This window comes from Choloepus didactylus, chromosome 6 (assembly GCF_015220235.1).
Source record: "Choloepus didactylus isolate mChoDid1 chromosome 6, mChoDid1.pri, whole genome shotgun sequence".
In the NCBI taxonomy this organism is placed as follows: domain Eukaryota; kingdom Metazoa; phylum Chordata; class Mammalia; order Pilosa; family Megalonychidae; genus Choloepus; species Choloepus didactylus.
The window spans coordinates 8,499,723-8,570,170 of record NC_051312.1 but is presented as its reverse complement, the minus strand read 5'-3'; the positions used below and the strand labels follow the sequence as shown (position 1 = coordinate 8,570,170).

The following is a 70,448-nucleotide window of genomic DNA, read 5'->3' as shown; positions in this document are numbered from 1 at the left end:
TCAGGTAAGCACAGGAGTGGTGTCAGTGCCTTATATGGGCATAACAGTTACGGTCAGAGGTGGAGACTTGTTTTAAATGTTTCAAATTTGCGCTGTTAGTTAGACCTGTCGAATAGGCTGTAACCTCTGGAGTATCCGGCCAATGGAGAAACAGGGGAGGGACTTGCATGTTAGGCTTAGGGCATAAATAGTACTGTGTTCCATTGTTCTGCACACCAGCCACCACAATTTGGTTGTGGGCCAGTTCTTGCAAGATTGTGAATAAATTTCTTTTCTTCTCCACAATCGGATGAGCGTTTATTCCTTTTTCAGGTATACTGCATGTTTCTCACACTAACCCTGTCCAGAACTGTCATCAAGGGGGTTCCAAGGGACTAATTCTGGGTTTCCCAAAGCTGCATCTCAGTAACGTTAATGGCTATGAAGGAATGAAAGGACTATTTGGTCAAGTTAAACACACTTGTGTTTTTGCAAGACCTCTGAGAGATTTTAATATGCTAATATGCACTGTGAATCTTTGAGGGGTTGCAGGAATACAGTATATAATGCTTCCCAATGTTATTTGACCATGGATCCCTTTTACCAGGAATTATCATGTAGGATTGGCCTGCCATTGGACACACTTTGGAAAATGCCGCAGTAAGCTTCCTGTCTTACTCCTCCTGAATATGTTTGCTTTTTAAAGGGGCTGGCGTTGTCATTTGTTGATCAGTAAACTACAGCCCAAGGACCAAATCTGGCTAGCTGCCTGGTTATGTAAATACGGTTTTATTGGAACATGATCATGCTCATTTGCATATGCATTGCCTATAATTGCTTTTGTGCTACAACTGCAAAGTGATCTCGCAACACAGATCATATCACCCGCAAAGCCTAAAATATTTACTATCTGGCCCTTTACAGAAAAAGTTTGCCAACACCTGCTGTAGCATTTCTTACCATGGGTTATGCATAACTTCTGGAGAATGTAGCAGGATGCCAGGTAAAACATGGAACCACAAAATAAATGCTAAATATAGCAGATCTGCCTGCCAGTTTAACTCAAAGATAAGCAATTTCAAGCTTTATTTTTATAGTAAAACAAGCAGGGACCTAATATGGAGTAGAAGGCCAACTGAGCATAAATTTTTAAAATAAAAAATAGACTTTAAAGACATTTCTCAAGCCTCTCAGGCTAACACTGATTCTATCTATCCCCTCCCTTCCCCAAACCCCTCATCCCTGACCAAGATGCTTGTTTCTCTTCCTCCATTGCCAAGGAATATTTTGGTGGGAAAGTCTGAGAAGTGCTGTTTTATTTGGAAAACAAAACGAAACAAAGCCTGTAGTAATGGAAATTTATCTATGGCAGAGAGTGGGTGGAGGAGATTGATTGGATCTCCTGAGGCTCTTACATTGCCCATACAGGCAGGCGAGGCAGGCGGTGTCCAAGAGTTCTCTCGCCATATCTCACAGAATCAACACACCAAGAAGAACCACGGAGGCTTTGGGATCATACAGAACTGGGCTTGGGAACTGGCTCTCCCATTTACTAGCTTATGACTTTGGATAAGTTACTTAGCCTTTCTGAACCTTCACAAGGTGGTTGTGAGCAGTCTAAGAACTCATGCAGGGAAAGTGTTCTGGACAAGGTAAGAACTTAATGTTATCTAAATTTCCTGAATATATAAAGAGCTCTGAAAAACAAAAAACAAAAAACAAACAAAAAAAAAAAAAAAGAGAGAAAACAATTGAAAAGTGGGCAAAGGGCATGGACATTTTATAGAAAACACAAATAGCTTTTAAACATATGAAACTGCAACTTCCCACATAAGAGAAATGAGAATTGCAACTCAAGTGAGACACAGTTTTTCACTTATTAGATTGACAAAGATCCAAATATTTGATTACATTCTATTGGTGAGAGTAGGGAAAGAGATACACTAATGCAATGCTGACTAGAGTGCAAATTTTCACAAACTTTGAGGAGGGCAAATGGCAATATCCATCAAAAATTACACATGCTTAGGCTTAGAAAAAACAATTCCACTTCCACTTATTTAAACTGAGTTATATGGTTGCACATGCTAAATGGATAAACAAGGATTCTTTTTTTAGAGCACTGTTTTTGTTTGTATATGTCCAGTAACAAGGGGCTGCCAAATAAAATATAAATTCCACATAGTGGAATACTACATAACTGTCAAAGAAAATAAGGCACCTTTTTATGTATCGCTATGGGATGAGCCTGAGACATATTATGTGACAAAAGCAAGATGTGAAACGGGCTTACAGTAATGCAACCATTGGGGCAGTTCTAAATATATACAGGGATATTGTGTACATATATGCTCATATATACATAAATTACTTCTGGAATAGTGCATACAATGGCCTTCAAGGATTTCTGTGATCTAACCTGCCCCTTGACACCTTGTCATGACCCCTCTGACTCCTCTCTCCCCCTCACTCTGCCCCACCCATGCTGGCCACCTAGCTGTTTCTGGGACACGCCAGACACACGCCTGCCTCGGGGCTTTGCACTGGCTGTTCCCTCTGTCTGGAAAGCTGTTTTCCCTGGTGTCTGCAGGGCTCGCTTCTTCACCTCCTTCAAGCCTTTGCAAAAATCTCACTTTCCCAGTGAGGCCTACCCCGACCCCCCTAATTAAAACTACACCCCCCCACTCCCTGATCCCCCCTGCCTTGCTCTCCTATCACTTTCTAACATTCTGTTATTCAGTGTGCTTAGGTACTATATTTAGGATTCCCCACAGTAGGATGTAAACTCTACAAAGGGTAGGGATCTTTGTTTTGTTCACTGGTATAGACCAAGCATCTAACACCTAGCTGGTGCTCAATAAATATTTGCTGAATAAGGAAATGGAAAGATACACAAGAAATGGGTAATGGTTGTTATCCCAGGGAGGGGAATTGAGATACTAGAGGCAGAGATGGGAAGGGGTCTTACTTTTTAGTCCTCATGTACTTTGTACCATGTGCTTGTATTAATTGGTAAACATTTGATTTAAAATTTTAGCTCTACCAACATCATGCTGCAAGTGGAAGAAGTGACAACCTGGACCCAACTCCTTCAACTGACATATGATGACCCAGGTGCAGTTAAGTTAGGAAACTTGCCCAAGATCACAGTCAGGATTTAAAACTACATCTACTAACTCCCGAGCTCTTGCCCTTTACCATTAGGCCATAGAGCATCCTGATCTGTGGTTCTAATCAGTCAATTTTATGTAACATATTAGAAATGATAACTTGAGTCGCTCTAAGGTTGTGATCTGTCTCCATCTGACATTTCCCATTACAATAAACTGCAAGGGATGGTCTTGGTTCTTTTGATATACGAGATTTTGGCTGTATTGTGCATGGCTTAACATAAACAGGAACACTGGGGCTGGGGGTTCTTTTTTTGAGAAGGTCACTGTCGAAAAGTCTTAATCTCACTCCCTTCTTTAGCTGAAAGCATAATGTTCCTGAACCCTGCATGCTGTTTCTTCTTCCAGTGCAGTCAAGAGGTCTGAATAAGCTGCTGGGTGTTCTGGAAGGGATTTGAGAGCACTTGGGCTTGCTCAAAGGGTAATGGGAGTGTTTCCAGGAGCTACTAAAGGCTGGCTGCTGAGCCTCTTAGAGAGGGCTGACAGGCGGGAGGTCTTCTGGGCCTGGACCAGGTGGTGAACCCGCCGCCCCTGCTGCAGCCAGTAGAGCATCTCCACTTTGTCACACTTCATCTTGTCCAGATAGCGCCGCCCCTTAAAGGTCACGGGGTCTTCAAAGATTAACTCAATCTCCTCCAGGAGGGGAACCAAAAAAGCCTCCACTTGACGGAGCTTCCTGTACAGATGGTTGCGGATCTGATTCTCCTCCAGGAGGCAACTCAGGCCCGTGTCAGTCTTTTGGAAGAAGCGGTTGGGGTCGGAGGCATGTCGCTCAAACCGCTCCAGTCTCCCCAGCAATATCTCCCGCAGTTGAATGGGTTGCAGGGCACATTCCCAGGCATTCACCAATGAAGGCAGCTGCCCCAGACGGGCATTGGAGCTGTACTTGATGGCCATCTCCAACCTGTCCTTGTCGGGGACCTCAAGCATGGACCATAGCCACTCCAGACGCTTCTGCAGGCTCAGGAGTTTGTGGGGTTCTCCCAGGAGGTCCAGCCTCTCAACCCCCAGCCTGTGCTCCAGCACCACGTTGCAATCCCATTCGCCTGGCACGAAGTCCCAGGGCTCTTCATCTTCTAACAAGAGAGGAGGAGGGTGAATCTCCAGGGATTCTTTGACAGGGGCCACTATTTCCACGGGAACCTCCTCTTCATACATTTGGAAGATGATGTGGAGAAAATCCGTCTCCTGGCTGCTGAGGTACTTGAAGTAGTCATCTCCAGACAAGCCGGCTTGCCACCAGTTCATCCACGTGAACTTGTTTGACTGCCTCTCCCAGCTTTTGCGTGGGTAGAGTGATGCCATGGAGGACGGCCTCTCCGGGTTGGGCTGTAAAGCATTTGTGTCCCGGGAGTGAATATCAGCCAGTTCAGGGTTGATGATGTGGTACTGTTTTTCCTGACGTAGGAAGGCTGAGGACAGGAAGGTTGACCAGTCTTTATCTGCTGCAGGCTCCACCAGGGGTCCCTGGTCAAAACAGAAGTGGTCAGTAGATACCCGGCTCATCAACTCCTTGTAGACCTCCCGAATGTTACTGCCCACAAAACAATGGCTATCCATTTCCTCGATGAGTTTGGGGTCCAGTTCACCAGTCAGGTGATTGTACAGGACTCCAGCCCCCTCAACATGGAAGGAGTCCAGAAAGTTCCTATCAGAGACCTGTACAGCAGCTGCCTGGACCACACCCTGATCTCTCAGCTTCAGAGTCATGGTCACTGGCTGTGGGTGAAGTGGTGGGGCTTTGGGGGGCTGGCGGTCCCGCTGCCCAAAGGCTTCTTCCTCCTGGAGAGCCTTCAACGTCCTCTGCAGCTCTTCCATGCGGTGCCCTGCAGCCGGGTAGCGGGTCAGAGCCCCCAGAAGTGGGGGCAGGCCCGAGGAGAGCCATCGGTAGCAAACACACTCCAATTTGACGTTCACCATCTGCCTCAGATCCTCAGCCACAGCATCCCTCTCCAGCTCCGGTTTGCCCTCCACAACCAGGACCAGTGGCGTTAAGGGGCGAGGGGGGCGCAGAGGAAAGCCCAACTCATCTGCCAGCTTCCATCCATCCCGCAGACAGGGCATGGACTGGTGGCCCCGGAGTTGGGAGGAGAGGGGTAAGTGGCGGGTAGGTGTTGCCCGCTTGGTGGGAATCTCAAAGTTGCTGGGCGGTGACACAATCTGTGAGGAACTGAACTCCAATTCCCTCTTCTTTGGCATGGAGGGCAGCCAGCGGAAGGGTTTTCTCTTCTTCAGCAGGGCGATGGCCTTCAGTTCCTTCATGGGATCCGGTTCGGGCTTGCTGAGAAACTCGGGCGGGCGGCTAAGATAGACGAGGTAGTTCAGGTTGAGGCTGGAGCAGGGCACGTGAGCAAAGCCGGTGCCGTGAGGCCAGGGCATAGGGCAGAGCTTGGAGGCCCCAATGGGGCTGCTGCGGTAGTGCTGGTCCTCCGCGGGGTAGTGCTGGTCCTCGGCGCGGCTCTCCTGGTCCTCGGCGCGGTACTTGTGGCCCATCGAGCGACGGGCCTGTACCTTCAGCAGAACCCGGAAGTCGGCGAGCAGGCAACGGTAGACGTCAGGGCTGGTGAGGAAGAGAGTGCAGTCCTTGGCGAGGTTGGCGGCCAAGCGTGTGAGGGTGGCTGGCTCGGTGAAGACGCTTGCAGGGGCCGACATGGTCACCAGCAGGTGCAGGTAGCGTAAGAAGAGCTGCTCGCTGCTAAGCAGTACGTGGGCCTCGAGCCGCTGCCGCAGCTTCTGATTGTCCCTCTGGCTCAGATCAGGTTCGGCGGGAGGCTCCTGCCAGCCGCACTTCAGCTCGTCCAGAATGACCTCGGTGAGGCGGAGCCGGTCCTCGGGACGCACCGGGGCCGTCAGCCCGCTGCGGGCCAGCCGCTGGGCCACCTGGCGGCACAGCGACGCCACTGTCAGCCGGGGCTGCGACAGGAGCTGCACCATCCCGATCTCCTCCGGGCGGCGCTTCTGAGACGCTGCCGGCGTCGCCTTGCGGGGGAAGAGCGACAACGGCTGCAGCAACCGGTGGTAAAGCCGCTGGAGCTCGGGCTCCCGCTTCTGGCGCTCCATCTTAATGCAGGCTGTGCGGGCCGTCACTGCGGAGGCCAAGCGTTACTAAGGCAACCAGGGGCGGGGCGACCCCAGTGCGCCTGCGCGGCCCGTGCCCGCCACTCAGTGGACGTTACGGGGGCAGGGCCTTGCAAGTACGGCACTAGGGGGCGGAGCAAAGCGCGATCTTCGAGGCTCCGCCCCCCCGGGGCTCTGTTCCGCGTTTGCGCTTCAGGACCCGAGACCTTTGAGTGCATGGCGTCCGTCGGCTGACAACTGAGTCCGGGATGGCGTCGGAGTCGGGGAACCACGGGACCACCTGCATGGTGGGGGTCGAGGCCTCAGGAGGGAGTCTCGCCTGGGCAGAGGAAAGGGGCGGGCAGCTAGGGCGGGTCCTGGAGTCCTGGGGTGACTTTGGGGTGCGAGGGTAGCAGGGCCCCTGGCGAGATTGTCGGGGTATGGGACCACGGCCCTGGAACGATCAGGAGTGAAAATGCAGAGGGGTCCCTTGGGCCGTTTGGGTAGCCAAAGGGCAGGTAGTGAAACAGGGTCGCGCACACCGCGGGCCGCCGTCCCCAGCTCTCATCGGTGCCTGCCGCCCCTGCAGCTGGAGTTCGCTGTGCATATGACCTGCCAGAGCTGCGTGGACGCGGTACACAGGTCCCTGCAAGGGGTAGCAGGTAAGAGCCTGGTAAACTTCCTGGGAAGACAGCAGTCGGGAGGCATCTAGGAGGGGCCAGGCAAATTTCTTTTGCCAACCCGACTCCCGTATTACAGATGCAGAAGCTGAGACCCAGAGAAAGGAAGGGATATTGTCAGAGTCACCCAGAAGCAGAGCCTAGAGTACAGGTCGCACACCTGCCCGGCCAGAGCCTCCATGGGCTCTAACTGCGTTGTCCCTCTGGTGCCCTGAACCTCAGCCAGGCTGAGTATAGCTCCTCCTACCGAGGGAGTTTCCCCGGAAAGCAGGCGTTTTTTGCTTGGATATCAGCAGAATCTTGACAAAGCAAATAGCAGCCCTGGCCATGGACCTTCTTAGATGGCTCCCAGTTCTCAAAAGCCAGCTGGTTTGGAGGTGATCTGGCACAGTCAGAGATGTGAGAAAACAGCCACCATCTTGGGGCTGGGAATTCGTTTCCTTTGATTCTGTTAAATGTTTATCCATTCATTCAAGAGGTGCCTGGTCCTGGTAATGGACCAAGCCCTGGGAGCTTTAGGGGGAAAGGCTCCCAGGTGTCTCAGCACTCCAGCGTTGCCTGGGTGGCCTTCACAGGGAGCTTCGTGGAGAGCAGTTCTGGAGGGAATGAAATGGGATGGGTTCTACAGCTGGGACAGAGGGAGCTCAGGCCTCGGTGTAGAGCGGCAGTGAGTGAGAGCAGTTAGGGCCATGAGCTCTGGAGGCAGACTGGGTTCATATCACCTCTTTGCCACTTGATAGCACTGAGAACCAGTGCAAATTACTTTTGGGGTCTCTGTTTCTCGAGCTTTTAGATGGGGCTGGTAATAGAACCTATCCCAGAGGACTGTTATAAAGAGTAAATTAGTTTATACATGGAAAGCACGTACGGAAAGTCTTTGGCATGTGATAAGAGCCCATTGAATCTTGGGTAGTCTGAGAGGAAGGACTCACAGGTGATGGTCTGGTGGGGGCAGGTGTAAAGAGACAGACCTCGAAGCGAGATTTGTTCAGACTCTGTTTTGAGTGGTGGGGTAAAGGTCTCATGTAGATAGAGCTAGCCCACTGGTGTGGGGAGGGTTCTGTCCAAAGCTTTCCCAGGATGTAAGATCCTCCACTTCCTGGGAGAGCAGACAGCTGGGCTTTCTGGTGGACACAGGGCAGTGTTCAGCCCACGGCAGGCTTCCTAGGCAACAGATAGACCTCTGGTGACTGTGTTTTCTGATCTGGATCACTGCACTAGAAACAGCTTGGCTTTCTCAGGGGCTCAGCAGGGAAGTTGTAGTGTCCCAGAATGTAGAGAGAGAGAGAGAGAGCTGTCCTCTCCTGGAGGCCGAGGCCTTGAGAAAGGATTCTGCCCTCCTCCCAGGGGTAAGTGAGAAAAGCTCCCGGCCCAAGCCCTTGGGCCCTTATCATACACTCTGGAAGTCACCAACAGAACTGAACTGCGTATTTGGGGAGCCATCCTTCTGGTTTCAACTCAAGCTGAGTTCAGAAGGTGCACAGTTATAAGGAACTTCTTGCCTTTGCATGTCGGGAACAGATCACCAGCTCTTCTTGGAAAGACCCTTCTAGGGCCCAGGAACCCACCCGCACCAAGGGCCAGTGCATCAGGAACTCGTCTGCTGTATGTTCAAAACATACTCAGAGTCCCACATCCAGGCCATCTTACCTCTCCCCGAACCATGCAAGACCCTCCTTGATGGTACCCGCTGCTTCTGCTGCCCCTCTGTAGCTTTTCCACAGAAAAGTTGGAGTTGTTTTTAAAATCACAGATGAGATAATGTTGCTCCACTGCCTAAAATCCTCCAGTAATAACAATGTTTGAGAGATTCTTATGGGCAGGCACTGTTCTAAGTGCTGTATGTGAAATAATTAGGCCTTTCATAACCCTCCAAGGTAGGTAGTAGTATTGATTCCATTTACTGATGAACATCCTGAATGGAAGACTCAAGAGAAACATGGAGTAATTTGTCCAAGGCCACATTGCTAGTAGGTGGCAGACATGGGCTTTCAACTCCAGAGTCCATACTCTAAGCCGCTATACCCTGTGGCCTCTCCAGTGGCCTCCTGTCATGTGAAGATTAAATTCCGGATTCTTTCCTGTCACCAACAGGGCTTTGCTTGATTTGGTCCCTGCTTACAACTTCGTATCTTACTACTCTCCTCACTCCCGGCTCCAGCTGGACTGGCATTCCTTCTCAGAGCACATTGAGGTGGTTCCTGCCCCAGTTGGCCCCTGCCATTCCCTCTTCTGGAACATTCTTCCTTGACTCTGCATTCAGTGTTTGCTTAAGGGCTGAGAGAGGCCTCCCTTCCTCACGGTCATTCAGACGTCAACTGACTCGTTCCCTGCTGTATCCCCCTTGCCAGGGACGTGGTGCAGAAGGTGCTTGGTACATATTTGTGAAATGAGTGAAGAGGTGAATGAATAAATGAAATCTCTTGCACTGCATGCTTGTCTGAGCCTTGGAGCCTCAGATAACCAGTCCTTTGGGGCCCATCCCCACCTGGTGTGGGGCAAGGGGACCAAGTATCAGCTTTGGGGTTGTACAGGCTGCTTTCTGAGCTTTGTTACCTCGAGCTAGTCCTGTCACCCTCCCAGCCTCGATTCCCCATCTGCCGAGTGAGGGCCGTTTCTCCATCCTGGTGTGTGGAAAGCACAGAGCGCAGTGCTCTGGCACACCCTGGGGGCTCAGGACATGAGTTCCCTGCCATCCTGTCCCACATCCCCCATGCAATGGTTGGCATCCAAAAGTGCCTGCAGCTACCGACCTGGAGCACCAAGGCTTCACTGGCTCAGGGTGAGACGTTGTGTGAAGTTAGGGGCAGCTGGGTTATTTGGAAGGTCCCAGGATCCCTCTCCCCACCATCCTTACAGGGGAGGAGATGGATTTGTCTGTCTAAGTTCTGACATGTTCTGCTCCTCCCCCAACATGTCACCCGGGCTGCAGGGGACCCGAAGAGGCTAGCAGAATTTAAATCAGAGGCTCGAGGATTCAAAAGTTCTCTTAAAAGTCTTGAAAGCCCAGATATCTGAAAAAGAGAGGAGTCCCTTCTCTTCCTGCTTTGAGTTGGCTTGTGGGCCCTCAAAGCTGAGTGTGTGCAGGGTTTATCATAAGGGCTTGTGTCCATACAGGGGTGACTTTGGGGACTTCAAGGGCGGTTGGGACTACACAGGCTGTTTTTCTGACACACAAACTTTTGGACCTGACCCCAGCAGACCTCACGGAGCTGGCAGCCTGTGATGAAACAGGATTTGTGATCAATGCCGTGTTCATCACATAGGGGGAAATGGGAGCTGCCACGGGGGGACAGAAGAGGGGGTCCCAACCCAGCCTGGGGGGTATGGGCTGCTTCTCAGAGCAAGCAGCATGGCCAGGTTAAACCACTCGGGCTTTGGAGTGAGGCTGTTTGGACTTGAATTCCAGTTCTACAACCTTCTACAGTGTGACTTTGAGCAAGTTTCTTAATCTCTCCATGCCTCAGTTTCCCCCTCTGTATAGTAGAGATAATAGGACCCAACTCACAGAGTTACCAAGTATTGGATGAATTAATAATGTGGGTAAAGCACTTACTAGAGGGCCCGGCCCATAGTGCACGCTTAGTAAATGTTAGCTCACCTGATGAGGGTGAGAGCTCTCCCCTCCCTCCTGCTTTTTTTGGTAACAGCTTTATTGAGACATAATTCACATACTATTCAATTCAGCCATTTAAAGTGGACCATTCAGTGGTTTTTAGTGTATTCACATTATTGTGCAACCATCAGTTCAGTCTGTTTTGGAACATTTTCATCACCTCAGAAAGAAACCCCACGCACTTTAGCTATCACTCCCCCAGGCCTCCCTTTGCTTCCAGCGCTAGGCAACCCATGGCCTACTTCCTGACTGTAGGGTTTTGCCTGTTCTGGGGACTTCATATAAATGATGTCATACAGCACCCTGCCCTTGGTGACTGGTGTCTTTCACTTAGCAAGATGCTTCTGAGGCTCATCCATGCAGTAGCATGCATCAGTGCTCCATCCCTTTTTAGGGCCAAATAATATTCCGTTGCATGGAGAGACCACATTTTGTTTATCCATTCACCACTTGATGGACATTTGGACTGTTGCCACCTTAGAATTACCTATGCCTCAAAGGTTATGAACAGTGCCACCTGGAACAGTATACGAACTCTCGACAATGCTGGGAGCATGGTGGTGTTATGTCCACCTTGTATATAAATAGACTTAGAGAGGTTCAGGGGTGTATTCAAAGCTGCACAGCTAGAAAGTATGAGGGTTGGTGCTGGCGAGCCCATTTCCTTGCTGCCTCCAGCCCCCGGAAGGTTGGTGGGGTTGGGATGGGGGAGTTGCCGTCTGTTTCTCTCTTCCCAGCTCCCAGCCCAGGGGTGCCCAGCCCTCTGCTGCCCCCCCTGCTGTCTCTCCTCCCAGGTGTCCAGGGTGTGGAGGTCCAGTTGGAGAACCAGATGGTTCTGGTACAGACCACCTTGCCCAGCCAGAAGGTGCAGGCCCTCCTGGAGAGCACGGGGCGGCAGGCGGTCCTCAAGGGCATGGGCAACAGCCTGCTGAGTGAGTGACCACTGTGGCCTTGGCCTCGGCCAGTCTGGGAGGGAGGTGGCCCCGAGCTGCACAAGTCTAGCCATGGACTCTTGCACTCTGGGTTGAAGTGGCTTTGGGGAGGGCATGGGAGCGGGCCTGGGTGACGGCATGAACCAGCCAGTGGCTTAATACCCTGCAGAGAACCTGGGGGCAGCCGTGGCCATTCTTGGGGGACCTGGCCCTGTGCAGGGAGTTGTACGCTTCCTACAGCTGACCCCCAAACTCTGCCTCATCGAGGGGACCGTCGATGGCCTGGATCCTGGCCCACATGGACTCCATGTCCATCAGTACGGGGACCTTACAAGCAACTGCGCCAGGTAAATTGTCTGTAATCTCCCTCGTAGTGTCCTCATTCCACAGTTGTGTAACTACCATATGCCAGCGGCTGTATTCAGCCCTTGTGCACGTTTTCGCGGTTGTCCTCATCAGTACCCTGTGAGGCACGTACACACAGGCCCAACCTGCAGGTGAGCAGACTGAGGCTCACAGAGGTTAACTGACTTGCCAAAGGCCCTAGAGCATGTCAAAGGTAGAGTTGGGATTTGAACCAAAGTCTGGCCCTGAGTCCCCCACTCATAGCCACCTCACTGTCTCTGAGATGGACGGTGACTCCTGGAAGTGGGAAGGGAAGGGTCCCGTGTCATGGTATTTGTTATTGTCATGGCACATCTGTCTCCCTGCTGGACTAGAAGCTTCTTGAGCTTGAACCATGTCTGATTTATCCCCATGCCATCAGCCCAAAGCCTGGCACAGAGTGGACCTGTTTTTTGAATGGATGGATGGATGGATGGATGAAGGGATGGATAACTGAATGAATGAGTTGGAATTCAAGCCTTAAAGTAAGAAAGTGGATCACCTGGCCTGCAGCTTCTGTTTTCCCACATACCTGCTTCCTTTTCTTCTTAGCTGTGGGGACCACTTTAATCCTGATGGAAGGCCTCACGGGGGCCCCCAGGACACTGATCGGGTAAGTGCCGGCCTGGGCTGGGCTTGGGCTGAGAGAGAACCCAAGGGACTGGAGGCAGGTCAGGCAGCTCTTGGGGGCTTTGGAGTGTGATTCCTTTTTTTTTTTTCTTTAATTTTTATTATAGTAACATATATAAAACCTACATTTCCCATTTTAACCACTTTCAAGTGTCCAATTCAATGTTAATTTCATTCACATTGTTGGGCTACGTCCCCAAAACTTTTCCATCACCCCAAACAGAAACTCTGTACCCACCAAGCATCAAGTCCCCATTCCCCACCCCCACCTGGGATTCCTTTTTGGTGGGATCTTTTCCCCTAGCCTTATTTTGTTCAATTTAGAAACATCTATTGACACTTTCTGTGATCGAGGCTCTGGGGCTGTAACACAACCCAGCCCCGTGCCTGCCCCCAAGGAGCTCGCAGTCTAGTGGGGGGAACCACTGAGGGTTCTGTGGGTGCAAGGCGGTGAGAAAATTCTCGCAGGGGCCTGCAGGAGCTGCTGGGAACTCAGAGCAGGCACTGATGTGGCAGAGGAGCAGGGGCTGGGGGAAAAGTTTGCTGGGGACAGAGATGGTGTGGAAGTTGAAGATTTTAGCTCAACTAAAAAGGCGGTCCCTTTTGCTTCCATCCCTAGTCCTGGCATTTCATTTTCAACAGAAAATCATTTCCCCATCTTCAGCAAGTCACACGCTGCTGTAATAATAATTTTTGCCGTACCTGAGTACTACTTGTACTGTCAGCTACTCAATCTTTTTAAATTAAAATAGATTCACTTTTGGCCTTAGGTAAATGTAGTTATTTTATTATTTTATCTCTGGGAAGTTTCAAGCGTATTCCAGAGTACAGAAACCAGTATCAGGAGCCCCCCCACGCTGCCACCTTCAGCTCCAGCAGTTACCCACTCCTGGTTGATCCTGTGCCAGCCACACCCCCAACCCCTCTCTGCCATTATTTTGAAGCAAATCCAGACATCATTGCATGTAACCAACGTAGATTTATTTTTATAAACCTGATACTGCCGACAGAGAATGGGAAATCTGTACTTCTAGCCATGAGAGGAAGGTGATGGTAAAAATAAATTGATGAAGGCCAAAAAAATATATTAAAAGTCCTGCTACTGATGGGCTTGCAAGGTTGGGGGACTGAAGCCAGCTTTATCTTTGTTAAAGTGGAGATCAGCAAATGTTAGAGAGGCCTGTTACCAACTCAGACTTCCTCCTTGGGGTCATCTGCGGGGCTGTGGAGAGAGCCCTCTGGCCCAGTGATTTCCATTTCTTACTGTCCTGTCTACACCACATCTAATACCTGCTCTGCTTCCACCTCCAGTGAGGTGGGCATGTGCGTTTGGAGACCCAGGACCAGGGCAATTTCCTCTTTACACTCTCCCAGGACTCAGAGTGTTTGTGTTTGTTTGTTTTTATTTTGCATCTTGGTGAAAGTTTGCGACCTTCTGCCACAAAACAAATGAAACCATGGCATGTGCCTCTTAATTCATGTACCTGATCTTTTTGACTATGGACATCGCTGTCACATTTCTCATGGTCAAAAGTGTTTGCTCCCCTTCCTGGGAGTTGGAGGGGCGTTTCACACTCACAGCAGGTGAGTGTGAAATGCAGCAGCTTAAAACAGCCCACACTTGTCATCTCATCTCTGGCTGAGGGTCTCGCCCAAGATAACCAGGTGTCAGCTGGGGCATCTCCAGGCTGGATGGGGGGAAGAGGGGCTCCAGGCTCGCACCTGTTGCCGTTGGCAGGTCTCAGGTAGGGCAGCTGGCTCCACGGCAGCTGGCTTTCCCCAGAGTGAGAGAGTGCAAGAGGGACTTGCTCTTTCTGTAACCTAATCTTGGGAGTGACACTAGGTCCCACCACACTCAAGGGGAGGGGATGACGTGGGGGTGTAAAGACAGCATCTTAGAGGCTGTGGGGCTCACTGAGCCTTGAAAGAGGAGCAGGAATTCAGCAGATGAAGAAGCTGGGAAGGGGAGGTGCAGCCCTTGAGCATGGGACAGCAGGATCTGGGAAGGTTGGGCCCCTCCCGGAGCAGGGAATCAGAAGGGACTGGAGGCAGCAGCTGTATCGCACGCACACCCTTGACACAGACCGAGGAAGAGTCGAGCCAGTAGCTGAGCATTCCCCATTGGATTTCAGCATCTGGTTTTGCCCACATGGAAAATGAATTCAGTGTGAGAATTTACACCCAGGCCTGGTTGCTGCTTTCCCATCTCTGAGCTTCTTTCCATTTTAGCCTTTTCCCCACTCCAATCCTTCCTCTTCATATACTGTATAGAGGAATTATTCCAAAGCTAAGGGGAGTCATGCCATGCTCCTGCCCCATACCCTTCTGTGGCTCCCCAGTACCTGAGGGTACAGGCCTGGCCCAGCTGCCTGGGTGCTGAGGGCAGGGGCTGGAGAGGCTGCCTTTCCCGACCCCCCACTACTAGGTCCTGGTCCCGGCTACCCTGCCCGGGCTGCTCATCTCTCGGCTCTCCGTATCACCTCCCCCTCGCTGATCTTTCTGCCATTAAAGCCCCCAACAGAGGGCGTAACAAAAAGTGCCAAGTGCAAACAGCAGATGTCCCTGTGAAAACAAGATAAAGAGCAACTGGCACTTCCGGCGACTCATCAGCCCCGTCAGACGGTGACACGCTTTGTTGTTGCAGCAGGGTCATGCAGACTGGCCCCACTGGCGCAGGAGCCGGTTGCTGCCCAAAGCATCGGGTTGGGGGAGAATTTTTTTGCACAAATGTGGATGCCAGTGTCTCATCAGCACGGTCCTGTCACCAAAAACCACACTGACAGCTCCACTTACCTTGTGTTTTGTAATAACTAACCCACTCCCACATCTGGCTCCCTGCCATGCTGTGCGTTCCTTGGGGGTAGAACTCACTCTCTCCTAAGACCTGGCCGAGTGTGTTTGATGCGAAAGACGCTCGGTAGAAGTGTGATGGCATTTTTTATTACCACCAAGTGAAAAGGTGGGCAGGGCCGGCTTCTGGGAACTGGGCCAGCCCCCTTGCCCCCAGTGTTTCTTCTCTCTTCCTCAAGCCTGAGTTCTGATGGTCAGGGAAGGCGGCCTCGGCCAACATCAGCCCAAGGGAACTGAAGTGTGCCAGGGGCTCGGGGTCAGCAGGAGGCTGGAGAACTGGGCTTGGGAAGAAGCAGGGCCTGAGCCAGCTTCTGAGGCTGGGAGGCAGAGCCGAGCAGCTGCCTCCTAGGAGAAACAGTTTGCTGTGATGGAGAGGACCCCCTGGCATGTGGAGCCCACTGGCTGTGTTCAGCTCCTGGTTCTTCTGCCCTGTTACCCCCCTGAAGGCCTGGGACACCCCTTGATCCTACCAGTCTGTACCCACAGGAGGAAATGGGTCCTTTGGGGGAAGGGGGCTCAGGTACTAGGGAACCTAAAGGTCACAGCTGTGCCCCCTGCATGACCCTTTCCCACTGGGTCTCTTTCCAGCACCGCGGAGACCTGGGGAACGTCCATGCTGATGCCGATGGCCGGGCCACCTTCAGGATAGAGGATGAGCAGCTGAAGGTAAGGTGGAAAAGAAGGTAGGGGCTAGGGGGTTCTTCCTAACAGAGCCACCTGTCTGAGGGCATTTGTTTCTCCTCAAAGGTGTGGGACGTGATTGGCCGCAGCCTGGTTATCGATGAGGGAGAAGATGACTTGGGCCGGGGCGGTCATCCCTTATCCAAGATCACGGGGAACTCAGGGGAGAGGTGAGTGGGCCGTCCCCAGCAGGAGGCGGTGCCAGGCCAGGGGCTGAGCTGACCCAGGGGCCCGGGTACCCAGGCACCTGCTGACCTCTGACTGCACTTCCCACCGGCAGGTTGGCCTGTGGCATCATCGCACGCTCCGCTGGCCTTTTCCAGAACCCTAAGCAGATCTGCTCCTGCGACGGCCTCACCATCTGGGAGGAGCGGGGCAGGCCCATTGCCGGCGAGGGACGGAAGGGCCCGGTCCAAGCCCCTGCCCACCTCTGAGCACTGGCCTTGGCCTTGGGTCTGTAATTGTCCTCCCAGTTGAGGCTTCTGCTTCCAGAAGGAGCGGAGGGAGGCCCTGCTGGCTTGTCCTAGGAGAACTAGGTCTGGGATGGAAAGGGTTTGCTGTAATGTTCCCTTGGCAAATTAAAGGATATTTTCCTATGGTGCTTTGTGTTTTGGCTCCGGATCCATGGCCTCCCCATTTAGGGCCACCTCTTAGTGTTGGAGTCGAACAAACCTGGATTCAAATCTACACTTGCCTGCCCCCATCCTCCTCCTTGCGTCACAAGCAGGGGTCACAGCAGCCATATTTCTGTTGGTGGCCCGCCCCTCCCCCTCACTGTGGCTGATAGGACTCAAGAAATTAGAGCAAAACCAGCTTTGCTTCCGGTGGTTGGACCTGTAACATGGGTATCTGAGGGAAAACCCAGGAGGAAAAAGGCAGAGGCCCAGAGAAACCAAGAGGAGCTAGAGAATTCCAGTGGCTCTGGAATCTTTCCTGCAGCAGGCTGGTTTCTGCTCTGGATTTCAGCAGACCCCCTGTAGTCTCCCAATGCATTTCTTTTCCTCACAAGTAAAATAATCTTAATCTAGTATTTAAAGGGCTTGGCCCAGGGCCTGGCCCAGGGGAGCAGTGACTGTGATTCTGGGGCCAAATGGGGCCCCTGGAGGCAGCCCCAGCCGGGCTCCCCTCTCAGATCTGAGAGCTGGCACCTGGGGCCTGGGATCCAGGTGTGCCCATCTGTTCTGCCCCCCACCCCTTCCCCCATCAGAATGTGTCGTCAGGCTCGTTCATCCATGAGAAAGCTGCTGTCACAACAGGGTGGATTGTCAGGACACAAACGTGGCTCCTCGGGCTGCCTGCCTGGAAAGGGGCAGGTGAGGTTACAGTCACGGGGCCTGGCTTGGCTGCCCCTGGCCCTGCCCCCACTCCCAGGCCCTTCAGCCCTCCCTACTCCAGGCTTCAAGCCCTCCAGCCAGCCCCTCGGACCCACCCACCCTTTCTCACCAAACCTATGCTGTTGTTTTCCAGCTCCCCTTTGTTCCAGGTAAGGTAGGTTGTTTCGAACCTCAGGCCCAGGATGTCCCCCACTGGGCTCCCTCCCCACCTGGACTCCACCCACGGGCAGCCCCAGACCTTCCCTCACTTCCTTTCCAGGGTTGTAGGTGGATTTAACCCTTTTATGGCTAAATGGCTTGCCACCCCCAACCCGTTTCTACTCTTAAGGAATCAAGATCCCCATCAGCTTTTTCTCTCTTCTAAACTCTTAGCCACGTGGTTTTCAACCTCGGTTTTGTTTTTTTTTTTTAATCACAGAACACTATTAAACTATCTTGAAGCCCCATTTGTAAAACAGCAGTGGAACATCAGCCAAAGCTACTTGGTCCTATGGGGCTTTCCAGAAGCTCTGGGGCTCCAGGGACCAAAGATTAAAAACCTTTGCCAAATTTCAGGTACTTTGTGCCTATCAGGACCATCTTCCAACCCCCCAAATCTTCCCCTCTAATTCCTCTGACTTAAATACATATATGTCACCTACTTCCAAAAAGGACTTACAATAGATTAGCCAGAGATAAAAAGCTAGAGAGGAGATTATATCTAAAAACCTAGGCGAGGGAAGCAGCAAAACAGGGAGAGCTCAACTTCAAGGCCTGAAGTTTCCCTTGCTCTTGTTGCCTAATAATACAGCAACAATTTCAGCAGGAAAGAATCCTGTCAACACTGAGTGTTTCTGATGCACATTGGTATTTGTGCACACACACACAAAGAGTCTATTTCTAACTGATTTAAAAAAATGTGTTAATTATTCAGGTAGGCTGATAATGGCCCCCAAAGTCCAAATCCCTGGAAACTGAATGTCACCCTTGTTGGAAAAAAAGGTCTTTGCAGATGTGATTAAGTTAAAGATTTTGAGATGGGGGGATAAGCCTGGATTATCCGGGACCCTAAACAGCATCATGAGTGTCCCTATAAGAGGCAGAGGGAGATTTGACACACACAGAAGAGAAGGTGATATGAAGACGTAACTGAGAGATCTAAAGATGCAGGCCTTAATTTGGTGGGCTGAGCCCTCGATCTGGGGGCTTTCCCTTGTGGGGCTGGTTGCTTAAAGGGAGAGGCTGAGCCCCCTTATAATTGTGCCTATGAGTCCCCTCCAGAGAGAGCGCCTATGTTGCTCAGATGTGGCCCCCTCTCTCTAAGCCCACCCGGCAGGTGAACTCACTACCCTCCCCTCTACGTAGGACATGACACCCAGGGGTGTAAACCCCCCTGGCAATGTGGGAAATGACTCCTGGAGATAAGTCTGGACCCAGCACTGTGGGATTGAGAAAATCTTCTTGACCAAAAGGGGGAAGAGAGATGAAATAAACAAGGCTCCAGTGGCTGGGAGATTTCAAATGGAGTCCAGAGGTCACTCTGGAGGGTATTCTTATGCGCTATATAGATATCACCTTTTAGTCTTTAGTGTGTTGGAGTGGCTAGAAGGAAATACCTGAAGCTGTTGAACTGCAACCCAGTGACCTTGATTCTCAAAAGACAATTGTATAGCTATGTAGCTTGCCCAGGGTGACTGTGTGATTATGAAAACCTTGTTGCTCGCTCTCCCTTTATCCAGTGTCTGGACAGATGAGTGGAAAAATGGGGACAAAAATTAGATGAAGAATCGGGTGGGATGGAGGGGATGGAAAGATTTGGGTGTTCTTTTTTGCTTTTATTTTTATTTTGGAGTAAGAAAAAGTTTCAAAAATTGATTTTGGTGATGAACCCACAACTGTATGATGGTGTTGTGAATAATTGATTGTACACTCTGGATGACTGTAGGGTGTGTGAATATATCTCAGTTAAATTGTATTAAAAAAAATAAATGAACAATGGGGGAGGAGGGGAATGGGATGTTTTGGATGTTCTTTTTTATTTTAATCTTTATTTTACTTTTTGGAGTAATGAAAATGTTCAGAGTTTGAATTGTGATGATGAAAGCACAACCAAATGGCAATATTGTGAACAACTGATTGTACACTTTGGAGGATTGTACATTATGTGATTACATCTCAATAAAATTGCATTAAAAAAAAAAAGATGCTGGCCTTGAAGATGGGAGTGATGTGGCCACAAGCCAAGGAATGCTGGCAGCTTCCAGAGCCAGACGAGGCAAGGAACAGATTCCCCCTGGAGTGTCTGGAGAGAGCACAGCCCTGCTGACTGTTGTCTTGATTTCTGCCCAGCGATACTGACTTTGGACTTCTGACTGCACGTTTATTGTTTTAAGCCACCAAGTTTGTGGTCATTTGTTATAGCAGCCACGGAAAACTAATACACTTACTATTCAGTTTTACTAAAGTAATAAATTAAAAACCTAGCTTTCCTTAAATCTTCAAGTTCAAATTACAAAGTTTTTTATTCTATGTATAAATCTAGTAAAATAAGAACTATTACCTTCACCTTTTCCTCAGTTAATGTTTGAAAAACTCAGGTTGAACACATTTAAACTCCTTTAAACAATCATGACCATTTGCAGCTCAATTAACTTCCCTCAAACTTTAAAAATTATATTTACATATTTAATATATTTACTTTTTGTAAGTATTACTGCGGTCGTCGTTGACTTGTCTAGTGGGGGGGAGTGGCGGCCGGCTGCCAAATCCCAGGCTCTCAGGATTGCTTGGAGGGTACCGGCGGCGGGGGCTCTTTCCCGGAGGCGAGGGCGAGGCGGGGGTCTGGGCCCGGTCCCCGGCGGAGGCGTGCAAAGTATGGAGGGCGGCGAGAAAGGAACAGGCGGGACACCTTTCTTTTTGGATGAAGAAGCCAAGAGAGTTTATTAGGGGAGAGTACAAGCTTATATCGGGCGGTTTAGAGGGCGGGGTGGCTGTAGGGGTTAAAGGCTTGGATTGGTTCTGAGAGGGCGTGAAGGTTGATTGAAAAGGTGCGGGAGTTGCTCCGGTAACGAAGAGGGTGGAGGGTACGGGTAAGGCACGGGGGTGGGGTTTTTCTCCGGCAAGCCCTCCCCAACGATTGTACTTTGGGGTGAGGAAATGGGGCCTGCCTCCGGCCTCACTTTCTCAGGCCTGGGGGGCTGTGGAGGGCGCTGTCGCCCGTGCCCACCACCCTCCCCAGGGGCTGATCAGGTCCCCCAGCCCAGGCCCGCCAAGTCGAAGCACGTAATCAGTGTCCCGCATATTACAACTTAATACTTCCTCCTAAATGTAAACCTCCCAAAGTAGTTCCTGGTAAATCTTAAACTTATAAATATGGTGAAACTATTCTAATACTGCTTACAAACTTTTAAAAATAATTATCTTGTACATTTTACCTAAAAATCACAACCCTAACCTCAAGTTTTTTAAAAAGCTTTATATTTTGAAATTATTTTAGACTAACTTGCAAAAATAGAACGTGGGTGAATCTTGAAAACATTATTGGGTGGTATTCTAGTTTCCTAGGTCGCTCAAGCAAATACCATGCAATGGGTTGGCTTAAACAATGGAAATTTATTAGCTCACAGTTTTGAGGCTAAAAGACAGTCCAACTCAAGGCATCATCAAGGTGATGCTTTCTTCCCAAAGACTGGTGCTTTGGGGCTGGCTGCTGGCGATCCTTGATCCTGGGCTCTGGGGTCACATGGCGGCCTCTCCAGGCCTCTCTGTTCTCGTCCAGGATCCACTGAATTTCAGCTTCTGGCTGCTGCTCACTGTGGCTTTCTCTCTCTTTTCAGAATTTCATTCTGCTTATAAAGGACTCTAGTAATAGGATCAAGACCGGTGCCACACCGTAACTGAAGTAACCTCATCAAAAGGTCCTACTTACAGTGGTTTCACACCCACAGGAATGGATTAAGTTTAAGGACATGTTTTTCCAGGGTACATACAGCTCCAAACCACCACAGGTGGGTTATCAAAAACTGTTCAATATCCACAACAGCTTCTGACACCCACTGCAGATACTGCAGTAATCAATCAATTCAACTCTGGCTCTAATTACCTGAAGCTGGGCCAGACCCCACAGTCCACGGGTAACTCTCTACAATCTCAAGACTGTCCTTCATGTGCCAGTTGCAAGTTCAGAGGCCGGGACCACCCACACTTCTGACCAACTGTCTACAAACTCAGGGGCTCCTAACACCCCCTTGGGTTCGATAATTTGCTGGTACGACTCAGTACTCCCTGAAAGCACTTTAGTCACGATTATAAATTTAATATAGTACAAGGATACAAAATAAGAAGCCAGAAAAGACACATGGGGCCACCCCTTCAAGGTGGGTCTTAATCCTTTTACTTTATGAGAGGATAAAGGACAGAAAAAGCCAAGAGACCTTAGAGAGAAAAGCCCTGGAGAAGCTAAGAGAAGACCCACCGAGAAAGCCACTGAAGGCAGAAGCTGAAAGCAATGAAACCTGGGATAGAAGGGCCAGGTGTCCCAGATGCCGATGGCCTTTCTTCAGAGGAAGTATCAACATTTTCGTGGCCTTAGAACTGTTAATTTGTAAGCTGATAAATCCCCATTGTGAAAGTCAACCCATTTCTAGTATATTGCTTTCTGGCAGCTTTAGCAAACTGAAACATATGGTATGACCAAAATGTCTCCCAGGGCAAGGCTGCTCGAGTTGGCAGGGTTTCATTGTATTTTGTCAGGTTCCCAAAGCAGGCATGGTCTTGGTAATATATGGTTTCACCCTTTCAGGCATCTGGTATAAAGGAGCTTTAAGAACAATATCCTCCTTTTGCTCTGAGTCTCTCTTGAGGCATTAATATAATATTGGATTTCAGAACCTGTTTATTCATTCCTTTACTCTCACCAGCTATTATTTCTCCTCTACCCCTGCCATTTATTTTTACCCAAACTTTTGCACTTTGGAGGGGACTTTAGTTTCGGCCACTACACGGGTCCAGATTGCCAGCAGCAGGATTAGTCTAGAAAGTTCTCCACACTCAGTCCACTTGCATTCTTAGAGGGTAGTGTTACCCAGGCACAGAACTAGGGGACTGTCTCAACCACTAGGCAACACAGCAGCACTCACTGTCACCCCCAGTTTTGGCAGATGGAATGAAGGTGCAACACCCACCCCCCAGCCCCCCATCAAGCTCCTAGGAAATCTGACGAAGATTTCTGTCTAGTTACAGATTTGTGCTTAGGAATCATCCCTGCTTCTGGCACTTGCAGTTGCAACCCTGCTCCTGGGACCAACACAACAGACAGGAAAAAGGCACATTGAGTTGATGTGGGGAATAATGTACAGTCATGCTGGCAAGCTTTCCCACTCCCTTTTTCCCAGATCCCCCCGAAAAGTGGATGAGTCTATCCATTTGGGACCCTCCCTTGGTCACCCTCATGTTGTGAGCACACACTCATGAGGGCATGTAAACCAGCCCTTCATGCATTTATCTGCTCCCATTTTAGACAACCCATGTTTCAATGGCCCTTTGCAATTCTCTATCAAATCACTTCTCTGAGGATAAAAGTGTGTTCCTTGGTCTGAAGGAATGTGACTGCAGCCAGATTGGTTGCGGTGTCTTCTGTTCCAGTACTTCTCCAGTTTTTGAACATTTGCATCTACTGTCAGGTCAGCAAAAACCAGTCCAGGGTAAGTGTCAGTTCCTGCCAGGGTCCATTCACGGCCTCCCATGGATACCAGCATCATTCTGACTCACAAGCATGCGTAAGTCTTTTCCCCCTGGGAAACTGGCCCCATAACCATTTGCATTCTGTCTTTCCAGTCGGCAGACAGAACAGGCCCTTCGTGCTTCAGTGGGTGCAAGAGGAGTATATATAGATTCAGCTCATGTCTGCATCACTGCAGCCCCCCAATGTCCACTCATTTCATGGACCCAGGTGGCTCCTTCAAGCGAGCATACCAGGATACCCACTCGCAAGTCCCAATCACCTTCCAGTCCTGGAAGGGGGTTCTTCCAGTGGGCATCACCATATCGTACTTTAATGCACCCCTCCAATTCCCAGTGATTTCCATAAGGCTGTGCTCCACGTGGACATCCCTTTTATAGACCAGTTTTCCATTGCCCTTTTGCCTGACCATATTGACCACTGACCATGACTCTGTACAAATCCAAACCTACAGGCACATAGCACGCAATTCAACCCACTGAGCTGATGGGTTTTTACCTTCTTCGATCAGTCTTTCCACCTACCAGTCTCACTGCCACGGATGCCGTCCAGTCCCCTTGGAATTGCTATCCGTAAATCAAGCAGCTCTTTGTTGGTCAGTTCAGGGCTGTTCACAGGGCACAATCCAAGGGCCAATAGGGTCTTGCAGCTCCTCGGGTGGTTCCAAAGTTAGTCCTAGGGGAAAAGAGGCTCCCTGCTTGTGAGGACCTCCTTACAGATCCCTGGCAGCAAGTTCCAGAAGAAACCATTTCCAGTTTAATATAGAACTCTTCTGGGCATTGCCCTCCCCATTGAGCACATCTCCAGCATCATCCAAGATACAATGGATATTTCAGGTTTCAAGATTATCTTAAGTCCTTCAGTCATGAAAACAGCTGCAAAGTCCAATAGCCAGGAGGGCGGGGCAAGATGGCAGACTGGTGAGCTGTATGTTTTAGTTACTCCTCCAGGAAAGTAGGTAGAAAGCCAGGAACTGCATGGACTGGACACCACAGAGCAATCTGACTTTGGGCATACTTCATACAACACTCATGAAAACGTGGAACTGCTGAGATCAGTGAAATCTGTAAGTTTTTGTGGCCAGGGGAACCGCGCCCCTCCCTGCCAGGCTCAGTCCCATGGGAGGAGGGGCTGTCAGCTCCAGGAAGGAGAAGGGAGAACTGCAGTGGCAGCTCTTATCGGAAACTCATTCTACTGATCCAAACTCCAACCATAGATAGACTAAGACCAGACACCAGAGAATCTGAGAGCAGCCAGCCCAGCAGAGAGGAGACAGGCATAGAAAAAAAAAAAAAACAACACGAAAAACTCCAAAACAAAAGCAGAGGATTTTTGGAGTTCTGGTGAACACAGAAAGGGGAAGGGCAGAGCTCAGGCCCGAGCTCAGGCCCTGAGGTGCATATGCAAATCCCGAAGAAAAGCTGATCTCTCTGCCCTGTGGACCTTTCCTTAATGGCCCTGGTTGCTTTGTCTCTTAGCATTTCAATAACCCCATTAGATCTCTGAGGAGGGCCCTTTTTTTTTTTTTTTTTTTTTCTTTTTTTAATCCTTTTTTCTTTTTCTAAAACAATTACTCTAAGAAGCCCAATACAGAAAGCTTCAAAGACTTGCAATTTGGGCAGGTCAAGTCAAGAGCAGAACTAGGAGAGCTCTGAGACAAAACGCAATAATCCAGTGGCTGAGAAAATTCATTAAACACCACAACTTCCCAAGAAAAGGGGGGTGTCCGCTCACAGCCATCATCCTGGTGGACAGGAAACACTCCTGCCCATCGCCAGCCCCATAGCCCAGAGCTGCCCCAGACAACCCAGTGTGACGGAAGTGCTTCAAATAACAGGCACACACCACAAAACTGGGCGTGGACATTAGCCTTCCCTGCAACCTCAGCTGAATGTCCCAGAACTGGGAAGGTGGAGCAGTGTGAATTAACAAAGCCCCATTCAGCCATCATTTGAGCAGACTGGGAGCCTCCCTACACAGCCCAGCAGCCCAGAACTGCCCTGGGGGGATGGCACTCACCTGTGACATAGCACAGTCATCCCTCAACAGAGGACCCGGGGTGCACGGCCTGGAAGAGGGGCCCACTTGCAAGTCTCAGGAGCCATACGCCAATACCAAGGACTTGTGGGTCAGTGGCAGAGACAAACTGTGGCAGGACTGAACTGAAGGATTAGACTATTGCAGCAGCTTTAAAACTCTAGGATCACCAGGGAGATTTGATTGTTAGAGCCACCCCCCCCTCCCTGACTGCCCAGAAACACGCCCCACATACAGGGCAGGCAACACCAACTACACACGCAAGCTTGGTACACCAATTGGACCCCACAAGACTCACCCCCCCACTCACCAAAAAGGCTAAGCAGGGGAGAACTGGCTTGTGGAGAACAGGTGGCTCGTGGACGCCACCTGCTGGTTAGTTAGAGAAAGTGTACTCCACGAAGCTGTAGATCTGATAAATTAGAGATAAGGACTTCAATTGGTCTACAAATCCTAAAAGAACCCTATCAAGTTCAGCAAATGCCACGAGGCCCAAAACAACAGAAAATTATAAAGCATATGAAAAAACCAGACGATATGGACAACCCAAGCCCAAGCACCCAAATCAAAAGACCAGAAGAGACACAGCACCTAGAGCAGCTACTCAAAGAACTAAAGATGAACAATGACACCATAGTACGGGATATAAAGGAAATCAAGAAGACCCTAGAAGAGCATAAAGAAGACATTGCAAGACTAAATAAAAAAACGGATGATCTTATGGAAATTAAAGAAACTGTTGACCAAATTAAAAAGATTCTGGACACTCATAGTACAAGACTAGAGGAAGTTGAACAACGAATCAGTGACCTGGAAGATGACAGAATGGAAAATGAAAGCATAAAAGAAAGAATGGGGAAAAAAATTGAAAAAATCGAAATGGACCTCAGGGATATGATAGATAATATGAAACGTCCAAATATAAGACTCATTGGTGTCCCAGAAGGGGAAGAAAAGGGTAAAGGTCTACGAACAGTATTCAAAGAAATTGTTGGGGAAAACTTCCCAAATCTTCTAAACAACATAAATACACAAATCATAAATGCTCAGCAAACCCCAAATAGAATAAATCCAAATAAACCCACTCCGAGACATATACTGATCACACTGTCAAACACAGAAGAGAAGGAGCAAGTTCTGAAAGCAGCAAGAGAAAAGCAATTCACCACATACAAAGGAAACAGCATAAGACTAAGTAGTGACTACTCAGCAGCCACCATGGAGGTGAGAAGGCAGTGGCACGATATATTTAAAATTCTGAGTGAGAAAAATTTCCAGCCAAGAATACTTTATCCAGCAAAGCTCTCCTTCAAATTTGAGGGAGAGCTTAAATTTTTCACAGACAAACAAATGCTGAGAGAATTTGCTACCAAGAGACCTGCCCTACTGGAGATACTAAAGAGAGCCCTACAGACAGAGAAACAAAGGAAGGACAGAGAGACTTGGAGAAAGGTTCAATACTAAAGAGATTTGGTATGGGTACAATAAAGGATATTAATAGACAGAGGGGAAAAATATGACAAACATAAACCAAAGGATAAGATGGCTGATTCAAGAAATGCCTTCACGGTTATAACGTTGAATGTAAATGGATTAAACTCCCCAATTAAAAGATATAGATTCGCAGAATGGATAAAAAAAAATGAACCATCAATATGTTGCATACAAGAGACTCATCTTAGACACAGGGACACAAAGAAACTGAAAGTGAAAGGATGGAAAAAAATATTTCATGCAAGCTACAGCCAAAAGAAAGCAGGTGTAGCAATATTAATCTCAGATAAAATAGACTTCAAATGCAGGGATGTTTTGAGAGACAAAGAAGGCCACGACATACTAATAAAAGGGGCAATTCAGCAAGAAGAAATAACAATCGTAAATGTCTATGCACCCAATCAAGGTGCCACAAAATACATGAGAGAAACACTGGCAAAACTAAAGGAAGCAATGGATGTTTCCACAATAATTGTGGGAGACTTCAACACATCACTCTCTCCTATAGATAGATCAACCAGACAGAAGACCAATAAGGAAATTGAAAACCTAAACAATCTGATAAATGAATTAGATTTAACAGACATATACAGGACATTACATCCCAAATCACCAGGATACACATACTTTTCTAGTGCTCATGGAACTTTCTCCAGAATAGATCATATGCTGGGACATAAAACAAGCCTCAATAAATTTAAAAAGATTGAAATTATTCAAAGCACATTCTCTGACCACAATGGAATACAATTAGAAGTCAATAACCATCAGAGACTTAGAAAATTCACAAATACCTGGAGGTTAAACAACACACTCCTAAACAATCAGTGGGTTAAAGAAGAAATAGCAAGAGAAATTGCTAAATATATAGAGACGAATGAAAATGAGAACACAACATACCAAAACCTATGGGATGCAGCAAAAGCAGTGCTAGGGGGGAAATTTATAGCACTAAACGCATATATTAAAAAGGAAGAAAGAGCCAAAATCAAAGAACTAATGGATCAACTGAAGAAGCTAGAAAATGAACAGCAAACCAATCCTAAACCAAGTAGAAGAAAAGAAATAACAAGGATTAAAGCAGAAATAAATGACATAGAGAACAAAAAAACAATAGAGAGGATAAATATCACCAAAAGTTGGTTCTTTGAGAAGATCAACAAGATTGACAAGCCCCTAGCTAGACTGACAAAATCAAAAAGAGAGAAGACCCATATAAACAAAATAATGAATGAAAAAGGTGACATAACTGCAGATCCTGAAGAAATTAAAAAAATTATAAGAGGATATTATGAACAACTGTATGGCAACAAACTGGATAATGTAGAAGAAATGGACAATTTCCTGGAAACATATGAACAACCTAGACTGACCAGAGAAGAAATAGAGGACCTCAACCAACCCATCACAAGCAAAGAGATCCAATCAGTCATCAAAAATCTTCCCACAAATAAATGCCCAGGGCCAGATGGCTTCACAGGGGAATTCTACCAAACTTTCCAGAAAGAACTGACACCAATCTTACTCAAACTCTTTCAAAACATTGAAAAAAATGGAACACTACCTAACTCATTTTATGAAGCTAACATCAATCTAATACCAAAACCAGGCAAAGATGCTACAAAAAAGGAAAACTACCGGCCAATCTCCCTAATGAATATAGATGCAAAAATCCTCAACAAAATACTTGCAAATCGAATCCAAAGACACATTAAAAAAATCATACACCATGACCAAGTGGGGTTCATTCCAGGCATGCAAGGATGGTTCAACATAAGAAAAACAATCAATGTATTACAACACATTAAAAACTCGAAAGGGAAAAATCAATTGATCATCTCAATAGATGCTGAAAAAGCATTTGACAAAATCCAACATCCCTTTTTGATAAAAACACTTCAAAAGGTAGGAATTGAAGGAAACTTCCTCAACATGATAAAGAGCATATATGAAAAACCCACAGCCAGCATAGTACTCAATGGTGAGAGACTGAAAGCCTTCCCTCTAAGATCAGGAACAAGACAAGGATGCCCGCTGTCACCACTGTTATTCAACATTGTGCTGGAAGTGCTAGCCAGGGCAATCCGGCAAGACAAAGAAATAAAAGGCATCCAAATTGGAAAAGAAGAAGTAAAACTGTCATTGTTTGCAGATGATATGATCTTATATCTAGAAAACCCTGAGAAATCAACGATACACCTACTAGAGCTAATAAACAAATTTAGCAAAGTAGCGGGATACAAGATTAATGCACATAAGTCAGTAATGTTTCTATATGCTAGAAATGAACAAACTGAAGAGACACTCAAGAAAAAGATACCATTTTCAATAGCAACGAAAAAAATCAAGTACCTAGGAATAAACTTAACCAAAGATGTAAAAGACCTATACAAAGAAAACTACATAACTCTACTAAAAGAAATAGAAGGGGACCTTAAAAGATGGAAAAATATTCCATGTTCATGGATAGGAAGGCTAAATGTCATTAAGATGTCAATTCTACCCAAACTCATCTACAGATTCAATGCAATCCCAATCAAAATTCCAACAACCTACTTTGCGGACTTGGAAAAGCTAGTTATCAAATTTATTTGGAAAGGGAAGATGCCTCGAATTGCTAAAGACACTCTAAAAAAGAAAAACGAAGTGGGAGGACTTACACTCCCTGACTTTGAAGCTTATTATAAAGCCACAGTTGCCAAAACAGCATGGTACTGGCACAAAGATAGACATATAGATCAATGGAATCGAATTGAGAATTCAGAGATAGACCCTCAGATCTATGGCCGACTGATCTTTGATAAGGCCCCCAAAGTCACCGAACTGAGCCATAACGGTCTTTTCAACAAATGGGGCTGGGAGAGTTGGATATCCATATCCAAAAGAATGAAAGAGGACCCCTACCTCACCCCCTACACAAAAATTAACTCAAAATGGACCAAAGATCTCAATATAAAAGAAAGTACCATAAAACTCCTAGAAGATAATGTAGGAAAACATCTTCAAGACCTTGTATTAGGAGGCCACTTCCTAGACTTTACACCCAAAGCACAAGCAACAAAAGAGAAAATAGATAAATGGGAACTCCTCAAGCTTATAAGTTTCTGCACCTCAAAGGAATTTCTCAAAAAGGTAAGGAGGCAGCCAACTCAATGGGAAAAAATTTTTGGAAACCATGTATCTGACAAAAGACTGATATCTTGCATATAGAAAGAATTCCTACAACTCAATGACAATAGTACAGACAGCCCAATTATAAAATGGGCAAAAGATATGAAAAGACAGTTCTCTGAAGAGGAAATACAAATGGCCAAGAAACACATGAAAAAATGTTCAGCTTCACTAGCTATTAGAGAGATGCAAATTAAGACCACAATGAGATACCATCTAACACCGGTTAGAATGGCTGCCATTAAACAAACAGGAAACTACAAATGCTGGAGGGGATGTGGAGAAATTGGAACTCTTATTCATTGTTGGTGGGACTGTATAATGGTTCAGTCACTCTGGAAGTCAGTCTGGCAGTTCCTTAGAAAACTAGATATAGAGCTACCATTCGATCCAGCGATTGCACTTCTCGGTATATACCCGGAAGATCGGAAAGCAGTGACACGAACAGATATCTGCACGCCAATGTTCATAGCAGCATTATTCACAATTGCCAAGAGATGGAAACAACCCAAATGTCCTTCAACAGATGAGTGGATAAATAAAATGTGGTATATACACACGATGGAATACTACGCGGCAGTAAGAAGGAACGATCTGGTGAAACATATGACAACATGGATGAACCTTGAAGACATAATGCTGAGCGAAATAAGCCAGGCACAAAAAGAGAAATATTATATGCTACCACTAATGTGAACTTTGAAAAATGTAAAACAAATGGTTTATAATGTAGAATGTAGGGGAACTAGCAGTAGAGAGCAATTAAGGAAGGGGGAACAATAATCCAAGAAGAACAGATAAGCTATTTAACGTTCTGGGGATGCCCAGAAATGACTATGGTCTGTTAATTTCTGATGGATGTAGTAGGAACAAGTTCACTGAAATGTTGCTATATTATGTAACTTTCTTGGGGTAAAGTAGGAACATGTTGGAAGTTAAGCAGTTATCTTAGGTTAGTTGTCTTTTTCTTACTCCCTTGTTATGGTCTCTTTGAAATGTTCTTTTATTGTATGTTTGTTTTCTTTTTAACTTTTTTTTTCATACAGTTGATTTAAAAAAGAAGGGAAAGTTAAAAAAAAAAAAAAGAAAAAAGACAAACAAGGGAAAAAAAAAAAAAGATGTAGTGCCCCCTTGAGGAGCCTGTGGAGAATGCAGGGGTATTCGCCTACCCCACCTCCATGGTTGCATGACCACAGACATAGGGGACTGGTGGTTTGATGGGTTGAGCCCTCTACCATAAGTTTTACCCTTGGGAAGACGGTTGCTGCAAAGGAGAGGCTAGGCCTCCCTGTATTTGTGCCTAAGAGTCTCCTCCTGAATGCCTCTTTGTTGCTCAGATGTGGCCCTCTCTCTCTGGCTAAGCCAACTTGAAAGGTGAAATCACTGCCCTCCCCCCTACGTGGGATCAGACACCCAGGGAAGTGAATCTCCCTGGCAACGTGGAATATGACTCCCGGGGAGGAATGTAGACCCGGCATCGTGGGATGGAGAACATCTTCTTGACCAAAAGGGGGATGTGAAAGGAAATGAAATAAGCTTCAGTGGCAGAGAGATTCCAAAACGAGCCGAGAGATCACTCTGGTGGGCACTCTTACGCACACTTTAGACAACCTTTTTTAGGTTCTAAGGAATTGGGGTAGCTGGTGGTGGATACCTGAAACTATTAAACTACAACCCAGAACCCATGAATCTCGAAGACAGTTGTATAAAAATGTAGCTTATGAGGGGTGACAATGGGATTGGGAAAGCCATAAGGACCACACTCCACTTTGTCTAGTTTATGGATGGATGTGTAGAAAAGTAGGGGAAGGAAACAAACAGACAAAGGTACCCAGTGTTCTTTTTTACTTCAATTGCTCTTTTTCACTCTAATTATTATTCTTGTTATTTTTGTGTGTGTGCTAATGAAGGTGTCAGGGATTGATTTAGGTGATGAATGTACAACTATGTAATGGTACTGTAAACAATCGAAAGTACAATTTGTTTTGTATGACTGCGTGGTATGTGAATATATCTCAATAAAATGATGATAAAAAAAAAAAATGACAGGGCTAAAAAACACCTCCATGAAAAATACTAGAAAAAAAAAACAGAAAGGACCCAGAACAGCAGTTCCAGCCATGAACCAGCCAGACAAGGTCTGCTAAATCCACAGGGACTGTGCACTTGGTGAAACTGGGAGTCTGCATTCTGAAACGAGTGAGACAGCTGAAAGTCCGGCGGCCGTGCTGCGGTGTGGGGAAACTGTGGGTTGGCGTTTGGAGATGGACTAGTTCTTTTCAAAAAAAAACCTGGGAGCAGCTGTGGATACCACAGGGAGAACCGCGCAGTGAAGCATGGCAGGAGGGGCCGTACCAACGCCTTGGTGTCTGGTGTGGAGAATAACCCTTCCCACACCCACTGCTGATTGTCTCAGAGCCAGGGGGGCAGAGGGGAGCCAAAAGGAGAAAAAAACGCACCCATTACAGCCATCTCCCTGGTGGCCTGGGGAAGCTCCTGCCTGGGGCTGGACCCACAGTCCAGAGCTGCGCTAAGAAACCCAGTGCGACAGGGAGTGTTTCCCACAGCACCGCACACACGCCACAATATTGGCCGTGGAGAGTGGCCTTTAGTGCTCCCAGAGCTGGCAAGGTGGAGCTGTGCGAAAAGGGGGAAATTAACACATCCCATTCAACCATCTTTACATCAGGCTGGGGGCACCCCTGCATGGCCTGGCAGCCCAGGCTTCCCTGGAGGGCTGGCATGCGCTTGTGATGTGGCACAGCCTTCCCTCAGCAGAGGTCCTGGAAGAGCACGGCTGAGAAGGCGGGCCTGCTCAGAGGTCCCAGGGACCCTACGCCAATGCTGGGGACTTGTGGGTCAGCAGTGGAGACAATCTGTGGCAAAACTGAAATGAAGGCTTAGACTCTTGCAACAGCCTTAAATCTCTGGGAACACCTGGAAAGTTTGATTATTAAAGCTGCCCTGCCTCCCTAACCACCCAGACACACGCCCCACATTCAGGGCAGACAACACCAACAACACACCCAAACTTAGTGCACCAGTTGAACCCCACAAGAATCAGATCCCCACACACCACAAAGACAAAGTTGGGGAGAACTGACTTGAGGGGAATAGGTGACTTGCGGATGCCATCTGCTGAGTAGTTAGAGAAAGTGTACGCCACCAAGCTGTAGATCTGAAAAATTAGAGATTGGTATTTTTTATAACCTGAAAGAAACCAATCAAGTAAAGCAAATGCCAAGAGGCCAAAAACAACAGAAAATCTTAAAGCATATGATAAAACCAGATGATATGGAGAACCCAAACCCAAACATCCAAATCAAAAGATCAGAAGAGACACAGTACTTGGTGCAATTAATCAAAGAACTAAAGACAAGCGAGAGCATGGCACAGGATATAAAGGACATGAAGAAGACCATGGCACAGGATATAAAGGACATAAAGAAGACCCTAGAAGAGCATAAAGAAGAAATTGCAAGAGTAAATAAAAAATTAAAAGATCTTATGGAAATAAAAGAAACTGTTGGCCAAATTAAAAAGACTCTGGATACTCATAATACAAGATCAGAGGAAGCCGAACAACGACTCAGCATCCTCGAGGACCACAGAACGGAAAATGAAAGAACAAAAGAAAGAAAGGGGAAAAAAATTGAAAAAATCGAAATGAATCTCAGGGATACGATAGATAAAATAAAACGTCTGTTCTAGTTTGCTAATGCTGCCGGAATGCAAAACACCAGAGAAGGGTTGGCTTTTATAAAGGGGGTTTATTTGGTTACACAGTTACAGTCTTAAGGCTGTAAAGTGTCCAAGGTAACACATCAGCAATCGGGTACTGTGCGAGTTTGAATATATTGTGTCCCCCAAACGCCATTATCTTTGATGTAATCTTGTGTGGACAGACGTTATCAGTGTTGATTAGATTGGAATTCTTTGAGTGTTTCCATGGAGATGTGCCCCACCCAAGTGTAGGTGATAACTCTGATGAGATAATTTCCATGGAGGTGTGGCCCCGCCCATTCAGGGTGGCCCTTGATTACTGGAGCACTATATAAGCTCAGACAGAAGGAACGAGCTTGCTACAGCCAAGATGGACACTTTGAAGAAAGTACAGGAGCTGCGGATGAGAGACATTTTAAAGAAGGCCGTTGAAAGCAGACTGTTGCTCTGGAGAAGCTGAGAGAGGACAAACACCCCAAGTGCAACTAAGAGTGACATTTTTGAGGAACTGCAGCCTAGAGAGGAATATCCTGGGAGAAAGCCATTTTGAAACCAGAACTTTGGAGTAGACACCAGCCACATGCCTTCCCAGCTAACCAAGGTTTTCAGACACCACTGGCCATCCTCCAGTGAAGGTACCTGATTGCTGATGTGTTACCTTGGACACTTTATGGCCTTAAGACTGTAACTGTGTAACCAAATAACCCCCCTTTTATAAAAGCCAATCCATCTCTGGTGTTTTGCATTCTGGCAGCATTAGCAAACTAGAACAGATACTAAGCAGTGACTATTCAGCGGCCACCATGGAGGCGAGAAGGCAGTGGCATGACATATTTAAAATTCTGAGAGAGAAAAATTTCCAACCAAGAATACTTTATCCAGCAAAACTCTTCCTCAAATTTGAGGGAGAGCTTAAATTTTTCACAGACAAACAAATGCTGAGAGATTTTGCCAATAAAAGACCTGCCCTACTTCAGATACTAAAGGGAGCCCTACTGACAGAGAAACAACGAAAGCAGAGCGATATAGAGAAATTTAACAGACATCTATAGAACATTGCATCCCAGGTCACTGGGACACACATTCTTCTCTAGTGACCACGGATCTTTCTCCAGAATGGACCGTATACTGGGACATAAAACAAGCCTCAATAAACTAAAAAAAAAAAAAAAATTGAATTTGTTCAAAGCACATTCTCTGACCACAATGGAATACAAATAGAAGTCAGTAACCATCAGAGACTTGGAGAATTCACAAACACCTGGAGGGTAAAAATGAGGGGGAGATGAAAACATTCCCAGATAATCAAAAGCTGAGGGACTTCAGCACCAGTAGATCAGTCCTATAAGAAATGCTAAAGGGAATTGTGCAGGCTGAAAGGAAGGGACACTAAACAATTAACTGAAACTACATGAAGAAATAAAGATTTCCAATAAAGATCACATGGTAAATATAAATACCAATGCTACTGTATTTTTGATTTGTAACTCCACTATTTACTTTCTACAGGATCTAAAATACATAAACTGTAAAGATAAATCAGTGGTTTTGGACTCAATGTAAATACGTAATTTTTGACAAGAACTACATAAAGGTGGGGGAATGGAGGAGTGTAGGCACATAGATTATGTGTCCTATTGAAGTTAAGTTGGTATCAAAGAAAAACAAGATTGTTATAGATTTATGAGGTTAAATTTAAGCCCCACGGTAAACACAAAGAAAGTATCAGAGAATATGACCATAGAGATGAAAAGTAGAGTATGGGTTACAAGAAGTGGGGGAAGGGGCAATGGGGAGTTAAGAAATGAGTGTAGGGTTTCTGTTTGGGGTGAAGGGAAATCTCTAGTAATGGATGGTGGGAAGGTGATAGCATTGCAAAATTCTTAATGTGATTAATCCCACTAATGGAATGCTAGGGAGGGGTTGGAACGGGAAGATTTAGGCTGTATACATCTTTCCACAATTGAAAAAAAAAAAAAGACAGTCTAAATAGATGACAATTAAATGCCAAGGATGATCCTGGATGGGATCTGAGGATGGAGGAGAGGAGGCTCAATGGGACATAAGAAAAAAAAAAAAAGGAAACATAGAATATAAGCTTTGTATCAAAGTTGAATTTCTTGAACTGCTTAGCTGTGTTTAATGGGATTGCATAAAAGAATGTTCCTGTTCATGGGAAATGTGTATGTGAATTATATTGTTTGTTCAAGGATGTGTGCAGCTTGCTCTCATATGTTCAGAAGACAGAGCAATAGATGATGGATGATAGATAGGGAGGGATGGAAGGAGAGAGGGAAAGAAAGAAATAGTGGTGTGACAGGATGTTAAAGTTGGTGGATCGGGGTATCGGGGGAGGGGGTCAGGGTATGCTGGAGTTCTGTGTATGGGTTTTGTATTGTTTTTGCAACTGTTCCTGTAAGTTTGAATTTATTTGAAAATAAAATTAAAAAAAAAAATGACAGGGCTGGGCCGGCCTGGCTGATTTCGAAGAATCTTTTACGGCTTTGACACTGTTTGTGTCATCCTCCAACTTGGCTCTGGAAATGCTGGGCTATTTTTAAAAATCAGATGCATGCCAAAGTTTGAAGCTCTGCTTTTCCAATGAATATCCTGAAAGACAATTCAAGAGGAAGATTAGACCTGCACTGGCCAGTAGGGCAGCCACTGGTCATGCTCAAATGTGCTAAGTCCAAATTGCAATGAGCTGTAAGTGTAAAGTACACAATGGATTCCAAAGACTTCATACAGAGAAAAAGAATATAAAATATCTCAATGATTTTTATATTGATAAACACCATAACTGTTTTGATTTGCTAAAGCTGCAAGAAATGGGTTGGCTTTTAATAATGGGGATTTATTAAGTTACAATTCTAGGGCCATGAAAAAGTTCAAATTAAGGCATCAACAAGAGGATATCTTTTCTGAAGAAAGGCTGCTGGCATCCGGGGCTCCTCTGTCAGATAGCAAGGCACATGGCTGGTGTCTGTTGGTCCCTTGCTCCTGGGTTTCGTTGGTTTTAGTTTCTGATTCCAGTGGCTTTCTCTCCGAGCGTTTGTGGGTTTTCTGTTGGCATCTCCAGGGCATTGGTCTCTCTCAGCTCTCTCCAAATGTCTCTGCCTTTTATCCTCTCATAGAGGACTCCAAAAAAGGATTAAGACCCACCTTGAATGGGCTGGGTCACATCTCAATTGAAACAACCTAATCAAAAGGTCCCACCCGCACAAAGGTCGAAAACGACTGTGTTTTAAAACTTCAACTTCCATGTGACACCAAGGGAAGAGATGTCTATTTGGTGCAGGATCTATATTTTTTAAACAGTATAATGCTACAGACAGTTTGTTCAAACACCACAATTACATGGAACTTTGAATAGGAAGTGAGATATGGTAGGTTTGTATAGGTTAGAGTGAAATAGTGACACATCCCAAAGTAATTTGGGCAGAGAATAAAAATATATTTACAGGACCCCCCTGAGGAGCTGGGGGAAAGTGTGGGAGTGTTGGACTTCCTCACCTGGACTGATGCTGATGTTGTCACAAACATTAGGACTGGTCGTTTGATGTACAGAGCCCTCTATCATGGGACTTGCCCTTATGAAGCTAGTTACCGCAAAGGAGAGGCTAAACTTGTATATAATTGTGCCTAAGAGTCTCCCCCTGAGTGCCTCTTTGTTGCTCAGATGTGGCCCTCTCTCTCTCTAACTAAGCCACCTCGGCAGGTGAACTCACTGCCCTCCCCACTACGTGGGACCTGACTCCCAGGGATGTAAATCTTCCTGGCAATGTGGGATATGACTCTCGGGGATGAATCTGGACCTGGCATCATGGGATTGAGAATATCTTCTTGACCAAAAGGGGTATGCAAAATGAAACAAAATAAAGTTTCAGTGGCTGAGAGATTTTAAGCGGAGTTGAGAGGTCACTCTGGTGAACATTCTTATGCACTATATGGGTAACACCTCTTGAGTTTTAATGTGTTGGAGTAGCTAGAAGTGAATACCTGAAGCTGTCAAACTCCAACCCAGCAGTCTGGACTCCTGAAGAGGACTTCATAACAATGTAGGTTACAAGGGGTGACAGTGTGATTCTGAGAACCTTGTGGATCACACTCCCTTTATCTAGTGTATGGATGGATGAGTAGAAAAATGGGGACAAAAACTAAATGAAAAATAGGGTGGGATGGAGGGGGATGATTTGGGTGTTTCTTTTTTTACTTTTATTTTTTAATTCTTATTCTGATTCTTTCTGATGTAACGATTATGTTTGGAAATAGATTGTGGTGATGAGTGCATAACTGTATGAAGGTGCTGTGAACAGTTGATCGTACACCATGGATGATTGTATGGTATGTGAATATATTTCAATAAAACTGAATTTAATTAAAAAAAAAACAGGCCCACCCACAAAAGGTCTGCACCCCCAGGGATGGATCAAAAGAACATAGTCTTTTCTGGGGTACATAACAACTCCAAATCAACACAATAACCTAGCCATATTGACACATGAAGTTAACTATCACAATTGATTACATGATGGAATGATAATATTTTATATATCTTGGGTGTTAAAATTAATTTCACCTGCTTCTTTTCTTTTCTACTAGAAAAGTTAAAATTACACAAGGGTCTCAAATTATTTTTCTATTACACAGTGTCATGACTCTAAACTCCACCATTATTGGAACAAACATGGACTTGCTCCCCAAACCCCATGCTACCCTTGAAATGGCTATTCTTGCTGGGTAGCTAGGGGCCTGCTGATTCCCTGTTCTAGGAACTCGTGGCAATTTGGATTTGTGGCGACACCCAGGTGGTGCCTCTCTTTCTTCCTAAAAAATTACCTTTAAAAAAATTATAAAAGAATTACATGCTCATTGTTAAAAAATCTAATGATACAGAAAAGTACAAAAAAATCACCCACCCCTCCATCTCATTCCCTTAAAGTAACTACTGGTATTTCTATGCTGAAAAAACATATGCCCATATATGGAGGGACTTTTCCCCTACAGTTTAGGAAGATTATGTAATATTACATACATTACATTGTCCCCCCCCCCATAAATTATGGTCATCCTTCCATATCAACAAGTTCAGTACTCTTTTTCATAGCAGCATAATATTCCACCATATAGCTTTCCCTTGTTTATGGTCATTCGGGTTGTTCAGGTTGTTTCCCCTTCTTGCTACAATAAATCTATTTATACCTATATCCTTATTGATGAGTCTTCTGGAGACTAAATTTCCTAAATAGGATTATTATGCTAAAGGCTGGCACATTTGAGTTGTGATATTGCCAGAATATGTCCCAAAAAGGACATAACAATTCACATGATCATCAGCAATCTGTGAGTGCATATTTCTGAACTCTTAACAGCAATAGATGACATAAACCTAATTTTTTGCCCATCTGAGGGGTAAAAACTGTTCTCTTGTCATTGTATTTCCCTGACTACCAGTGAGATTTCCTATTTATTGGCCATTTGCCTTTCCTATAAAATTGCCTGTTTGCATCCTTGGCCCATTTTTCTTCTCTTTATTATTATTATTTTTTACAATCCCATCAACAACAATGTGCAAAGGTTCCTATTTCTCCACATCCTTGACAATACTGGTTATTTTCTTTTTATCTATCTATCTATCTATCTATCTATCTATCTATCTATCTATTTTAAATAAAAGTCATTCTAGTGGTTGTGAGGTGGTATGTCATTGTGGTTTTGATTTGCATTTCCCTAATGGCTAATGACATTGGTTGAGCATCTTTACATGTGCCTTTTGGCCATTTGTCTGTCTTCTGTGGAAAACAGTCAGGTCCTTTGCTTATTTTTATGTTGGGTTATTTGTCTTTTTGTTGTTGAGTTGTAGGAGTTCTTTTTACATCTTTGATATTAAACCTTTATCAAATATATTGTTTCCAAATATTTTCTTCCATTCTGCAGGTTGTACTTTCACTTTCTTGATAAAGTACTTTGATGTACAACCATTTTTAATTTTGTGGCTCATCCATTTGGTGTAAAGTCTAAGAATCCATTGCCTAATAGTATGTTCTGAAGATGGTCCCTCTCATCTTTTTTCCCCCTTATCAATTTTTAGTTCTTTGTACAGTACAGATATTAATTCTTTAGATTTGCAAATCTATACCTTCAATCCAGACCTCTCCCCTCAACTCCAGACACATACCTAATTGCCTACTGGTATGTCCTTTTGTTTGACTAAGAGACATCTCAAACTTACCATATCCAAAACTCTATTTCTGATCTTCCAATAGAAAAATCTGTTTCTCCTGCAATGTTCCCCCATCTCAGAAAATGGCAACTCCATTCTTCCTGTTGCTGAGGCCCCAAAATGTGGGTGTCATTCTTGATTCCTCTCTTTCAGTTACAACTCAAATCCTGTTGCAAATTGTGTTAGCTGTGCCGTCAGAGTACGTCTACACCTGACCATTTCTTACTACTTCTACTGCAACCACCCTGATTCATGTCTATTGTCACTATCCCGGATTTTTGCAGTAGAAGTAACTGTTCTTGCAAAGAACTGTTTTCCTTGCTTCTGTTTTTGTGCATCTCAAGAGCACACAGGCAAAATGATACCTATAAAACTATGAAATATGTCAGATCAGATCAACTCCTCTCCACAACACCCATAGACTCGCAGATTCACTCATTGTGAAAGCCAAAGTCACTTCAACGGCCCACAAGGTGCTACACACACCCCTCTACTTCCTGAACTTCTGCTCTTACTTTGGTCCAGGCTTCAGCCATAAGGGCTCTTTGCTATCCCCTGAACTGTGGGCAGCCAATTCAGCCCCTGGCAGTCGGCCTAGTGGCACGGTCCCTGGGCCTTCAGTACATGTTGTGGTGACTGTTCCGCAAGGCGGAGCATCGAGTGGCGCCTACGACTCCTGCCTAAAAGGAATTTGGTTCTTGCTGCTGTTTCTTATATTCATACTGCCTCTTTTTCTCATTTAGCATCTTTTGGGCTCTGTGGTGGTGGAATGCTCCCACACCTAGCTACATTAATAAGCCAGCGGCTTACCCTGCATTAGCTTCAGCGTAAGTGAAAATGCCTGCTCCTTTCTTAGAAGACAATAGGTCACCCTTTTTGCTCACTCCTACTGGCCATCTGTCAACTAGGCGGAAATCCCCCTTCCCAAGCTTTGAAAGAGTTAGCTAGAAGAAATAAATAGCTTTGAAAGAGTTAGCTAGAAGAAACAAAAAGGTAATGATTAACAGATTTAAAAACATGAACACAAAAAATAGTTATAGATTGCTGGGTACTAAATAATAGGAAGTGTTATGCCAGTGCCTGAACACTGTGTCTTGCTACGCTTCAGGGAGTCTGTCCCTGCTAGCCCACTGATCATTGCGTAAGAATAAATAATGTCTGAAATTTAGCCAAACTATTCTAGAATTGCATGCCTAAATGCTAGTGCGTATGTTACAGAAAATTATAAAAATAAAGCTCTGATGCTCTGCTTGGTCGGAGATTCCATCTTCATACCCAGACACAACAAGGTGTCTGTCTCCTTCCTTTGCCGACTCCAGCCCCCCTATCAGGACCCTGACCGTTGCTGAGGCCGGCCCTCGGCACCTGAACAGGCCAGACATGCTTCTGCTCCAAAATTTTTTTGACACATACTTTCTGCCTTGAATGATCTTCCTCCAGACAGCTGCGTGGCTGCTCCTTCCATTTCTTCAGATTTTTATTACCATTTAACATGCTTTGCGTTTTACTTTTTGTTTATTGACTGTCTCTCCCCATCAGAATATAAGCTCCAAGAAGGTATGGACTTTTTGTCATTTTTTGTTCACTGCTACCTCAGTGCTGCCCTGTAGTAGGTGCTCAATAAAATTCGTTGCACGAACACATAGGCGACTACTTCCCTGAGTCCATTCGGTGTCTTAAGTTTTCGCTGCTTCTAACGTCCAGAAATCTTACTTACACGCTCAACTCTGTCCCTTGTTTTCCCCGTTTCACGTTTTTAAGGCTCGATTTTTACTCCCCCAGGGCCCGTTGTTTTCTATTTTATTAAATTTTTTATTTTGGAAAATTGCAGACGTACACAAGGGAGAATCATCTCATTATTTCTCTATAGGTTGGGGCAGTGAGCAGCTCTGGTTTTCCACTGTTTCCAAGGGCTGCCGGGACCTAAACAACCCTAGGGAATGTGTTTCCAAAGAATTAACTAATGGCACGAGGGCTTCTCCCGGACAGATGCCTCCAGTTCCCCCAGATCAGTCCAGCATGGTCCCGGAGGCGGCAGCCGGGGAAGCGTTTGCTGACTGGGCGTTCGTCCCGGCCTCTCCCGCCAGGCCCGGCCTTTTCGTGGATACTCTCGCGGCCACCTCCAGGCGCGGGGTTGGCGCAGGCTGCCAAAATGGGAGGAGCCCTGACTTCCTACTGAGCAAAGTTTTCCCTTGGGGCCCGTCAGTCGCAGCCCCACCCGGGCCAGAGGCCGCCCTGCAGCCTAGGCCTCCCGGGCGCCGGCGCCAACCGCGAGCGCCCCCACTTCTGTTCCTCCCCCCCACCTCGGCGCTGGCCGTTGGTCGCGCGCGATCATCCCTCTCCCACCCCCTCCGCTAACGAGCGGGCTCCAGACCCTCTGGGATTGGCTGCGCCAGGAGGGCATCCCCTTTCAGCCTCTCTGATTGGCTGTCGGCTGCGCGGGATGCGGGTCCCGATTGGCTAGGTCACAGCGCCTGCGCGGCGGGGTTCTCGGTCGCCAGCCATTCCTGGGGAGGACTGTCGGTCGGTCGGTCGTCTCGCCTGTCGCTGGAGGAGAGGTCCCGACCCTCCGGGAGGGCGGCTACGGCGGTAAAATGAAGATATTCGTGGGCAACGTCGACGGGGCGGATACGACGCCGGAGGAGCTAGCCGCCCTCTTCGCGCCCTACGGCACGGTCATGAGCTGCGCCGTCATGAAACAGTTCGCCTTCGTGCACATGCGCGAGGCCCCGGGCGCCCTGCGCGCCATCGAGGCCCTGCACGGCCACGAGCTGCGGCCGGGGCGCGCGCTCGTGGTGGAGATGTCGCGCCCACGGCCTCTAAACACTTGGAAGATTTTCGTGGGTAATGTGTCGGCTGCGTGCACAAGCCAGGAACTGCGCAGCCTCTTCGAGCGCCGCGGACGCGTCATCGAGTGTGACGTGGTGAAAGGTAACGCGAGGGCGCGCTCGGGGGCGGGGGCGCGCTCGGGGCACATTGCTTGTTAGCCACGCCCCTTTCCCGGGGGTCGGTCACTGCGCGGTTTGGGCGGGGGTGGGGTGGGGAGGGAGTCCGCGGGAGCGAGGCCGGCGGTATTGCGGGCGCGCTGGGTAGAGCCACCCTCCTCCCCTGTGGTCTGGGCACCATTCACGAAGCGGGAGGAAGAGGCTCGGGGTGGGTGCGGCGGCCACTACGAGCCGAGCTACGGGGCCGGGGACGCGCCTGAGAGACTTGCGAGTGTTTCGGGGGGCGCGCTTTCCCCTGCACGCCTGGGCCGGGCACCGAGCGGAAATTGGGAAGTGACGGGCACAAGCCGGATCATGGAGCGGGGAAGATTTCGCCACTTCCCCACTTCCTCTCCAGACGTCGGTCGGAGCGAGGGAAGAGGGAAAAGGTGGGGGCTGACGCCCTAACGCCGCCCTCGTGTTCCCTCGCGATGAATGCTCCCGAGCGGAAGGTAACGGGGCCCTTGGTCGTTTCTCGGGCTGGGTTCTTTTTAGAATTGGTTGGCCTGGGTCCACCATAGCAGTTAACCGTGGGTACAAGAGGGGCCCCTCCCGAACCACTTTGGCCTTCTTATATTGTTGATAGGGTTAGGCGTGGCAGCGCTGCGCTTTGCAAGCCCTCAAATTTGGGATTATCTCTTTGGGCTCGATTCTACATCTACTTCTATACGCTGGAAACCCCGACATTTCGCATATGGAAGGAAGCTTGTTTTATGAGGGTCCCGTCTCTGTAGCATTACTTGCTAAGCTTGTGCCCCAGGACAGTGTCCCCGGTCTAGTCATGCTTTTAAAAGTTTGGTGATTTTGCAAGGGGGCATACTCTGTGGCTAGAGTGGGAGGGGCGTGTGAAAGGTCCTCGTTAAACACTGGCTAAACGCTAAACACGATTTAATGGCTAGTTGTCATAGCTGGAGTAGCCTAATCCTCAGGGCCAATCCCTAGTTTGCCTTTTTTTCTAGAAAAATTTATCACTATAATTTAGCGGGACCCAGTTTACTTTTTCTTAACCTGGGTTCATATTCCCTAAGGACTTTTTTTTTCCTCCCTAAATCTTGGCGAGATTTGGTGGAACAGCCCTTGTGTATGGGGGGGTGGGGGTGGGGGCTTTCTTTACATTTGGGAACAGATCAGAGTTAGCATTGCCCCACCATCTTCAGAGATGCAACCTGGGAGTATCTGGTGGCCTGCTCCTGGTGCTGCGTTTGTACCTGCTCATGCCCTGTGTCAGAAGTACTGAGGATAGGAAATAAATGTGGGTGCAGGTGCTTATTTATTCCCACAAAGATACTTTATTTGCTGTCCTGGAAAGGCGCCTCTTTGGGGACATTCCTTATCCTTACTATAAAGAGTGAAGTGAAAGGGTTGTAGTCTCCACTACTGGGAACCATTCCTTGTTCTGCATTAATACTGCATTCTGTTTTCCTCAACTCAGGTTATGCAAGTCCACGGCTCCACGATTATCTGGAATTGAGCTTTCCTGCTGGGTGCTCTGAGGCAGGCTCAGAATCTTGCTTTTGTTTAGAGTAAAAGAATGGGAAGGAACTCAGGTCAAGCACCTGACCAGGAAAGGGCCAGGGAATATGATTCTCAATCAGAGTTTAATTGACCTACCAAACTTCTTTGGTGGTTCTTAGGCAGAGTGGCTATCTGATTGGGAGTCTGGAATCATGCATCTGAGTGGACAGACTCCATGGGATTCATGTGGTCAAGAAGCTTGCTTTCCAGGGGTAAATAAAGCCAAAAGTTCGCTGGCTTTTCCTCAGGACGGACACCAAGCCACAGTGGGGGTGAAGTGCACAATAGCTGCTCTTGGTTTCTAGGACTCCTAGTTGACTCCCTGTGGGAGCTAGAGGGAAAGTTTTTTGCTTTTTGTCCCTTTGTAAACTTTTGAGTGAGCAAAAATGCACTGATTTCTTCAGGGAGTGGTTTTTTGGTGTTATTTGTAGTCATGCTGATTTGTGACAGAGCTGATACACCTTGATGTAAGAGACTGGGAAAGATTGAAGCATCCTAGCCTCTGTTGATCCTGTTCCATCTCTTTAGGGTGAAGGAAAGTGAGGTTTCTAAGTTGAGGAGGTAGTGGGACTGACTGGTTATGGCCCTATAAGTAAGTTTACTCATTTCTTGGACTGGAAGTGGGCATTTGATTTTAGTCTTCTCTTGGCTGTCAGGTCTTTGGAACGCATTGAAGCTTGCCATTGCACAGGACAACCAGTTCTATTTCACAAGGAAAAAAAAAACATAGTTATTTGATTACTTCAGGAACTTGGATATGATTCGATTTTGTTGATAGATGAAAAATCTCCATAGCAACAGCAGAGGAAGGCAAACTGTCTCTGTTTTTTTGAGGGTGGCTATTCTTTTCTCCTATACAGAGCTCTTTAGTTTTATGTTAGGGATTTTTACTCTTCTTAGAACAGGGAAATTCATTTAACTTTGGTAGTAGAGGAATTAGGATGTCTCCAGAACGTTAGGAGACCTCTGCAAAACATTGCTTGCTCGTCCCTTTAATAGAGTGGATTTCCTTCAGAGGTCACTGTTTCTCGAAGCAGCTCTCCAGGCAGGTGGGTCTCTGGAGTTCTCTAGATGGCTGTTTTTTTTTCATTGTCCTTCATTGTTTCTTCACTGTCAGGAGTAGTTGGGCATCTTTGATGGGTGTGTGTATGTGAGATAAGGTAGGTCTGAGTTTTGCTGCTCACAATGATGTTACTGAATAAGTTGGACAACCTATTCATACTTTCCTCCAGTCAGGCTTAGGAACTTCCTGATAAACTTTGGCTGTAGTTGTGTAGGTTGTTTTGGGGGTGGTGGTGGCTGGGAGGGGTGTGGATCACTCACATAGCTCATCTGGGCAGTCAGATGCATCGTACAAGTGAAATCTCAGTTTTCAAAATAAAGCCCAGCTAAGTAAGCAGTAGACAATAGGATGCCCTGTTGCTCTTAAAAATCCATTGAAATTCTTGTTGGGTGTTTTTTTCCTTAGCTCATTCTAGTCTCAGCAATTCATGGATAGGGCAGCCAGAAATACGATATAGTTAATTCCTTAACGTTCCCACACAGCATCTGGGACTTCTTTTATTTTTCCCTTTTCTTAATGTGCCTCTAAAGCTCCTGCAATTTTTCCTGCTTTATTTTATTTATTTATTTATTTTCCTTTTCTCCATTTTAATCAACCCCAATTTCCTGCTTTATTTTTACTTTGGCTTATCCTTGCTTTTTCCAGGTGGTTTTTGTTATTCCCCTGAGGGTCAGTTCAGCCTCTACTTTTTAAAGAGCTCTCAGACCCTTACCAATTGTTTTTAACTCATTCAATCTAAGTGGAGGTGAGAAGTCACAGTTCTGCTGCCCTGCTTCTTGGCTGAAAGGAATGCTTAAAGATTTGCACAGTCTGTAGATAAGGAATCAGGTTCTGGCTTTGGGATGTGAGGACAGAGTTGTGATAATTCATTTTCTTTTATTGTCCATGGCAAGTTCCAGGTTTGCATATAAATTTGGCATTGTATCTCTTGTGTTTTATTAGAGGTGAAAGACAATATTCTGTAGAGAAGTAAATCTTGGTTTATTCTTAGGTTTGAGTATTGTTTAATTCCTTATTGTTCCGTAGCTATTTGTACTTTACGAGTCAGTTTTTTCTTTTGAACTTCCTAACAGGTAGGTAGGACAGATTAGTGGGATGGGGAAATAAGTGTAAATTCCTCTAAATCGTGTAACAAGTCAGTGATATAAATCTGGATCTAGAACTGAGGCCTTTTAACTCCTAGCCCAGGTTTCCTTGTGCTGTACCATACTTCTGGCTCCTACCTGATGTGTTTCTATTTCCATCAGTATGAGAGTCAGGTTGGTGGCATTGCCCTCAAACTCAGGGAAATGACTTCTATAGGAACAGCTGTAGAGGGCATCCTGGTATGAAAGCTTTTAGAAACCAGGAAACTTGTTTGGAAGCCAATTAAAGTATTTCTTATCTGAGAGTAGTTTCATTCAGGTATTTCTTCATTTCTTAAAGCTTATGTGAGAGAGATGGGATCCTGGCACTTGGACTCCAGATCCAGAATGGGGTTAAGTGGCCTTACGTTTCACAAGTACAAACCTATTGTTGTTCTTCAGATCTCCTTGCACTGTTGTGGTTTGTGAGTATGGAAGTGATTAAGAATTTCTTCCCACTCTTCCCCCTCCTGAAGTTTTCTGGTTCCATGTAGTAGATGAGTAGGACTTTTGGTCTCGATACCCTGTCTTAGATCTTCTCATTTGGAGCTGTGTTGCTGGAGAAACAAGCATTAGCAATCGCAGCTCACTCAGCTCTTGGATGAGGGCCTCAGGGGGTAACCTGCTTGGTAGAGCCTGCTAGCTGCAGTAATTGAAGCTTCTTGCCTTGTAGGTGAGAAATGAAATCTTTGCTGTAAACAGTCTGCTCTGTGGACTTGGGGTAAGGTATACTTCTGTCCTTGGAGAGGAAATGGAAGTGGACGTAATATGGCCTGGGGGAGGAGACTTAGGCCTGAACTCAGGAGGCTTAGTTTCCACTTTCATGTCTCATTGGTTTTCATGGTCTAGATCACACTTTCTAGTTTCTAGTCATATTACAGAGTCCTGCCTTGTACATTGATTTCTCAGGTGTAGACTGGTTTAGTTAGGAGCACAGAATAGCTGGGATTCTGGTCTGGCTCTAACATTTACTGGTATTATGATTTGGGAAAAGCCATATAAATTCTCTGAGCCTGTTGGCCCAGAGAATGGGTAATAGCCTTTGCCCTGCTTGCCTTACAAGATTGTCATGAGGCCCAAATGAAGTCCTGTGCATGAAAGTGCTCTGAAAACAGAAGTGCTGTTAAAGGGGGTGAGGGTGGGGAGATGGACTCATATTGGGGGAATTGTGTGAACTGTTTATTGCAGTCTAGCTCTCTTGCCTTAATTGGACCCCGGGCTGAGAGATGGGGTATGTCAAGATGTGTATGGTTATTTCTAGTGTTTGCGAGTTACTACCATAAAGGTGAGCAGTAGTTAGTGTTTATGAGCTTGGGTTAGAGAACAGTGATCCAACAACCTTTCTCTATTTTGTCTGCTGGTTTATACTTACAGGAGCTTATGTTGCAGTTTTTTGCTCTTTCTTCTCTCACCAGGAAGTTGGGTGAGACGGCAGGGGGAAAGGGAAGAATGGGCAAAGGTGATTTCTTGGGACAGTCAGAAACCTTGTTACATGGGAGCCATATTTTATGATGTACTCCTGGAGAGGAGGGTTTGGAGGCCTGGAGGTAGCTGGCAACAGCTGGGTGCTGTTGTGTGTCCAATTTGGGACCCATCGGGTAGCGTGCCCTGCCCCCCTAATTGCTAATCCTCTGTCTGCTGCTTTATCAGACTACGCGTTTGTTCACATGGAGAATGAAGCAGATGCCAAAGCCGCCATCGCGCAGCTCAACGGCAAAGAAGTGAAGGGCAAGCGCATCAACGTGGAACTCTCAACCAAGGGTCAGAAGAAGGGGCCTGGCCTGGCTATCCAGTCTGGGGACAAGACCAAGAAACCAGGGGCTGGGGATACGGCATTCCCTGGAACTGGTGGCTTCTCTGCCACCTTCGACTACCAGCAGGCTTTTGGCAACAGCACTGGTGGCTTTGATGGGCAAGCCCGTCAGCCCACGCCACCCTTCTTTGGTCGCGACCGCAGCCCCCTGCGCCGTTCACCACCCCGAGCCTCTTATGTGGCTCCTCTGACGGCCCAACCAGCCACTTACCGGGCCCAGCCCTCAGTGTCGCTGGGAGCTGCCTACAGGGCTCAGCCTTCTGCCTCTTTGGGTGTTGGCTATCGGACTCAGCCCATGACAGCCCAGGCAGCCTCTTACCGTGCTCAGCCCTCTGTCTCCCTCGGGGCCCCGTATAGGGGCCAGCTGGCTAGCCCTGGCTCCCAGTCTGCTGCAGCATCCTCGCTCGGCCCTTATGGTGGAGCTCAGGCCTCGGCCTCTGCCCTCTCCTCCTATGGGGGTCAGCCAGCCGCGGCCTCCTCACTCAACTCCTATGGGGCTCAGGGCTCCTCCCTGGCCTCCTATGGTAACCAGCCATCCTCTTACGGCGCCCAGGCTGCTTCTTCCTACGGGGTTCGGGCGGCTGCCTCCTCCTACAACACCCAGGGAGCAGCTTCCTCCCTAGGTTCCTATGGGGCCCAGGCAGCCTCCTATGGGGCCCAGTCTGCCGCCTCCTCGCTGGCTTACGGGGCTCAGGCAGCTTCTTACAATGCCCAGCCCTCAGCCTCTTACAATGCCCAGTCTGCCCCGTATGCTGCACAACAGGCTGCTTCTTACTCTTCCCAGCCTGCTGCCTATGTGGCACAGCCTGCCACAGCTGCTGCCTATGCCGGCCAGCCAGCTGCCTACGCTGCTCAAGCCACTACCCCGATGACTGGCTCCTATGGGGCCCAGCCGGTTGTCCAGACCCAGCTGAATAGTTATGGGGCTCAAGCATCAATGGGTCTGTCAGGCTCTTACGGGGCTCAGTCGGCTGCTGCGGCCACTGGCTCCTACGGTGCCGCGGCTGCCTACGGGGCCCAGCCTTCCGCCGCCCTGGCAGCTCCGTACCGCACTCAGTCATCTGCCTCGTTGGCTGCTTCCTATGCTGCCCAGCAGCATCCCCAGGCTGCTGCCTCCTACCGTGGTCAGCCAGGCAGTGCCTACGACGGGGCAGGTCAGCCGTCTGCAGCCTACCTGTCCATGTCCCAGGGGGCCGTTGCCAACGCCAACAGCACCCCGCCGCCCTATGAGCGTACCCGCCTCTCCCCACCCCGGGCCAGCTACGACGATCCCTACAAAAAGGCTGTCGCCATGTCGAAAAGGTACTGTATGCCCTCCCGCCTCTGCCCCCAGCTGGGGCTTAGGGCAAGGGGCTGAGGTTGGCATGGGAGGGAAACTGGAGCCATCGGCCCCTCCCTTGGTCGTCTCTACTCCCTTGGGATGTCTAGAGGCCAAGGGAGACAGTTTCTGTGAACTTTTCTGGTCCTTAGGGGTCAGGCGGAGCATAGTGTTCAGCCTGGGGTGGTACCAGCTAGTGAGGCTGGGAAGAGGGTCACCTATCTAGGCTAGCCCAAGTGCCATTGGAGCTACTGCCTGCAGGATTGTGGCCCATAGCCTTTCCCACCGTCTCAAGGATCCTGTCACATGGTTGTCCTTACTTCGGTGGGGGTGGGTTTGAGAGAGGAGTCCCTTTGGTGCTCACTGGCTGAAGGCAAGGTGTATGAGGTGCGTGCACTCTGTGAGAGGCTGGGAACCTTGCTTTCGTCCGCCGTTCTGTTGATAAACAGCCAAAGTCTTTCTGTGCAGGGCCCAGGGGGTGGAGGGAGGTTGTTTGTGGTTTGGGAATGGAGCCCAAAATCCACCTGGGCCAGTTCAGAAGGGAGGGCTTCGTTGGAGGGCTTGGTTTCCCACTGAGTTGAACCCAGGCTTGATTCTTGGCCTGGATAGGGTGATGAGCCTTCTGACAAAATCGTGTTTGTTGGAGACCAATCTGATCACACCCTCCCTGTCCCCATTGGCATCTCCCCCATGCCCACCTGGAGCCCTCCCCTCAATTGTCTCATTCACCAACTGTCTTCTTCTCTCGACTAGGTATGGTTCCGACCGGCGTTTAGCCGAGCTCTCTGATTACCGCCGTTTATCAGAGTCGCAGCTTTCGTTCCGCCGCTCGCCGACAAAGTCCTCGCTGGATTACCGTCGCCTGCCCGATGCCCATTCCGATTACGCACGCTATTCGGGCTCCTATAATGATTACCTGCGGGCAGCTCAGATGCACTCTGGCTACCAGCGCCGCATGTAGGGCCATCCTCGGGGTGGGGGACCACAGGGAGGACAGAAGAGGTGGGGTAGGGTACAGATCCAGCTTATAATCACTCTGGCCCATATCTCTCCCGTTTGCGGTTTTTCATCCCCTCTACCATGTGGGCCTTCCCCAGGAGATTTGATCCTTTTGGGTGTTCGGCAGTAACCTACTTTGTTCCTTCGCCTCAGCAGCAAATCTTGCCACTGGCTCTAGATCTGCGGTTTCCCCTTTCCCCTGCCTCCCATTTCCCCAGAATGGGAATTTCTTTTATGTTTTTATTTTTTCCTGTTTCCCTTTTATTTTTGTGCGCGATATTTAAGGTCTTATGGATGGGGAAGCAACCTGCAGTTGAGGTCGGCGGCGCCTTTTTCTTTTTAGATGCAAGGGAGGCTAGGAAAGGGTTAGCTTAACCTTTTCCTGTGCGCCATGCTGTGCCAGCAGTCCAGGGGCCCTGAGTTTGTCCCTCTGTAGACTGTGTGAGGCTGGGTTCCTGTTGGGGCAGTCATTTGGTTTATGTCCAAGTCCCCACTGACCACTGATGTTCTAGCTGATGTTGAGCGGCACAGTCCCACTTCCCCATCTCCCCAAGTAGGTGGTGTTAGAAAACCTTAATTTTTTTTCCCTTTTGTATGGACTACAAATAAAACTTGGGGCAATTTGCAGTTTGGAAACCTGGTTGTCATTGTCTTGATTGCACTCAGTTTCAGAGGAGCCAGTTATGACATCCAGGAAGACATGACAGCTAAAGGGAGGGCGACCAGAGAGCCCAGGGTGGGTGAGGAAAGAGGGTTGAATGGGGAATTAGAGTTGATTTATTTCCTGCCCAGAGGGATTTTATTCGTCGTCATCCTAGCCTGTCATCTTTAGGACTGAGGAGTCCAGATCACATTGTGTGGACTTTTTGGTCCTCAGATTGAAATAATCACACCAAAAGGCCACAAATTTATTGCCCATTTTCCTCTGCCTGTGCTCGACCATTTTTCCTGACTTTTCTCCAGCTAAACAACCTGTGCTTCCAGCAGGGTGATTCTGGGGTTTGGCTTTTCAAGTGAGGCAGCCAGCAGTGGGGAATGGGCTGCTTGTATGTTCACAAGGGCTGGTGGATCCTGCTGGCAGTGGGCTCAAGTGAGTGGTGGGGCTGGGACCCGAAGAGGAGCCGGTAGTGGGGTGGGGGTGACGCCAGCGTCCACTGCCTGTGGTTGGATGAAGGAGGGGCGGGGACGATTGGAAGCAGGTATGGGGATTCTGGCCATAGACCTGATGTTTCGCTTGTTGAACTTCACCGTGGAGCGTCTGTCCTGCGTCCTGTGAACCCCTGCCATCACAGTCACCTGAAATTCCTCTCCCTGTCCCCATTTGTTAGGGTGTTCAGATGTCTTCTTGCTGGGTTTATATTTGAAGATGTCATGATAAACTCTGGGAAGGGAGTGGGATATAAACATAGCCAATTAGGGATGCTGGGGCTGGGTGAGCAGTTGATTCTTCCTGTGCTTTTATTCCAGGTCTGGGGGTTGAGAAGACCTGGGGGAAAAATACAGTAGTTCCAGCTGGGATGGGCCAGAGGCTTGTGCTTAATGATGGGTGAATGGAAGAAAACTGGTGTGGTGGTTGGGTGGGGTGATAACAGGAAAACTTGTCGAGTGTTCCTTTGGAAAAAGTGGGTTTTGAGGCTTGATTTGGGAGCTTGCTGGGGCAGGGTGGCTTTGGGGATGTGTATGTGAATCAAGTGGAATTTGAAAAAAAAGTGGTTTTTTCTCTGCCTTCTTCACTGGCTGCTTGTGATGAACTTGCCTGTGTAAAAGTAGTTGTCCCCAGATGTTCTCTTAACCTCTGCCCAGTGGACAAAAATACACTCTTTACAGCCATGAGCTCTTGAAGATGCTAACAGGGAATCCCAGAGAGTATTGGGGCCCTACCCCAATACCCAGTACTTTCTTTCCTTGCTTCTCCTGCTCACTGCTTTGCCTTTAGATATTTTGCTGTTCCTTTTCATTTCTTGACAAGATGGGGGAAGGATGGGAGGAGCATTTAGATAGGATTCTTGTCACTTTTCTATAGTGAGGGTGGGGTGATCTGAGTGTCAAGCTTAGAAGTCTAGCTTTGGTTATTAACCCTGGAAAACAAAGGGTTGATTTTGGGGCTGTGACTGTGGCCTGTGTATTTGTAATACTTCTTTCTGTCAATGTGGCTTTGTGTCATCTTCCTTTCTCTCCAGTGAGGATTCTGCTACTGTCCTAGTTCCACAACTCCTGTGAAAAACAGCTCACTGTACTCTCCGGGCCAGTGTTGATGTCCTTTATTGCAGCCCAAGCCTTTCAGAGTGACCTGGCCTGGAAGATCACTCTAATTGCCTGTCATTTGTAGGTCCTGATGCCCTGGCTGCCTCAGCCCTCAGGCTTCTTGTTTAAGCCAGAACGAGCACCAAGCTAAATCAGTTGTCATTTTCCTCTTTTGCAGATTAAAAATCTCCCTCCCGTCTTTAAACTTAAGTTAATGCCATCTGTGTTGATCTAGCCCATTCCTCCTTTGCTTTTCTTGGATTTCTGACTTCCCAAGTCCTATAACTTGGGGAAGGTTGGGTTGTGTGAATTGGAGGACAGATATTTAATGTTTGTGGGGGGGAAAGGGGATGGGGAATAAGGAGTCTTAGTGTACCTCCAGACCACCACAGCTTCTACACCTTTCACCTCTGCCTCTTAGCCTTCATGTGGAGTTTTAGATGGTTTGTTGCTGGAACAAGACCACAGAGAGACTTCTAGTCTCGTCAACCTGCCCTCTTCAGAGGTTTGGACCTTGTTTCAAATTCTGTCTGGGGCCCCATCCCTTCTGTCTTGGGGCCCCATCCCTTGATGTCAGCAAGGGGTCAGCCTCTTTGGGTAGGGTGCCATGCCCATCAGTTAAGCTCTGCTAAGTCCGTGTACCCGTTACTGGTTTTCCAGGCATTTTGTTCTACCAGCCCCATCTATCCAGCCAAGTAAGTGGACGGTAATGTCAGATTGGTGAGGTCATAATGAAAATAGATTTCCTAGATTCCTGGAATAGTATTGCAAGACAGGTGTGGGTAATAGAGAAGAGAAGATGGATTGCATATGGGAAATTTGTGTTCACCTAAATTCTGTAGTACCATTTAGGTCATGAAGGGCCAGAATCTAGTGTTCCAGAAAAAAAAGTTTTTAAAATGATTTCAGGTCTAGCTCTTAAATCATTTGAAATACTGAGTGTTGGCAGTGCTCAGGTAGCTGAGCCTTTGGGTTGATCTTGAGGAGTTTTCAGTCTGGGGAGGCAGAACCTACCTCAATGAACCAGTTATAGTTAATAAACGTATATTACAATTAGGAAAGTTGAGGTTATAGGTTAAGTAACTTTTCTTAAGATCACAAGCCTAGAAAATGGTGAAACTAGGAATTAGACCAGCTATTCAAACAATCCGGGGATTTGTAATCATGCTAAGGTACTGTTGGGAGAATCAAATGGGAACTTGACAAATATATGGATGGATGGATGGATGGATGGATGGATAGATAGATAGTCATTTTATAGATAGTCACTGTTCATTAAATGCTTACCATTCCATTATTAGAAAGAGCACTGAGGAGGTTGGGGTGGCCAGAGGAGCACAAATCGGGACTTTGGATGTAGGTGTGAGTTCAGCACATAATGAATAATTTGAAGGTGGTGAATTTTTGTAATGACTGGCACTTAGGAATGACTTGTAGGCCACTGGGCTATACCACTTTTCGCTACCTCCAGTCTTGGGCAAAACTGTTGAGTGTCCAGGGATCAGATTCTTGTTGATATGGAAAAAGTTACTGTGTGGGTTAGGCAATCTGTAAAGACATTAAGAGGGAGGCTAAGAGGGTATATTTGGCTGCTTGGCAGGCCTAGTGATTCCCTTTTGAACATTCCTGGAGAAATACTGGCTTTTAATTGAGCCCTTATCAGACCAGTAACTCATTTCTGGACCAGGAGCCAAAGGTGGTAATTCTAAGGACAACCCCTAAGGGTGTGAAACTAATATATATTGCTTATTCATGTGTAAGTAGTTTCCACTGACACCAGTGTTTATCTCTAAAGTTGGATTTAAAACATCTTTCACCTTTCAGGAGTCAAGGCTTCAGGTTCTCTCAGTTATGTAGGTATGTTATCCCCCTTTAAGATCTACAGCCAGAATATAAATTTATGCATGGTCCTTCCCGGCAAAACCTCAGCTTTCTGGATGACTGGACAAGTCCCTTCAAACTCTTAGGGATTTGGTAGTATGCTCTCCAAATTAAGACATTGAAACGGCATCTACAGTGTTCCAGAGAAGGTGCTTTTTAAACATATTCCAATCTACCACATTCTCTGTAGTTGGTGTGGAGAGTAAAGGTAGAGAATTTGAGCCAGATGTCTTTAATTGGCCTTTCTAACTCTTGGTGTTTAAGGGGCGAACATTAAACTCCTTTAGTACTGGTAAAATACAATTGGGTAAGTGAACATTAGTGGGAGACACTCGATAATAAATCTCTAAAGCTTCATTTTGTCAGATTTGCCAAGTTGGTGACCCTGGTGATGAAAAAAGCTGTTTGCGTAGGTTACCCCTAATTCTTGGGCAGCTGCATTTCTGTTGAGGGAAACTGGAAAGTGAACTAGGTGGTAATGAGTGTGAAGAGACTTGTTTTCAGTGTCCAGGTTCTTAAGCTGATATTGACTGACAAGTGATTTACCTTCTTTTGGCTACAGGTAGTTAGCTCATGCATTCATTCATCCATTTGTTAACTTAGTCAACAAATGTTTGAATGCCTGCCATGTGCCAGGTGCAGTTCTAATACTAGGGATATAATAGTGAACATGAACATGTCCCTGCCTTGTAGGGAAAGTATTTGCTGGGGGCAGTGGGGCAAGGAAATGAAGAAACAAAAAGAAATTCAAGTGGTGGTGGTAAGTATTTGGAAAAATGAAATGGACTTTGTGGTATAGAGTCCCAAGGGTTGGAGTGTGAGGGATGTCTTGGGCGGTCAACAAAGGGCCTAGAGAAAGAACATTCCAGTCCGAATGAACCTGGGACCAAAAGGCCAGTGGCTGCATAATGGGAAGGGCGAGTATTAAATGGATTGAGAGATTGCAGCAAGAACCCAGGTAGGGTCTTAGGGTCCAGGAAGAGGTGTTTGGATTTTTTTTTTTTTTTTTTAATTACAGTGAAAAGCAGGGGGGGTGTGGTGGTGGTGACGACGACTGACGACATGATGTGGTTTACTCAGTTGGATAAGCCTGCAAAGTGAAACAGCCATAACTTGACCCAGTGGTCTTTCAGAAGGCAAATCAAGTAACTATACTTTTGGGGGGAAGGAGAGGACAGTTGTCTTGATGTCTGCACATTGACTTGAAACTGTGATCCTGATAAGGTTATATTCCCAGTCTCTCCCCTTTGGACCTGGAGAGATTTCTCAGTTTCATAGAATGAGTTGACCTCATAGGCTTTGGTATTTTGAAAAAAAGTTTATTTGCAGGGCTTTGGGGATACAGAATTCGAAGCATCAGACCGAAAGGAGCTGAGGATTTCAGTACCAGATGTGTTTCCCTGTACAGGTTGAGTCGAGACCACCACCTAATAGTGGCCCCCTCAGAAGGGCTGTGCCGCTGACTGTAACATGGAATTGGTTTTCTTCATCACTGATCCTGTGACTTTTACTGGGTCTCAGAGGTGCATCAGAATCCACAGTGAAATGGACCAAGATTAGTGAACACCACTTCTGTGAATGTTGTATTTTGACTTTTTTAGATCCTCACCTTTTTCTGCCCTAGAAAAAGCTCTTGACCAGTTTTCTTCCACCAGATTCCCGAATCATGTTGGGTTTCAAAACTCAGTGTTTTTTCCAGAACTCTGACATCACTTTTCTTTTTATCTCTTCTTGGGGATGGGTGGGTGGGGTGCTTTGGAAGGTAGTATGTTCTCCTGGCTGTCATCGATATTCCTTTCGATCATTCTCAAACAGTTCACCGCTTTTAGCCTGCTTTGTTCATGCTTTAAGTTCTACCCCGCACCCCTTGCCTTCATAATTCCCTCTTCAAAAGCTGCTTTGAAAAGGGTCTCCTTGACTTGAGTAAAATTGCTTCCTCAATGAATACGTGATTGTGTGAAGCCAAAGAATGCGAAAGAAATGTGATGAGGGAGCCAGACCCTCTGGAGAATGTTAATTTGTATTTTGTTTATAGCTGACTGTGGCTTGGCTCTTCCCTCTGAGGTCGGTCCAGGGGTTTACAGCTCTTGCTGGTGGCGCCCAATAAAGTAAAACAAAAAACTTTGTTGCTCTAAGTTTTTTCTTGGGGGTGTGTGTGGGGTGGTGGTGGGGGGGTGGTGCTGGTGGTGCTGGTGGTGCTGGTGGTGGTGTATTCAACCTCCCTGGTGACACAGAGAAGCCGTTTTTTCATCTTGGATCCCAAGAGGCGGATTTCTAGACGGTAAAAACAGCAGACTTGTCCTCCAGCCTTTACCGGGGCCGCTTTCTGGGCCACACCATCCTCATAGAAGCGGGGCCCACTCTTTCATACCTTTGAAAGTCGTGTTAATTTGGGGGAAGCCCCGGGACTCTCGGGTCTACAGTGGATTACTGGCCAGTGGGGGAGGTTTCTTCTCGTGTGGCTTCGTTCTTTTTACCTTGCGTTTGCGTCTGGTGTAAGCTATTGTCCCCAGGCTGCGGGGTGGGGTGGGGTGTTCCGAAACTTAGAGAAATTTGGAGAAGAGGGAATGGTAAGAAGCAGTGGAGAGCTGAATATTGTCGGTGTGCACGTGGAAGAAGCGAAACGTGGAAACTTAAGAAGGTTGGCGCCATGAAGCCAAAACCTGCCATGCAGGGTCCGGCTCACTCCGCCTAATGGCGGGCTCAGTTCCCGGGCGATGCCCACGTTTATAATCCCGCCTACATGATTCTCTTACCCAATCAATGACTACCGCTTCGCGAACTTGACGGTCATTGGTTTTCATATGAACTCTCTGAGGTTACTGATGTTTCCGCTTCTTCTCGGCCTCTCAGGTAATTGGCGTTTGTGGTAACCAATCAGGAGGAGGATCTTCGGGAACGCCTGCCCCCCCCTTTACTTTATTGCGTGGCCAATCCGGTGACAGGCTAACCTCCCCCTCTCTATCGAGAGTCTCTGCTGCGGCTGCCGCCATTTTAGCGTTTTGTCAGAAGCGTCTGCTCCGCGAGGAAGAGTTCCTGCTGTTTTCCGTGCGGGTGAGAGACTTCGCGAGCACTTACACCGTCTTCTTTCTGCTTTTATTTCACTCTCTTGGGCTTCGGGGGTGTGCTGGGGAGGGCGCGGCTTCCGCACCCTTTACTGAGAGCCGACCCCGATCCTCAACATTGCGCGGTAAGCCCGGAGCAGCCCTTCCCCCACGACCTCCCTCGAGAATACCTTGCTTTCCTCCTACCCTGCCCTCCGCCCAGCGTGGCTCGGCGTTCTACCTCGAGGTTTCGAGCGAGGTACCGCGCTGTCCTTAGACTCAGGAATTGCAGCCCCGTTTCAAGAATTGCTCAGGTCTTCAGACCTGGTCTGGTGACTGTGTCTGAAGCCCTCTTCCCTGGCCGCTTTTCTCCTTTCTGCAGGAGCTCGTAGGACAGTAGCCCGAGAGAGGCGTTTCCCTCTCCGGCTCTTCCCGGTCCCCTCCACGTCTCGTATTGTGGCCCGAGTCGTGTGTGCACTGTTTCCAAAGAAAACTCTAGGACATAGCTTTCCCAAAGCCCGCTTTTCTGGAAATGGTGGCGGCTACTTGGAATACTAGGAGAGGAGGGGCCGATTTATAATTTCAGTGAATTAGACAGTGAATCCAGCCGGCCCAGTAGTTAGAATTTTATTTTCTGATTGTCTTCCGAGTGTGATAGAAAAGCCTGGTCACTCTAGCTCTTTATTTATGCCCTCATTTTCATGCGCATTTGAAGATACCTAACTTCTCCCAATTCCTTTGTCTATTAAAAACCGCTCCCTTTTACAGACCTCATACTTAGGGATTTGATAGCGTGTTCTATAGTAGGCCTCCTTGTTTCAATTTTATCTCCATTTGTGTGGAGATACACGTCTGAGAAAGAAAGAACTGTTTGAAAATGTACACTGTAGTGAGGAGATGACAAGGTTGGTTTTATTTTTTGTTTTTATTTAAACTTTGTATTTTGAACCGATGTGGTGGTGGGTCCGAGGTCTTTGTAATGAGTTAGAATTCTTGTTTCTTCTCTCCCAGGTTGGGCGAGATGGTGAAACTGTTCATCGGAAACCTGCCCCGGGAGGCCACAGAGCAGGAGATCCGCTCACTCTTTGAGCAGTATGGGAAGGTGCTGGAATGTGACATCATTAAGAACTACGGTTTTGTGCACATCGAGGACAAGACGGCGGCCGAAGATGCCATACGCAACTTGCACCACTACAAGCTGCACGGGGTGAACATCAACGTGGAAGCCAGCAAGAATAAGAGCAAAACCTCCACTAAGTTACATGTGGGCAACATCAGTCCCACTTGTACGAACAAGGAGCTCCGGGCCAAGTTTGAGGAGTATGGTCCAGTCATCGAATGTGACATCGTGAAAGATTATGCCTTTGTACACATGGAGCGGGCAGAGGATGCAGTGGAGGCCATCAGGGGCCTCGACAACACAGAGTTTCAAGGTGAACCACTCTCTTTGAATAGAGAGTTGTAAAGAGGGCTGAACACCAGGCTATATGGAAAAAACCCATTGAATAAGGGAGGAATGTGAGTTAGAGATAGAACTCTAACCTGACTGGGGGGTGAAGGATTGAGTGTAGATGATGGACTTCTTAAGACGGAGGATGCATGAGATTTACAGACTTTATAATGGGGGAAATGTCCCTATGGCTTCTTAAGACTTTTCTGTCTTATCAGAGCAGAAATCCTTGTCTCCAAAAATTCCTGAGTTATCGCTCTCTCTTTTTTTTTTTTTTTTTTTTTTTTTGAGGGTGTGGAGAGTAGAGCATATTACGGAGTGTTTGATACAGAAGTTACTGTCTCCAGGCAGTGTCAGCATGTGCATTGTTTTACATATGAAGAACCTGGCAAAAGTGGCTTAAGCCACACATTAGGAGCAGAATCCCACCCAGTCAAGCTTCCTTACATACTTCCAATTTATTATTTTTTCCTGAAAGAGATAACCCTTTAAAGGGTTACAGACAGCTCTTGTTGCTTTTGTATTATTCCTGTACCAAGAGGCTGTTTTGAGGATGAGGCCACTCTAGGATTAAAAGACTTATTTCAGGAGTTTCTGGAATTTTTTTTTTTTTTTTTTTTTTTTTTTTTTTGACAATGACATTGCCTTTCTGTTGTTTTTTGGGGGGGACATTAACGCCCTTGGTAAATGGCTCACTTAGAAGGGTGTATCTTGGCTTCAAGTTAACACCTAACCAACTCCTGTTGTACTTGGAGAGAAGAATAGGTGATAATGTGGATTGTCACTTTATTTGGAAGGTATTATCACTTCCTGATACAAGATTTATAACTCCTGTGGCAAGAGTGGCAATTGTGAAGGGGGTGATAAACATGGTGAATTGCCAGCTGAACTCCCTTCTCTCCTTCTACCTGCTTTGGATCCCCAGTGTCAAAAAGCCTTTTCCCTTTGGTTGTAATTACTTCCATGTTATGGGTATTTCCATAACTTCTTGCTGCATTTTTAAGTCATTCCAACCTTAAGAACATGAACAAGGTAGTGGCTGATTCTCTTCCTAAGTGCTCCTCTTTAAGGATTATTGCTGCTATCTTCAGTGTTTATTTCACTTGAATTGGGCCTTTCTTAGTCTGATCATCATTCCCCCAAGTAAGTGGTGCTCTGTGTCATGGGTATTGTGCATTATTAAAGAAAAGGGCCAAGGTCTCTCAGGTCTAGTTTGTTTTCTCTTTCTAATTGGCAGGTTGAGAATTATTTTGTCAACAACTTAATTGGGAGGGTTCATGGTATGGTACCTTGAATATCTTGGTATCTTGGATATTTTGGCCCAATCATAGAAAAAGTGGTCTCTGCTTACAATAATCACACAGATAAAGGGAGGACAGAGTGGACTGATTAAGGAGAAATTATCCTATAACCTAGTTCTGGGCATCAGCTCTTAAGTGCTCTGGTGCTGCCTTTGTCTTGCTTGTTATTTTTGTCCTATTTTTCTTTATATTAGCTATTTTCTTAACTAATAATCTTCTAGTAGAGTTCCATGTTATGTTGAGTAGCAGTATTTATTGAAGTGGTCTTTTAACCCTTTCCACTTTCCCAATGTTGGCTATATTCTCGCCCAAGTCTAGTTTGCTCTCATTTAAAGAAAATTTATTCCAGATAGTTTTAAGAATTCAGCTTCTTTTTCTGGCATTAGAATTGGTAAATCCTTAGGTCGCGTCATTTCTAGATGAATTTTATGTCTTCAGTGTGCGTGGTTGATTTCTTGATTATACTTATTTTCTGTTTTTTGTTTTTTGTTTTTTTTTTTTAGGTGCCATAGTGGCCCTGTGGCAAATGCCTGAGGGACACAAGCTAGCACTTTAAGAAACTTAAGTACTTAATTACGTATTTTAGCTTTTAATAATCTGTAGGTTAAACCTGCCAGATGTTCATGTTTAGACCAGGACTTTATGGGTATTTTGATCCCTCCAGCCCCTTTTCCCTTTTGTGTCTTCTAGCTTCCCATAACCTAACTTTTAATTTTGCAGGTAAATTTGTGTGTTTACTGCTTTCTCTAATGTTAGATGATTAAATGATCCATGTGTTGACTGTCCCCTAGTTCTAATCATTTATTTTTTGACATCTCTGTGTTTGGGTGCATTGTTGCCAGTTGTATCAGAAGGCTTTTGCTGGCTTTGGATCCCTTTGCTTACCAGTAAACTGGTAGGTCATGTTAGGTGGAAACAACTTCTTCTTTGAATAGGTTTAAAACTTGTGTGTCTGCTTTTTTTTTTTTTTTTTGTATTGTAAACAGCTGTTCATTTTGTTGGGTTGTCAGAAATAGTATTTTCATTTCCAGAATACAAATTACAATTTTTAGAGAAAAATAGCATTAAATGCATGTTCTTAGGAGCTCAGATTCCTTGTTTAAAGAGAAAAAGTCCTTAATCTTGCTAAAATGAGCAGTTTGGTCCACTGACTAATGTTACTGGCTATTCTGCACTTTCCTCATCCTCCCACGTTTTTAATAGTATTCTCTTTCTAAAAACGCAGGCATCTTGGACCTTTACCTTTACCTTTGGGCCTACTAGGGGTCACTAAAGTTAACTGTCAGATTATAAAGAATCTTGATTAGAATGAACATCAGAACAAGCAATTTAGAGGACCCAGTTAAGGGGGAAGGCAGTCCTTCAATTCATATCCCCTCTTGCTGCCCTCAAGCCATAGATTGAGTTTGATCACTCTGTCAGTGTTAGCTTTAGAGTCTTTTATTTGGATCTCTTGGTTTTTTGTGGGGAGAAACTGGCCTTTGCATTCTTCAGGATAATGAAATCAGACTTGATAGGGAAGATAGGAAATATCAGAATCCTGTGGACTACTCTGACTTATTCTAGGTTTTCTTTTCTTTTTTTTTTTTTTCTTAAATTTTAGGCCACTGTTTGGATTAGAATTTTACCCATAGTTACCTGGCAGAGGATAGGATGTTTTTGAGCAAGAGTAGTTTCTTAAGCAATAAACAGGTGTATAACTAAGGTATTTCTTCTTACTTATCTTTGCCTGAAATCAAATCATTATACTAAATCGGTGTTTTGAGTTTGTTCTGTTCTTTTCTTTTTTAAAAAACTTTTTGGCGATGGTGAATCCTGCCTTAGAGTTGTCTAGGTAAATATGACCAGTGTCTGGGGTAGGGGCTGGGGCTTTGACTAAGAGTGATAGCAACCCTTCTTGCGTCTGTTTCTTCAAGGCAAACGAATGCACGTGCAGTTGTCCACCAGCCGGCTTAGGACTGCGCCCGGGATGGGAGACCAGAGCGGCTGCTATCGGTGCGGGAAAGAGGGGCACTGGTCCAAAGAATGTCCGATAGATCGTTCGGGCCGCGTGGCAGACTTTTCCGAGCAGTATAATGAGCAATATGGAGCAGTGCGTACGCCTTACACGATGAGCTATGGGGATTCATTGTATTACAACAACGCGTACGGAGCGCTCGATGCCTACTACAAGCGCTGCCGCGCCGCCCGGTCCTATGAGGCAGTGGCGGCTGCAGCTGCCTCCGCGTATAATTACGCAGAGCAGACCCTGTCCCAGCTGCCACAAGTCCAGAATACAGCCATGGCCAGTCACCTCACCTCCACCTCTCTCGATCCCTACGATAGACATCTGTTGCCGACCTCAGGAGCTGCTGCTGCCACAGCTGCTGCTGCAGCAGCAGCCGCTGCTGCTGTTACTGCAGCTTCCTCTTCATATTACGGGCGGGATCGGAGCCCCCTGCGTCGCGCTACAGCCCCAGTCCCCACGGTTGGAGAGGGCTACGGTTACGGGCATGAGAGTGAGTTGTCCCACGCTTCGGCAGCGGCGCGGAATTCCCTGTACGACATGGCCCGGTATGAGCGCGAGCAGTATGCGGATCGGGCGCGGTACTCAGCCTTTTAAAGCTTGAGGTGAGCGCGGTGGGGTCTCCCCTATTCTGATTTTGCCACCCCTCCTGCAGCCTAGGGTCTCCAGTTAGGCTGCCCGCTTGCTTGCTTTTGCAGGGTTAGGGTACAGTTACTAGCGTTAGCGTGGTTCAGAGGCTAGGAAAAAGTCCTAACTGCCTAACTTTGAAATATGTAAACGTCTGTGGCCCTCATGGCCGTTTTTCCAGGGACCCTGAAAGTAGGAGTCATTCTGATTTTATTTGTGCCCAGAAAAACAAATGAAACAAAGAATGATGTATTGGCGAATCTCGGGTCACACTAATGTGCTTAATTGAACTGAATCTAGGACCTTCTTCAGGCATTCAGACTCAGGCATGCTGTTTCTCAGAGTCTTCGATGCGATCCCTTAGGTGTGCAACATTACTAAGGTCTGCAAGTTCCTGTTCTGCTTCTGGCTATGTGGAAGGTCTGATATGACCTGTAAGAGCAAAATCCATAACTGTAGTGAATTGCATAGGTCCCAGTTATTATGAAGACTACCAAAATGACATCATCTTAATCTTGAAAAGTACTTGTGATATTCCCGAGCAGTTCAGGCCTTAGGAGTTTTATAGAAAGAACTTTTTTGATGGTAAGTTGGGGCACAGAGGAATAGAAAAGGTATCTTTTTTCATGAAACAGTTCAACAAGAAATCTGGGACATAGACTCCATAATCCAACTTATTCACTCAGCTCAGATTCATTTGCTAAGTAGTGTCGACCCTATTGCTATAACTTTGAGTCTGTCCCTCAAGACTTAATTTTGCTCAGTGTTTTTTTTTCTTAACTGTTCCCACAATACTGTTTTGACATCCTCTTCATTTCTTCAAGATATTAAGGTATGTAGTGATATACATACGCACACGCCTGTTAATTTTATTCTTTGGTAGTATAGGGAGCTGTGCCTTAAGCAGATTGCTCCCTTCATCTTCTCACTAGTTGTTGTGGACATACAATACTCTTGAATCATCAGCTGTACCTTGAGTCCTGGCTTTTTCCTCTACTGTACATTTGGAGACTCGTCCATTTTTCTCTACTTTAATATATTCTTTTCAGTTACTTGCCAGCTTTGGACTCTAGGTGTTTGACATTGCTATTGTACTGAATGTTGATTCCCAATACCCTTTGTTTTAAATAGCCCTCCATGAGTTCCAGAGATTGCCCATTGATCCTTAATCTGTAGCAACAGGGGAGGGGGATTCTATCATCTTTTCAGGTAGGGCAGCAGGTGTGTGACTTGCCTAGAGTCATTGAGTAGGAAGTCACTGATAGTGCTGGAAAAGAAACTTGAGTGAAGTGTGGTTTATATTATTCCCTCTAATACATCTTTCAAAAGTTAGTTTTTTTCCTGGGCAGAGTTGGATGCCCTGGGGTCGTAGTTTGTTCAAGTGATAGTATTTTTTATAGACCTTGGATGGTTCTTAACTTGAACCTTAGCATTAAATCCCAGATTGAAACATAATGTTGATTTTTGATCCCAGAGAGCAAACTGGAACCTTTTCCCTTTTTCCTGCCCTCCGGTAATAGTTCATGGCGTAGAATTACCATCTCTGAAGAATGTTAGCACTGAAAGCAATGAAATGTCTGCCTAATCCTATGAAGATTTGTTATTTTAGAGAAGGGCCCCATCTGGGATTGCGTGATCTTCCCAGTTTTTCTCCGGCCTTCGAGCTTTTTTTCATTTTTCGATGTTGCTGTGAAACTAGGGAAGGGTACAAGTAAAGTGTCAAGTTAACAGACTTCGTAAAGATACTCTTTGAGTGGGGAAGCCCTTTGAGCTTTGCTGTAAAGCCCATGTATTGTGCTCTCTTTCAGGTGGGATGTGTGTGGGCTGAAATTCCGAGCTGCGGTTGTGCATGAGAATACACCGTTCGTGGTACCCCATCTCCTGGACGTTCTCGGCTCTGTGCGTTCAGTCCCTCAGGAACCGTGGACCTTTAATTTACCTTGCTAAGTTCAGACCTTCTTTTCCTTTCCTTTACTCTCTCCTGCCCATTTTCCTGTTCTTCCTGTCCTTCGATACTTCTGTTACTTCCCACTCATGTTCTGTTCTCCCAGCAGTCCTCATTGTGTGCAGAAACTGTGGTGGAGGCAGTGCTCTCCTCCCTGTCTCCTGACTCCTCCATTGGGTATTGGGTTGGGGGAATAACCTTGGGGAGAGAGTCACGGCTCTTGGGTCTCCTTTTTGGCCCAAAGGCTTGTGGCGGTTAGACCTATAGAGTTGGATCACTTTTTTCTTTCCGGTGAAATAAATGGTTTTTCAAGTTAATATAATGTGTGCTTTGAGAGAGTCCTTGCTTGGACTTGTTTCTGGGTTCTTTATTTGGATCTTGAAAAGTAGAGGGGAGAGTGTAAAGTTCAAGACATTAAGCTTTGGGTGAACATCAGAGCGGTTTTTCCTTGGTTGTAGATAGGACTTGAGGGTGCCAAAGGACAAGAGGTTAACATGTACCTGGGCAGAGGCAGCCTTATTCCAGTGACGACTTCTCCCACTGTTATCAAACCAACTACAAGCTAGTAGTTGAGAGATGTAGAGATTATTCCCTGCTGGAGAAATAGTCATCACTCACCCCTACGACTACCATTCCAGCCACCCAATTAACACATCTAGGCTTACTACTTCCAGGGAAGAGGTCTAGGAAAAGGAAGGCTTTGAGGAAAGAGATCAGCTTTCACGGGTGGTTAATGCTTTCCATGCCATATGGAGAGAGGAAGCTGTAGCTCCCAACAGTGTTCTTTAGGCCAGAAACACCTTTCAAGGCCTCTCACCATCTATTTGTATAGGTCTGCCAATAGCTGAATGGCCCCACTAGCATCTCAATACTTGTACTTTTAGCCATTAGAGGTATGTGTAGAGAAAGCACCCAGCAGTGTGCTTTAGATTGGATTATTGAATGGAGGCTGAGTCACCAGGAAGACCTACCAACTCTCCTTTTTCTAGGAAAAGTGTGTGTCTTCCAGATGTTTTTTTTGTCTCTACGGTCATATTAAAGCTTTAACATTTCAGGACTGTCCAGTTAGGATTTATCCCGGAAACATTCTTTCAACAATTAATGAACCCATACTGTATGCTAGGCATTATCCTTTCAGGAAAGGGTGGTGGTAGTGATGGGAGATTAAAAAGGAGTAAGTCTTCGGTTGATAATTTCTCAAATTTTTCTGCTTAACTGCTTCTACCTGACTGATTCTTCCTAAACCATACAGGGCCAAGATGGGAACAGCTGTGTAATTGATAACGTGTAATCTATTGAATGTTTGCTGTATCTGAGGCCCTGTGCTAGGAGTTTTATGTGTTACCTCCTCCTCATTCTCTTTTCTGTCATTAACAGTCTGTTACTTCTCTTTCCCCCAAAATACAAATAATTGCTAAACATTGAATCTGGCTTTAGTGAAAGGGCAAGTGAACAAGTTGACAGTTCCAGGAAAACGTGGTTGAATTAATGGATAAGGAAGAGGTGGAAAGAGCTGTTACACATAGAAAGTGGTCAATAACAGATTTTGACTTCTGGGCTAGGAGGAGCTTTACCTGCATTTGTCTTTCCCTTCCCTACCTGGGCTAGTTCTCTGTGCCATTCTCTTAGAGGATTGTACCTATCTGGCCCCCTTTTCTCTAAAGGATGACACATAACTGATCTACACTGTATACACCTTGGCCCTGATGGGTAGCGTTGGCAAATTTCAAAAGCTGGAGATTCAAGTATTCATTGGGTCAACAAATATTTTATTGAGTTGCTTGTGTGCAAGGTATAATTCAAGGTGCTGGGGGATAAGTACAGTTGTGGAGCTTATATTCTAGTGGGAGAGATGAATAATAAATACATGGTGTCAGGTAGAGAATTCTATTTTAGATATGGGTGGTTAGTGAAGGTTTTTCCATAGTTTCAACGTGGGCAGAGTGGTGAATTTTTTTTGCATTGTAAAACAAAATGTCTGCTTACAATTAACTCTTGATTCTATTAAAGGAAATCCTATATATTTTTTGGTCATTGTTTCTCATGCTAGATTTATCTTCCAATTTTATTGGAAATTCCCTGAAAAAAAAAAATTTTTTTTTTTGGCACTCTCCTTCCTCTCCCCTCATTCCCCCTAACCTCTAATCTGCTTTCTCTCTGAATTTGCTTTTTCTAGTCACCTCTTATAAGTGCTATCATACAATTTTTGTGCTTGTTTATTCACAAAGCATAATGTTTTCAAGGTTCAGCCGTGTTACAGCATGTCTCTAACCTTCATTCTTTCTTATGGCTAAATAATATTCCACCGTGTGTGTTCCACATTTTGAAGGAACTCATTCTTGCTCTTCCCTTTGAGAGCTTGGTCTTCCTGTAATAAACAACCTTAGAGTAGTGTTTTTTATGACTGTAATATTTTTGAAATCATTTTTAAGCTTCCAAACAAGTGATCTCTTGAGTTGAGGCCATGTGATCTGCTCTGTGTAATTGACAAGGTTATATTGCCATCACCCACCTCAGGAATCATGCAGTAGTTTTTTAAGCGTAATGCTTTAATACATTGATTTTCCATAGCCTCCCGTGATTTGTTATTCCATTCAGTAAAGTGTGATTAGTATGCACCTGAGAGTTGGGTTTGCAGTTCACTAAGCAGTCAGTTTGGCCTATTATGTTTAAATCACCATGTGGGGAGTACAGAGATGAATAGGACATGATATCTTTTCTAACCTTGCCTCCACAAGCTGGTTCCTTTCTGGGCCTTGGGTATGCAAATCATGTATCCCTGGAAGTCAGGTAAAGATGGAAATGGTCATTCTTCTGTAGTGATGACATCTGGCCCTGCCTGTTTCTGATGGGTCCAAGGACCGAAGATGGCAAAGGTTTCAGAGTGGTCCTGGGATATGTTTTGGTGGTAAATCTTTTAACTTTGACTTCAAGTCTTCTAGGCCTTCCCTAAATTGTGGTTGACTTGGGTGAATGCTAAATTAAATCAATCCTTACCCCAGAGCTAGTGAGAGGTAGACCCTTTGCACTTTGTTTATTAAGTGCTGTTTCAAACTACTGGAGTCAAGTTCTTTTCACATGGTCTCCTGCTGAGGCAAAGGTGTAATGACCAGCATGATGGTGATGGGAAGTCCCAGGCTTGGAGAGCAGTAACTGTCCAGGTTAAAGGAAGAGGAAGTAGTGTGTCCCATGAAGGGATTTCTCCAAGACAAAATAAGAAACATACACCATACTTGAAAAGTTTTAAGTGGAGAACCATGAGCATCTTATTCAGAAACATAAAGGTAAGGAACAGCTAAAAAGAGCTAAAAGCAGTTGCTTTGGGGTCAGGGGCCTTAAAAATTTTTTTCTTGTAACATATACAAAATTTCCCATTTTAACTGTTTTCATAGGTAAAATTCAGTGATGCTAATTGAATTCACAAATTATGTTACCATCACCATCAGCCACTACCAAAACCTACTCATCACTGGGACAGGGGACTTTCTAAAGTTTTTTGATACTAATTACTTTGTAAACCATGTTCATGCTTTATTTGCTAAGTTTTGTTGTGCTTACAGCTTTTTTCTGTCTTGAGCCAGATGAAGATGATGGCTTAACATGGCAGTGAGTGTTCCAACCTCTCACCAGTTGCAAAACTTCTGACAGGAGTAGGGACTTCTATTACTTTGTGGCATGTAATTGGCACAACTAAGATAGAAAGCAGAGGTGGTTCTCCTAGTCTGTGGAGGTAAAACACAAAAGGAGGAAATGCTTATCTAGTGGTAAGTGGACCTTTAAAGTGGAATTGAGCAGTTTCTGTTATGGCTCTGTTTTATATAACTTGTCAGACCCAACGGAATCTCCATCCTCTGCTCTGTCTGCTAAGAGGCTGTTTCTTCATTAAGGGCTGAGCCTGGTGGTTTCCTTTCATGCCACTGACTGTATCCAATGGGCTGGATTGTTTATATTCACTTATGCGACAAGAAGGGACCCCTCTCTGTTTCACTGTCTAATGAATTTTAACACTAAACTTGGGGTGCCTTCAGTCTGGAACTTCCAGTGCGCTCTATTTCATCTAGGCTATTGCAAGGGGGAAAAATGCCCTTGACCTAGTGGCTTGAACTGGACTAGGACATCCTGATATATTCATAGACCTGAAATAGTTTGAAGGACAGACTTCAGTAGTGTACAGTTAAAGTTTTTCCTGGGAAGCCAAAGAAGCAGCCCAAGAGCTAAAAATAAAAAGTTTCCTACAGAATTTGGGCATATCATATCTATAAAATGTAGAAGGCCAAGAGAAGACAAGGTACCAGACTTTGAATATATGCTCAATTAAAAAAAATTCTTAAATATTTAGAATGAAATTAATATGAGGTTATAGGATATTTCATCAATTCTTATATGCACATTTTTTAAGTCTCTGAAATGTGTGTCTCCATCCATACATCTTATAGTTTAATTGGCATTGTTTTATTTTTAGTGGCACATAAAATGATGCAATTTAAAATCAGTGTCATACTGGATTAGATGAACTTATTTTGCCAGAGTTCAAGTATCTCTGTAAGATACATTCCTAGAGGTGGAAACTGACATTTTACTGCATGTTGTCAAGTTGTCCTTAGAAGTTATTCCAGTTTATATTCTCACCAGCAAAGTATGAAAATATCTTTTTCACACCCTCCCTAGTGCACTTGCTGATCTTTTCCAACCTGATAGGTTAAAAATGGTATCTCATTATGGTTATAATTAGTCCTATTTGTATTAATGAATGAGGTTGATCATCTTTATATTTTTAAAAGCTATTTGTGTTTCCTTTTTGTCTTTTCATCTCTTTTGCTTCTTTTTAAAAATAGGGTTTGGGTCTTAATTTGTGGAAGGCCCTGTATGTATTAAGGAAATTAGTTCTTTGTGATGAGTTGTTTTTTCCCAGTTTGTAATTTATTTCATGATGTTATTGCCATGCAGAAAAATGTAAGGTAGTTGAATTTCCAGACTTTTTTATGACTTTCAGGATTTTGCATCATACATTGGCTATCTGCACTTCAAGAACATTAAAAAAGTCTTACTTTTTCAGCATACTTCTATTGTTTCATTTTTTAAAGTTTAATTCTTTAATCCATTTGTAATTTATTTGATATAAAGTGTAAGGTGGGTATCTTTTCTAGATGGCCACTCAATTGAGGACTTGAATTTAAGCATCTCTTCATTTAAATGCATTGGATCTAAGGGGAAGAATAACTTGATGTTATTAGAATAGAGCATCGTATTTCCTTTATTGATTATGAGAAGCAAAAAATCTTAGCAACTTTTCCTATGAAAGACTGGAATGAGTAGAGTTTTGATGCCTCCAAACTATAACTAAAAAAATAGCCCTGCATATCCGGGGGAATAACTGCCCTACACAAATTAAACCATAGTCTCTGGAGGTTGTGTGTGTGTGTGTGGGGGGGGGGGGTCAGCCCTGGTTGTGAAA

The 70,448-nt window shown here is 46.2% G+C and overlaps 3 protein-coding genes across 7 annotated transcripts; 2 read left to right on the top strand and 1 right to left on the bottom strand.

The window, feature by feature from the left end:
* Positions 1–2,852: 2,852 nt before the first annotated feature.
* Positions 2,853–6,209, bottom strand: CCDC87 (coiled-coil domain containing 87). Its single transcript, XM_037840639.1, has one exon. It carries the CDS (start codon positions 6,207–6,209, stop codon positions 3,564–3,566), a length of 2,646 nt encoding a protein of 881 aa, XP_037696567.1. The 3' UTR covers positions 2,853–3,563.
* Positions 6,210–6,374: 165 nt separating this feature from the next.
* On the top strand, positions 6,375–16,580 carry CCS (copper chaperone for superoxide dismutase). Its single transcript, XM_037840758.1, has 8 exons — positions 6,375–6,514; positions 6,796–6,868; positions 11,297–11,434; positions 11,604–11,781; positions 12,371–12,431; positions 15,887–15,964; positions 16,046–16,149; positions 16,260–16,580. Exons 1-8 carry the CDS (start codon positions 6,476–6,478, stop codon positions 16,411–16,413), a joined length of 825 nt encoding a protein of 274 aa, XP_037696686.1. The 5' UTR covers positions 6,375–6,475; the 3' UTR covers positions 16,414–16,580.
* A 25,574-nt stretch (positions 16,581–42,154) lies between these two features.
* Positions 42,155–70,053, top strand: LOC119535718 (RNA-binding protein 14). Of its 5 annotated transcripts, XM_037838026.1 has the most exons (4): positions 57,499–57,675; positions 58,677–59,098; positions 62,333–63,026; positions 64,857–70,053. In XM_037838026.1, the coding sequence occupies exons 2-3, from the start codon at positions 58,687–58,689 to the stop codon at positions 63,016–63,018; spliced, it is 1,098 nt and encodes a 365-aa protein (XP_037693954.1). In that variant the 5' UTR covers positions 57,499–57,675; positions 58,677–58,686; the 3' UTR covers positions 63,019–63,026; positions 64,857–70,053. The 5 variants fall into 5 exon arrangements, with proteins under 5 accessions (XP_037693953.1, XP_037693957.1, XP_037693956.1 ...); XM_037838025.1 differs by lacking the exons at positions 57,499–57,675; positions 58,677–59,098; positions 62,333–63,026; positions 64,857–70,053 and adding exons at positions 42,155–42,611; positions 48,017–49,481; positions 50,251–56,742; XM_037838027.1 differs by lacking the exon at positions 62,333–63,026.
* The last annotated feature ends 395 nt before the right edge of the window (positions 70,054–70,448 follow it).

Bases quoted from the DNA above. Each gene is read 5' to 3' on its own strand.
- LOC119535718 (XM_037838025.1), top strand. From the start codon at position 42,275: ATGAAGATATTCGTGGGCAACGTCGACGGGGCGGATACGACGCCGGAG. The intron at 42,612-48,016 runs GTAACGCGAGGG...CTGCTTTATCAG, and splicing joins CGAGTGTGACGTGGTGAAAG to ACTACGCGTTTGTTCACATG. The intron at 49,482-50,250 runs GTACTGTATGCC...TCTCTCGACTAG, and splicing joins GCTGTCGCCATGTCGAAAAG to GTATGGTTCCGACCGGCGTT.
- CCS (XM_037840758.1), top strand. From the start codon at position 6,476: ATGGCGTCGGAGTCGGGGAACCACGGGACCACCTGCATG. The intron at 6,515-6,795 runs GTGGGGGTCGAG...CCGCCCCTGCAG, and splicing joins ACCACGGGACCACCTGCATG to CTGGAGTTCGCTGTGCATAT. The intron at 12,432-15,886 runs GTAAGTGCCGGC...GTCTCTTTCCAG, and splicing joins GCCCCCAGGACACTGATCGG to CACCGCGGAGACCTGGGGAA.
- CCDC87 (XM_037840639.1), bottom strand. From the start codon at position 6,209: ATGGAGCGCCAGAAGCGGGAGCCCGAGCTCCAGCGGCTTTACCACCGG.